Source organism: Pseudophryne corroboree, chromosome 6 (assembly GCF_028390025.1).
Source record: "Pseudophryne corroboree isolate aPseCor3 chromosome 6, aPseCor3.hap2, whole genome shotgun sequence".
In the NCBI taxonomy this organism is placed as follows: Eukaryota; Metazoa; Chordata; class Amphibia; order Anura; family Myobatrachidae; genus Pseudophryne; species Pseudophryne corroboree.
Window position 1 is genome coordinate 649,054,610 of NC_086449.1, and position 72,089 is coordinate 649,126,698.

Sequence of the window (72,089 nt, forward strand, 5' to 3'; positions counted from 1 at the left end):
ATAGGTGGCAGTCCAGCACACATAAGGTCGGCCCTTCCTCGCTAAGGTAAGGGGCTGGTCCCTCAGGCAGTAGGGCCCACCCTGCTCTCTTCACTGGGTCATTTATCTGACATTGCTGAAAATGTTCTGTGTGGGGGCCAGGGGATAACTCATTGCTGGTCTGGGCAGCAGTGGGTCCCTTAGTCCTCATGGTCCCCGATGCAATACACCTGCTGCACCAATGGTAGTTTTGCCTCTGACTATGTAAACACTGGCCACAGGCACCCCAAACCTACAATCTACAAGTCATGCTTGGTTTAAATGTAGCTGCAGAAGTTAACATTTACCAATATAAATAACAAATACTTAGTAACAAATAATACGTGAAAGATAGGTTGTTTTTACAACACAAGCTATTTCTTTACGCTTTTCACACATTTTCTCATAGGCCATGCCTACATCAGTCCACTTTAAATTACATACAGTAGAATGCTCACAGAATTACTCACCCAACAGTAACTGTTCCAGAGCACATACTGTACATATTCATGCTACAAATTAACCACAGACCGTATATTTATGCTTTAATGTATATATGTACAAGGGGAAGGGGGAGCACATAGCATATTTATGATAAGAACTTGTTTGAGTGTAACATGTAATTCCCTCTATGTAGTACTGAGATAAGGATGCAGAGCTCTCCTGAAATGTCGACAGATGGATGAAACGTATCTTGCTGCCGGGTGATGTAATATCTGTTTATCTTTGCATATTTTGGATTACAAAGTATCACTTTGATATTAAAAACTGAATGATTTTTTTTCTCATGGAGAGGAGACCTAAAATGACCAATTTATACACATACATTGTTGCACATGTATTCTTCTTAATTTTCAGTACTTATGGGCTTATGCAGAGTTACACTATACTGTAAGTCCGATTTGTGGACAGATCTTGTGATTGCATGCACCAGAGCACACACAGGCTATGTAGAAGGAACTGCAGGATAGTTGTGTGTAGTGTATGTAGAAATCTGATTTCAGTCAGATCTCTTGCAGCAGATATTGGTCTGTTGCAGGTACGTGTTGATAATAATAATGGCTATCTCTACAAGCTTATTGCTGGTGGTGCATATTAAGCACAATTAGTGCCCTATGCAGAGCCAGATTTAGACCTCATGGAGCCCTAGGCAAGATATCAGTTTGGGCCTCCCTCCCTCAAACAATCCATAGCACCATATTTTCTTTCCTGATTCACGCACATTACATTATTTGTTGTTTTTACATTTTATGCAAGCCACATAGCAGCAACAACACCATTACATCACGGCCCTCATTCCGAGATGATCATAGCTGTGGTAAATTTAGCACAACTACAATCATTCACACTGACATGCGGGGGGACGCCCAGCACAGGGCTAGTCCGCCCCGCATGTCAGTGCCGCCCCCCCCCCCCCGCAGAAGTGCAAAGGCATCGCACAGCGGCGATGCCTTTGCACTTCAAGAGTAGCTCCCGACCAGCGCAGCTTTAGCGTGCTTGCCGGGAGCTACTCGTTGCTCCCCGGCCCGCAGCGGCTGTGTATGACGTCACGCAGCCACTGCAGGCCACTCCACGCCTGCGTTGGCCGGACCGCGCCCACGAAACGGCAGCCAAACGCCACCATTCCGCCCCCACCTGCCCAGCGACCCCCTCTGCCTGTCAATCAGGCAGAGGTGACCGCAGCCCAGCTACGGCCTTTGGACGTATAGCATGCTCTGGCGCACTACGGTGCTGGCACATGCGCAGTGGATACCCGTTCGCTCGCCTGCGATAAAAAGAAGCGAGCGAACGGGTCAGAATGACCCCCCATGTCACACAGCAAGAACAATGTATGGTTGCAACAAACTCGAGCTGCACTGCACAAGGCGCGGAGGGGGGGGGGGGGTTGCGAATGTGGCTATATTATACACTGCATGAGGAATGTGACAGCCATAAATTAAAGTGCCAATTTGAAATGTAGAAAAGGATTTGGGGAGTAAGCAGGGAGTGTTCGTACTGAGCCCTATCCCTATATCCTCAAACATTATGCATCTAAAGCACAGGGTGGTATGCATGATGCATTGCATTATGCATGTGATCCATTTCCGCCAGTTATCGCAAGCATAACAGTGTTTATTAATGCCGTATGCTTGTGTATCCCTCTATATATATACGGGCTAAGAATAGTTGCCATTGGTTAGTAGCTATAAGATGTTTATGTATTGCATGTAGCTATAATGTGTATATGTCTTGCATGGTATATGTATATTTATGTTCCGTGCCCTGGGGATATACATGGCAGGGGAGCGTGAGCCTCAGCAGAAGCTTCTAGTGCTGGCTCGCAATCCGAGTGAGAAGGGGGGAGCGACGGTTGGCGAGGGGGTGTCCGGCAATGGAGAGAGGAGGAGAGGAGCGGCCGTGGTGAGCGGAGCGGTGGGTGATAGTGAGGAGGCAAAACCGGAGCTACCGCTATAGAGGGGGAGATCCTGAGTGCTTCTGCCGGAGAGAGACGGGGACTCCCGTGTAGCCAAGCTGCGACCCCATCCCCCCATTAGCCGGCTGTGAAGAAGAGGCTGGAGCGCAGGAACCAAGAGGCAGGAACGCGTCACCAGATGAGTCGTTACCGATCTACTGACTGAGCTTCTGCAGCGCCAGCACTATCCTGTTATATGATGGGACGTCCATTCTCCATCTCGCTGGTTGAAGGCGGCTCCAGTGGTAGCGGTATCCCCTGAGGTAGTAGGTGAAGATGGGAAAGAGGGGGTATTGGGGGTGATACCGAGTTGTTCTGTAAGGATGTGCCCTGTGGGCACATCTGTGTTGTCCCTAGTTGGGGACAGCGCTGGGGCAGCTTGTCTGTCCCCAGCGCTGGGTGCGTGGCGGCGGCGGCGGGTGTCCGGTGCAGGGATTACCCTTTTCCCTGCACCGGACCCCAGGCTGGAGGGTTTGAATGTTGGCGCCCTCCGGGAGCCAATCGCGGCTCCCGGAGCGGCGGCCAATCAGGAAGAGACGCGGCGAGCCAATCAGCGCCGTCAGACGCCGGGCGGGAGCCGTTCGGACAGGAGGCCGCGCCGAAGAGCGGCGAAGAGGAGGAGCCCGCGCGCAGGAGGAAGAAGAAGAGGATCGCGTGGAAGAAGAGAAGACACGGCCGGAGCGCAGAAGAGGATCCGGCGCCGAGGAGAAGACGACGACCGCGGGGAGAGGAGGTCCTGAGGCCGCGGAAGAGGCCAGAAGACGTCGGCCTGCAGAAAGAAGATGTCCAGCGGCGGCTGGACGCAGGGAAAAGACGGAGGCGCCGCTGGCCAGGACGGGTCAGCGGCAGAAGACGGTGGAGGCCCCCAGGTTAGGTAAGGCCTCAGTGAGGCTATCCTCCCCCTCCCCTTTTCCTCCCTCGACCACCAGGGACGGGCATTAGGCCCGAGGACACAATTCAGGCGCTAGGCCTGGGCGCAGTTAGGAGTTTGGGCCCCCAATATTTGATGAGGTGGTTTGGGCATTAGGCCCAAGCCACCCCACTCATGCGGCACCAGTTAGGCGGGCACTAGGCCCGGGGAACAATCTAGGCACTAGGCCTGTGGCTAATAGAGGGCGTTAGGCCCTAGGGTATTTGTGGCCAAATCAGGGATACGATAAGGTGACCCTGGGCACAAGGCCCAGGTCACCCAACGGGCGGCAAGTAGGCGGGCGCTAGGCCCGTGGGCAAAGTCAGGCCTCCGGCCTGTGGGCAGTTAGGGGGCGCTAGGCCCAGCGAAGCAGTGTTTCCCTGAGGTGAGTAAAGGTGGTACTGGGCGCTAGGCTCAGGCCACCCTGAGAGTACGGTAGGTGGGTGAGCTGTGCGGTCCCCACTACTGGGTGTTCTGGGTCGGGTAGATAAAGGGACAGCACCGTTTTATGTTGTAACTCCGATAGTGTGATATATGTTATCGTGCAGGGCAAAGTGTATGTGTTGTGTAAGTTGTGCATAGTTGTGTTGCACCACACCCACAGAGCTAGTTTGAGGGCTCCGCTGTTGTAGATAGTATAGGGTGTGACACTAGGTCAGAGTTAGGCCCTGCACGGCTGTTTCTCTTTGCCTCCTTACAGGGACCTGTAAGTGGAGAAGATCGGAGTGCAAGACTTGTGACGGTGAGTAGCATCCGTGTACGTCTGTCCCTTGTTTGTCCCCGAGCGCCGGAGTTAGGATTGCTCACGGACGTGAGAATCCCTTTCATCACACTACGTGCGAAAGCGCGAGTGTGTGAAAGCTGGGTAGCTGAGGCTTTGTGCCGGTGATGACCATTCACCCAGCCGGTGAAGATCGCAGCCACCCCTGGGGTATCCCCTGTTCCAGCGGAAGAAGGGTCGATACCCCCTTTAATGTAAACCCTTCTCTCCTCAGCTAGGTCGTCGGTAAGCTCCGAGAGGGAATCGCCGTGTCCGGATCCGACTGAAGAATTCCAGGTCCGTTGAAGGATCCGGTACCTGAAGGTGAGAGAGAGCGGCGCCTGGTGAGTACCGCGTCTACACCTGCACGGCAGCAGGCACCACCACACGCACCGCACCTCTCACAGTTCGCTCGTTGCTGATTTTCGCAAAGGAGCGATTAAGGCGAAAGTGCGCATGGTACGCAGTGCGCATGCGCTAAGTATTTTAGCACAAAACTTAGTAGATTTACTCACGTCCGACCGAAGAATTTCCATCGTTGAAGTGATCGGAGTGTGATTGACAGGAAGTGGGTGTTTCTGGGCGGTAACTGGCCGTATTCTGGGGGTGTCCGGAAAAACGCAGGCATGCCAGGATAAAATGTGGGAGTGTCTGGAGAAACGGGGGAGTGGCAGGGCGTGTTTGTGATGTCAAACCAGGAACTAAATGGCCTGAGCTGATCGCAGTGTAGGAGTAAGTCTCGAGCTACTCAGAAACTGCTAAGAATTTTCTATTCGCAATTCTGCTAATCCTTCGTTCGTAATTCTGCTAAGCTAAAATACACTCCCAGAGGGCGGCGGCCTAGCGTGTGCAATGCTGCTAAAATCTGCTAGCGAGCGAACAACTCAGAATGACCCCCATTGACTGAACGTCCTGCCAATTGTCCCGTTAAACATCCACTGGCAGCGACAGACCATCCAATTTAACTACCTGTAGCCAAGAGCAGGGGGAGTGAGAACAAATAGAGAAATAATAGGGGTCCTCCTGATAAAAGAGTCCAAGTAACCATCCCTGGATGGTGCTGTAGCTACTCTGACTCCCGTTATACGCCTCCGATCCTCTAAAGGGCTATTGTTCAATAATACTCCGTTGCTGGCATAAGGGAACTGAGGAACTGATTATCGGACTGGCTCCTTGATTTACAGTAACTCGGAAAAAAGGGACTTCAGCAGAGTCGGTGTCAGTGCCTATCACACCAGGGTCCCTATTACTAATAGTTCCTCAAGGCAAACGGTGATCACCTTTACTACATTATAAAACATTTGTACCCTTGTCCACGGTATGTACTGTATGCACTGTACTTGTTTATTAACCTCTGCAGGACTGGAGATATATGCTGAGTAACCCTTCCCTATCAATTACTCTCCCTTGGGAATATATACTCACCTGGGAACCCTACCTAATCCAGAGTCGTCCAAGTCGTTGTGCACTAAGTCGTTATTTTGCTGCAGCCCCTTTATGCTCTACCGATTATGATTAGGGAAACAACCCCTGATGGAGAAAGGACCTTTGTGAATTTGGATTCTCATTCCTCCAGCAAAGGCCCATGTAGTACCACAACTTTACTCCAAGCCCCTATACGGGCCAATCTGTCCCTGTATCCCATGCCCAGAGACACTTGTATCCCATTCCCAGAGACACCTTAAGAACGGTGATTATTCCAGGATGGTAACAAGGAAGTCGCCCCAACTTATTTGACAGACTAATCTTCAATATACCCAGTAACAGTAAAAATCCGGGTTTCTATGTCATAATACTAGGTTGAAGGTACCAAAGCAATTTTATATATTTTTTTGTATTGAATGCGAATGTTGGGGTTCATTCCAATCCGATCGCACGCTGCACTTCTTTGCAGCCGTTTGATCGGGTCGGAACTGCGCATGCACCGGTGCAGCAGTGCACCGGCGCATGGCAGTCATCGTTGCTTAGCGATCGCCTCTGAGACAGAGGCAGACGCTATGCAGGATGGGGCTGAACGGCGACGTTTAGCCGCCATTTAGGGGGAGCGGTCCGGCCAATGCAGGCGTGGCCGGACCGTTCGGGGGGCGTGCCGCGGCGGCTGCATAACATGTCATGTAGCCGCTGCAGCCAGCGGAAGTGATGAGTAACTCCCGGCCAGCCGCAGGAGCTGCGCTGGCCGGGAGTTACTCCTCAAATACAAAGGCATCGCCGCTGTGCGATGCTTTTGTATTTGTGCGGGGGTGCCGGCACTAACATGCGGGGTGGGCTAGCCCAGTGCTCGGCGTCCCCCCGCATGTCTGAGTTAAGGATCGTAGCTGTGCTAAACTTAGCACAGCTACAATCAACTCGGAATGACCCCTGTTATTGTATACAATAACATTCGCATGCAATACAAAAAAAATATAAAATCGCTTTGGTAGCTTCAACCTAGGAAAAAAAGCAATTAAACTAGTTACCCCAATGGGCAGTTTTTTCAAGGGCCTATTATAATAGGCCCTTGAAAAACTGCCCATTGTGGTAACTAGTTTAATTGCTTTTTTGTCCTGTATATGCGTGTGTACCCATTGTATAGACTGTTATATATTCAATTCTTAGGGTGGGATTCAAATGATATATCACACCCAATTTCCTTTCTAAAATGATCTCCATTATCGCGCATATTGCGCCCATAGTAATCAGGTTTAGCTGTGTAAAGGGTTGGGTGCCTTGCTACTTCAGGGGTAGTGAGCTGAATAATGATACCACGCCCCTGAGGGCAGAAACAGAACAGGTGTGGAAAGGGGTGAAAAGAATTGAATCCCGCCCTTAGGGTGTACAAACCAAATACATTTCATTTACCTTATTCATACTCGTCTTGGTGGAGGAGGCTATTCGAGACCTGCGGACAAGAAAGAAAACCATATACCAGGTAAACCTCCAAGAAATCCCACTAACACCTAACTGAAAGAAACAAACACACTTATTATTAGACCCCTATGCCACTTGACACTCTTCTAGGGGGAGGCTTACCCACTGAATATCAAATTTATGTAGGCCCCAGTTAAAATCGGTCTACATTTGGAGGCACTGCTAAGATCCTGTTATACGGTTGTCTCCTGTTTACCATACTGCATAGGTAACTTTTATCAGAATGGAGCCTGCCATGGAAACCTATATTGGTTGGTGGTGCAAAGAGAAAGGGGTAGATCCCAATTGTAGTTTTGGGTTAGTAGGGAACATGGCGGTGGTGAAGGATGAAGGGGTGCTGAAACTTGTTGGATCCCTATGCGACATACACCTACCCTGCATTGTTGACCAATGGAAAGGACCTGATGGGGATTTAACAATAAAAATACATTGGATCGAACTCTCATCCCCAGCATGATGTTACTGGAAGGGACAATGGGTAGGAAAGTGCAGATAGTGTGGCCTGAAGAGAGTAGAGATGGAGAGGAAGAGGCGGCCCAAGGGGGAGACCCTGGAGACCTGGGAACTGGGGAACCCCTTTTATGGAGGTTGCCTACATACAATTGGGATTCGCATGGGTACTGATCCACCTACAAACTGCATCCACTGAAACCCCTGTAGACTAAGTGGTTGACAAAGTAGTTAGTCATCTAGAAAGGTGGAATTATGAAGGGGGATATCGTAGGTTGAGAATATTTTCAGGAATCACTCCTGTTCCAGCAGGAGAAGAAACCTACGACTTGTGGAGGGAAGCTGCCATTCAACACTCCGAGGAGTGTCAGTGTCCGGAGTACATCAGATGACAATGGGTAGTTGAGAGCCTATGAGGGCCAGCCATGGGAGTGATCCAGGCAATCCAACAGAGTAATCCCACTGCTACCTTGAAAGATTATCTTGAAGTGCTAGACTTCTCTTTTGGAACATTGAAAGATGTGGGGGATCTACTTGCCCGATTGAACAGCATGTACTAGGACCATGGGGAAACTTTGACTCATTTTATTTATCAAGTGGACCGAAGGATCTATAAGATAGTGGACAAAGGAGGTCTAGATAAAGAAGTAGTGGATGAAAGATGATTAAGACAGGTGCTGAAAGGGGCCCTCACCAACAGTCCAGTGGCTCAGTGCTTACGGTGCACCAGGACCACGGCACATGCTCCAACCTTAAATGAGTTGGCTAAAGTAGTCAAACTGGAAGAAGCGCAGATTGAAAACTGGGAGAAATGTGTAAGGAAAGTCAAAGTGGTGCTGCCTTCTCCATGTCCTCCTGCCCTGGACGAACGATTGTTGAAATTACTTGAGGAACAAAATAAGAAGATTGATCAACTCATTGCTCTACAGACTCATCAAAACCCTAGCTTTAATTGACCATTTGGATCAGGACGTGGTATGAACCAGAGGAACGACAATCGTGCCCCTTTTGAGTGTTACAGCAGTGGACAGGTAGGGCACCGTTCCTTTGAATGCCCCATGACTGGAAATGAGCAACGGGGAAGTAATGCCACTCTTCCAAGGAGAGTATTCATGGGGGAGAACTCCAACGGGAGTCCTGTGGACCCCTCACAGGCTCCCTGATTATAAAGGTCCAAGCAATGGGGAATGCCCAATGGTCTCATACTATCCCTGATAGTTTACTAGGCAAGGCACCTTTAATCAGAGCCCTTATTAATGGACATGAATGCACAGTGTTAATGGACAGCAGTTCTCAAGTTTCTATCATATTTGAGTCTTGGTATCATACTCATATTTCGGATATACCCATTCAACCTCTCACGGGATTTACTATATGGAGTCTGAGTGAACAACTGTATCCCTATTTAGGGTACATTATTACTCAGATTATGTTTGAACCAGGAAGCAAAAACAAAAAATTGCCAAAAAGCGCCTTAGATAACGGTGCCGAGAAATATTGTTAATGTAATTAAAATTGCTCTGCCACGTGCGCTGCCACAGAACACTGTGTGCGTGTTCAATATGAAATGAATAAGGTAAGGAAAGAGAATGGCTGCGCAATGTGTTAGAGCAAATTAATACTAATTAGGAGCTGACGTGTAAAAATTCAAAAGGTTTTATTGTTTAGATAACATCAAGTTTAACACATAGAAAGAATAAAAGTAATATAATAAAACCAAAGTTAGAAGCAAGACACCTTGAACTTGTAAATATATATACTGGAGATGATACCCTCCGATTTTGGTGAGGAAACAGATCCAATTAAATAGCCATATGGAGATCCACAATCAGGTAAGCAGCTGATCCACAAGTGTCTATTAGTGATTGCCGTGGTGAGGATCTAAGTGCGGCAATGCAAGAAACTGCTGTGGGAAAGAATAAGTACCTCTCCATGGGCTGGTCCCGACCGAGCGTCCTCGGTCGTAGGTTCCTGCAGTGCCCAGTGCTTGACAATACAGCAGAAGAGGGGACGTACTTATCCCTGGGTTGGTGATGCAGATTATCAGCAGCGTGCTGGCAGGGGTCACCGGCAGCGATTGGAAAGGCCGGGACGGGAGCCGAGGTATCTCAATGGCTCAACCTGATGGTAGAAGTCACCGTCGGCAGATGGAGTAGCCGGGACGGGAATCAGAGTCTGACTGGCTCAGCATGCAGGTAGAAATCACCGGCTGTAAACGGAGAAGCCGGGGCGGGAGCCAAAGTGTCACGGGCTCAAACAGCAGCTTGCTACCTGTATGGTAGGTGAGGTCAAGGTGTGTAAACAGGCGGGGTCCTAACGCGTTTCGTCACAGACCATGTGACTTTATCAAAGGTGTATACACCTTTGATAAAGTCACATGGTCTGCGACTAAACACGTTAGGACCCCGCCTGTTTACACACCTTGACCTCACCTACCATACAGGTAGCAAGCTGCTGTTTGAGCCCGTGACACTTCGGCTCCCGCCCCGGCATCTCCGTTTACAGCCGGTGATTTCTACCTGCATGCTGAGCCAGTCAGACTCTGATTCCCGTCCCGGCTACTCCATCTGCCGACGGTGACTTCTACCATCAGGTTGAGCCATTGAGATACCTCGGCTCCCGTCCCGGCCTTTCCAATCGCTGTCGGTGACCCCTGCCAGCACACCGCTGATAAACTGCATCACCAACCCAGGGATAAGTACGTCCCCTCATCTGCTGTATTGTCAAGTACTGGGCACTGCAGGAACCTACGACCGAGGATGCTCGGTCGGGACCAGCCCACGGAGAGGTACTTATTCTTTCCCACAGTTTCTTGCATTGCCGCACTTAGATCCTCACCACAGCAATCACTAATAGACACTTGTGGATCAGCTGCTTACCTGATTGTGGATCTCCATATGGCTATTTAATTGGATCTGTTTCCTCACCAAAATCGGAGGGTATCATCTCCAGTATATATATTTACAAGTTCAAGGTGTCTTGCTTCTAACTTTGGTTTTATTATATTACTTTTATTCTTTCTATGTGTTAAACTTGATGTTATCTAAACAATAAAACCTTTTGAATTTTTACACGTCAGCTCCTAATTAGTATTAATTTGCTCTAACACATTGCGCAGCCATTCTCTTTCCTTACCTTATGTTTGAACCAGGTCTGAGCTCCCCCAATGAGACTGTACCGTTAATAGCCCTTCTATGTCCTGATTCTCCCGGGGATAATGGAAACCTACTTGTCATCGTGGGTACGAATACCAACATGTACCGGAATCTTATGCGGTGGTGTGAGAAACAGAGTCCCGGAAGAAAGGATATCCTGGGAAGAGGGGTCATGGAGGGAAATGGGCGGTGTCTGAAAGTAGAAGGACATACTCAGGCGGGGCTGCCTTTTTTATTCCCGAAGTTGAACCTAGATTCCTCTTTCAATGGCAGTGATATCGATGAAGAGGGTAAATTACTTCTGATGGAACAACTGAGGAGAAGGAAGGCTGTTTTCTCTAAGAGCGAGTGGGACTTGGGTTTGGCCGTAGGGGTGGAGCATCATATTAAATAACTGATGATACCCCATTCAGGAAATGATCGAAGAGGCTTGTGCCGGCTAACTTTGATGATGTCAGGAGTCATCTGAGAGGCCTGCTGCAAAATAATGTAATAGCCGACTCGGAAAGCCAGTATGCATCACCCATAGTCATGGCTCGTAAGAAAAATTGAGAAATTAAGCTCTGTATTGACTACCGCACGTTGAATAGTAGAATGGTCCCGGACCAATACATGGTTCCCAAGGTAGATAAAGCCTTAGATTGTCTGCAGGGAAGTAGGTGGTTTTCTGTGTTGGACCTAAGATGTGGATACTACCAGATCCCAATGAGCGAAGCCGACAGGTCCAAGACGGCTTTCATTTGCCCTATAGGGTTTTTAACATTTCTGAAGATGCCCCAAGGCATAACTGGAGCCCCGGCGACATTCCAGAGGACAATAGAGCAAACCGTGGGGGACATGTGTTATCGTGAGGTATTGGTTTATTTGGACAACATCATAGTGTTTGGAAGGACCCTTACAGAACATAATGAACACTTGCTTAAAGTGTTGGATTGCTTGCAAGCATGGGGGCTAAAACTGTATGTGGAAAAGTGTAAGTTCTGCCATTTTTCTGTAAAATATCTCGGACATATAGTGAGTCGACAAGGGGTCGCTACCGATCCGGAAAAGGTTGATACGGTGAAGAAGTGGCCCCGGCCCAATAATCTTATAGATTTGAGATCGTTCTTAGGGCTTTGTGGCTACTATAAAAAATTTGTACCGCTGAAAAAGCTATACCTCCCATGTATCGCCGATTGAATCCATCCGCGGTAAATGGGTTAGCGATCATCGGACCAACACATATAGCTTGGTAACAGAGGGTTGATGTAGATATATCACCTATCGTACAGATTCTAGAGAAGCGTCAGACTACTACGATTGCCCAAATGGCATGCTCGCTAACTGAATTAACACGCGGTTATCCGCACAAAGGAAAATTATCCAGAGGGAGGCAAAATGATGACCGAGTTTATTTCAAACCTAACGAGCCTTTTGGAAGTAGGTGGGATGAGCATTGTGAGGATGCTTTTGAAAAGTTGAAGGAAAGGTTAACCAACTCCCCAGTGCTGGCCTACGCGAACCTGGAACTTCCATATGAATTACATATTGATGCCTCCTTGAATGGGCTGGAGTGTTATATCAACTTCAAGACCAATAATTAAGACCTATCACTTATGACAGTAGGGGTCTATCCAGCAGTGAGAGGAAGTATCCTGCCCATAAATTAGAATTCTTGGCCCTCAAGTGGGTGGTCATTGAGAAGTTTCATGATTATCTATATGGGGCAGAGTTCTTAGTGCAAACTGACAACAACCCTTTAACGTGCATCCAAACTACCACTAAGCTGGATGCAACTGGCCACCAATGGCTTGCTGCTTTAAATAATTATAATTTTACTCTAAAGTATCGACCTGGGTCGGTTAATCAGGACACCGATGCTTTATCCCGAATGCCTCACCATGAAGTTTAGGTAGATCCAGAGGGATGAATAGAAGTCCCTACAGCAACGATAAAAAAGGGCTATGTCACCAGGTCAGTGTCACAAAACATATGAGTGGCCACCATTCAATTAACTGGAGCCTCTGAAAAAGCTATACCTCCCATGTATCGCCGATTGAATCCATCCGCGGTAAATGGGTTAGCGATCATCGGACCAACACATATAGCTTGGGAGCAGAGGGTTGATGTAGATATATCACCTATCGTACAGATTCTAGAGAAGCGTCAGACTACTACGATTGCAGATAAGGATCTGTCTGTCAACGCCAAAATATTACTGAAACAATTGAAGCGGTAGAGTCTGCGGCAAGGTGTGGTACATCGGAACAGCCGACGATCTGATGGCATTGTCAAGTCACAGATAGTATTACCAGCTAAGTACAGGCAATTAGTATTATCAGAATTGCATGACAGACATGGCCATTTAGGGTACGACAAGACTCAAAGTTTGATTTCAGACCGATTCTTCTGGCCTTGTATGAACCGAGATATTGAGCAGTTCTGTAGGACCTGTAGGAGTTGTATACTATGGAAAACCTTACCTACCAGAGCCGCTCCTTTAGTAAACATCCAGAACTTTGGAACCTTGGATTTGATATGTATCAATTTTCTATCTTTAGAAGAGCCCGGAGGCAAAGACAGGAACATACTATTGGTCACGGACCACTTTACTCTGTATGCACAGGCCTATGTGACCCCTAATCAGAGAGCGGTGATGGTTGCCAAGACCCTGTGAGAGAAGTTCTTTCAACATTAAGGGCTGCCCGCAAGTATATACTCCGATCAGGGGCGGGATTTTGAAAGAAAACTTATTCGAGAACTCTGTCTTTGTTGCGGGATCAAAAAATCCCGAACTTCTCTTTATCACCCGCAAGGGGACCCGCAACCGGAACTGTTTAATCATACGTTAATAAACATGTTAGGCACATTAAGCCCCAAACAGGAACTTCAGTGGAAACAATATATCTCTCCATTGGTGAACGCATATAATTGCACCAAGAATGGGTCGACGGGGTATACCCCCTATTTTCTCATGTTTGGCCGAGAAGCTAGACTACCAATTGATGTTTGTTTAGGGACCCAGTTCAATAACCCATCGGCTTCCTCTCACACTCAAAATGTGAAGCGCCTCCGGCAGCAGTTGAGGGATGCCCATCGACTAGCTCAAGAGGATGCGAGACGATCCGGGAAAAGAATAAAACTCAATACGACAGCCATGTGAGAGAGCATTGGTTGCTTCCTGGAGATAGAGTGCTGATTCGTATATTAGGAGTACCTAGAAGAAGGAAACTCACTAATCGTTGGCAACCCACTCCCTACACTATAGTCAGGCAACTTTCCAACCTTCCAGTCTATCAACTGGTGCCTGAAGATGGACAGGGCTCCTCTCTAACTTACCACCAACAACATCTGTTGCCCATAATGCCAGGCACCCGATGGAGAGACCTTGATCCAGAAACTGGGGCACCCCATTCTGATCTGGTTAATCTTGATAAACACTCCAAAGCGCCCGTCTATCAGGAGGAGGAGGAAGGGATCGAGGGTTACTATAGTGGAAGATACTATAAAGAGGTGGAACCTGCCCCTACGGATAATGTAGAGGAGCCTTCTGACGAGAGTAGTACGTCTAATGAACCGATGGTGTATAATGATGATTGGGGAGTGGAGGATAATGACAGAACCGACGAACGGAGTGATGAACCAAATAGGGTTCTGTCTTTCGGGGGAGGATCTCCAGAGGAAATCAGACGTGATACAGTACCTACCCCTCCATCCCCCAGACCACAAAGAATTCGTAAGCCTCCTCGAGTACTGACCTACGATCAACTGGGAACCCGTACCGAAGTACCGTTGTTAGTACACCCGCATAAAGTACTGCCTTGGCCCTACTTTAAACCCATAGTGTACTAATCTACAAGGAGACCGGAGTGTGACACCCAATAATGATTCATTCAGATACGCTATTAGAATCACCAGGGGGGAGACTGTAGCCCTATATATATACAGGTTGAGTATCCCATATCCAAATATTCCGAAATACGGAATATTCCGAAATACGGACTTTTTTGAGTGAGAGAGAGATAGTGAAAGCTTTGTTTTTTGATGGCTCAATGTACACAAACTTTGTTTAATACACAAAGTTATTAAAAATATTGTATTAAATGACCTTCAGGCTGTGTGTATAAGGTGTATATGAATAATAAATGAATTGTGTGAATGTAGACACACTTTGTTTAATGCACAAAGTTATAAAAAATATTGGCTAAAATGACCTTCAGGCTGTGTGTTTAAGGTGTATATGAAACATAAATGCATTCTGTGCTTAGACTTGGGTCCCATTGCCATGATATCTCATTATAGTATGCAATTATTCCAAAATACGGAAAAATCCCATATCCAAAATACCTCTGGTCCCAAGCATTTTGGATAAGGGATACTCAACCTGTATATATATATATATATATATATATATATGGGCTAAGAATAGTTGCCATTGGTTAGTAGCTATAAGTTGTTTATGTATTGCATGTAGCTATAATGTGTATATGTCTTGCATAGTATATGTATATTTATATTTATGTTCCATGCCCTGGGGATGTACATGGCAGGGGAGTGAGAGCCTCAGCAGAAGCTTCTAGTGCTGGCTCGCGATCCGATTGAGAAGGGGGAGCGACGGTTGGCGAGGGGGTGTCCAGCAGTGGAGAGAGGAGGAGTGGCCGTGGTAAGCAGAGCGGTGGGTGATAGTGAGGAGGCATAACCGGAGCTACCGCTATAGAGGGGGAGATCCGGAGCGCTTCTGCCGGAGAGAGCCGGGGACTCCTGTGTACCCAAGCTGCGACCCCCCCATTAGCCGGCTGTGAAGCAGAGGCTGGAGTGCAGGAGCCAAGAGGTAGGACCGTGTCAGCAGCCAAGTCGTTGCCCATCTTCCGACTGAGCTTCTGCAGCGCCAGCACTATCCTGATAGATGACAGGATGTCCGTTCTCCGTCTCACTGGTTGAAGGCGGCTCCAGTGGTAGCAGTATCCCCTGAGGTAGGAGGTGAAGATGGGAAGGAGGGGATATCGATTGAATGTCCCACCTATTGTCCCATTAAACATCCACTGGCAGCGACAGACCATCCTCTTGCAACCGAGGAGTGGCTACTCTAAATTTAACTACCTGTAGCCAACAGCAGGGGGAGTGAGAACAAATAGAGAAATAATTGGAGTCCTCCTGATAAAAGTCCAAGTAACCATCCCCAGATGGTGCTATAGCTACTCTGACTCCAATTATACGCCTCCTGTCCTCTAAAGGGCTGTTGTTCAATAATAACCCGTTGCTGACATAAGGGAACTGAGGAACTGATTATCACACTGGCTCCTTGATTTACAGTAACCCGGAAAAACTTCAGCAGAGTCGGTGTCAGTGCCTATCACACCAAGGTCCCTATTACTAATAGTTCCTCAAGGCGAACGGTGATCACCTTTACTACATTGTAAGACATTTGTACCCTTGTCCAGGGTATGTACTGTATGCACTGTACTTGTTTATTAACCTCTGCAGGACTGGAGATATATGCTGAGTAACCCTTCCCTATCAATTACTCTCCCTTGGGAATATATACTCACCTGGGAACCCTACCTAATCCAGAATCATCAGAGTCGTCGTGCACTAAGTCGTTATTTGGCTGCAGCCCCTTTATGCTCTACCGATTATGATTAGGGAAACAAACCCTGATGGAGAAAGGACCTTTGTGAATTTGGATTCTCATTCCTCCAGCAAAGGCCCATGTAGTACCACAGCTTTACGCCGAACCCCTATATGGGCCAATCTGTCCTTGTATCCCATGCCCAGAGACACTTGTATCCCACTCCCAGAGACACCATATGAACGGTGATCATTCCTGGACGGTAACAAGGAAGTCGCCCCAACTTATTTGACAGACTAATCTTCAATATACCCAGTAACAGTAAAAACCCGGGTTTCTATGTCATAATACTAGGTTGAAGGTATCAAATCGATTTTATATATATTTTTTGTATTGCATGCGAATGTTATTGTAAAATAGGCCCTTGAAAAAACTGCCCATTGGGGTAATTAGTTTAATTGCTTTTTTTCCTGTATATGCGTGTGTACCCATTGTATAGACTGTTATATATTCAATTCTTAGGGTGTACAAACCAAATAAATTTAATTTACCTTATACATACGAGTCTTGGTGGAGGAGGCTATTCAAGACCTGCGGACAAGAAAGAAAACCATATACCAGTTAAACCTCCAAGGATACCAAACTGAAAGAAACAAACACACTTATTATTAGACCCCTATGCCCCTTGACACTCTTCTCGGGTGAGGCTTACCCAAACAGGCCTGAGTTAATTAGCTTGGGTGGAGGCACTGAATATCAAATTTAAGTAGGCCCAGGTTAAAATTGGTCTACACAGTGTTTATTAATGCTGTATGCTTGAAAAAAATCACAAAGGACAGCTCTCCTGGTAAGAGCTGTCCTTTGCGATTGAAGGACTTCAGGGTTTAGAATCCGGGAGTCCTTTTGTGTAAGCGTTGAGTGCCACTGGGATCCCTCTAATGGGCAATAGGCTTCTATAGGGCAATGCATTGCCTACTGCATCCAAGCTCTGGAATATGTCTTCTGTCAGCCCTGGTACAGGACTGACAGAAGTCATCTCTAGCGAAGCAGCATGGCATCCTGTGTCACTTCGTCACCCCCTGCATCAGCAAGTGTGTATGCACTTGACTATGCAGGGTCCAGCTGCCAGTCGGATCAGCTTTACCGTTCCAGTGTCAATAACCTCTTCAAATGCATGGATGCAGCTGCTCTTACCCTCCCAGTGACACTACAACAATGACCTCCCCAACGTACGACTGCAGCTGCTCTTAACCTTGCAGTGTCCTTCGTGATAAAACACATAGGCCACCACAGTAAAATAATAAAACACATAGGGGGTCATTCAGATTTGATAGATATAAACTGTATTTACTGTACATTATGTATGCGGTGGGAATCCAGAGGAGACCACCCACAAGAGCAGTTGGGAAAGACATCGCCTACCTATTCAAACCGACCTATGACCTCTCCTGTACTGTAAATGTGCATTCCTGTGTCCAATGGACAAAGAGATTACAGTATCTATTGTATTACTTTTTGGAAGAATTGTATAAAGAGAGCTGCTGCAGGCCTGGTCTGACACAAGACTCACAAAGTTATCTATCAGATGACCGAGGACCGGGCCGGGAAGCGCAAGCAAATCTACTCACGTAGGTACCATTGAATGTAGCCATTTACTCTGTTATATTATATTGTATTGTTTGTATTGTAACCCCCCTTTTAGCAATAATATCCTGTGGTGTCGGAACCCAGTGGTTTAATTACAATCTGGTGTCGTGTCTTCATTGCCCTGCTAAGGTTTTAAGAGTATTATCATTGCATTGCTGTTAAAGGTTTAAAGTGTATCTCTGGGTGTGTATGCGCTGTGAGTACTTTGTACCGTCAGCGCGGCGTTTGTACGCTAAGTCCGTACACAGCATGGGACTTTGTACGCTAATAGAGTACAAAGTACGTAGAGTGTGTATTAAGTACAGTGGCCACAGCGGCTCCATGGTAAAGTGTATTTAAGGTGTGTTTAAGGTATAGCTTTCTTTCCTAAGGATATTTCAGCATTATCAATTGGGGCTCCTCCGGTTTTCCACATTCTTACTATCTAACAGGTCACAGCAGACTTTATCTATCAGCAAAGGGTGGACAGGACAGTATCCTACGTAACCCTATCGTGGTCGTCTGAGACACTGAAAACCCTACTTGTATGCTGATTAGATGGCGTCTGCCCTGTATGGTTTGTAGAGGTGCTGGTAGAACCCGTAGTACAACAGAAAAAAAGCTATTTAAAATCTGTGAATTTCTTTTTGGCGCCAAAACCGTACACAGCACCCATACTCTTTGCATACTCTCTCACATTGTTGCCATAACATTCAGATTGCTAGATTCATTTAGACTTGTGTGAAACCGGAGATATTTGTTGCTATATAGTTGGAAAAAAAAATATTTAAGGAAGTAAGCGTAAAGCACAAACACAGTCTGGCCTAGTTGTAAAGGTTTATACAGAAAGAAACTGTGTTGTGTTTAGTGGGCAATAGTAGTTTTATTGCTCACATTTATAGAAGTTGTGTGATCTGTTTTATTGCGTACGCACATTGGTATACGTGGTACAGAACGTGAGGACAGTGTACAAAAACGTGCACGTAGCGCAAGGCCGCACACGTGGCATAGAGGTACGCACGGTTGCGTAATTACGCAAGCTTGCGTAGGGTTGTGCGCGCATAATAAAACCACGTGATAGGTTCGTTTAGTTTAAAGGTGGGACAGTAGCCACGCTACAATAGCACCAAACCACCCAAATTCTACAGAAATTTAGTATAAAAACAAAATTTTGTGTAAATATTTTTTTTTTAAATTGCCTCTGGGGGTAAAGCTGCCTACTTAAATGAATCCTAATTTTCTGTACAGATAAAAATAAAGTGTATTTGAGTGAGCAAATGCAGGAGTGAGTGGATACTGAACCCAAGAACTGAAGTGGTCTAAGTGGTCTAAGCTAGGTGGTCTAGGTGGACACACTGGGTTAGTAGAGGCCCGGTGGCGTAGGGTTCGCAACCCTGCGTTATTATCTAGGTGGTCTTAGTGGACTGAGTGGTATCCCATACAACTCTTAGTGGTCTGAAGTGGTCTAGGCTAGGTGGTCTACAGCAATCGTAGGGCATATAGATTACTAGTATTTATAGGCTGTGCTATTGCATCACATGTCCGTTTGTTCTGCACAGCGCAACGTGATATTATTGTGTCATATGCGCTGTGGAAGAGCATACGCAGACGTGATTGTATAGACAAAGGGGTTTTTCTTTGATAACTTCGGGAAATCTCCCTGGTGGGCTTCACTGGAAAGGGTGAAAGATAGTTATCTAATTTCTCTGTTTTTCACCCTACAAACAATTCCAGGTGAAAGATACCGAAAAGGAAATTTTCACTGCCTCTCTCAGGAAAATATTCCAAACAGAACTTTCACCGAAAGAAATTACAGTGTAAGGTCTGATAGGAGCCCTAAGTTGGGTATGCGATCCGCTACCAACAGTATATCGTTGTACTGGCCAGCATGGGCAAGAGCGAGTGGAAGGCGCTCGGGTATACTTCCACTGTCTACTTATATTGAGTATTTTGGTGTTTGTGCGAATATTTTTTTAATTATTAGAAGAGACCCACAAATATGGGAGCCAGTTGCTCAAGTAAGAGACGTTTAGACAGGGTTCAGGTAGAATTGTGGCTAAAAGGCTCAGCAAGGTTTATCATGTGTGAAAAATATGGTTCACACACAGAAGTTTTATGCAATGAGTGGGTATGTATGACTAACAATGATAGGGAACCATTCCCTAGGGTGGGCAGCTTTGAACCAGAGGTACTGCAGAATGTAAGCAGTAGAATATGTCTTCTTAAATCCAAAAAACAAAGGATTAGACAATGATTGTTTAAAATTATGGCAACAGGAGGGGGATATGCAAAGAGAACAAATTCGCAAAACAGGTTCAAAACCTAGCAGGAATGAGAACACAAACAAAGATGTATCCTGTTTTGAAGTCTTTTCAAGGTTATAAGTCACAGGAAGATGAAGGATCCAGCCAAATTCCAGCTCTCCTCCAAGCAGTCATTTTGCAGGACACTCAGTTGGGGCCTGTCCAACCAGGTAGAGCAGTAACAATATTCCCCAATGAAAGAACTAGTGAGGTCACAGCTACCGGTAAGTGTGAGACAGTTCATTGCACAGAGACAACAATACCTCACAGTAAACGGATTAGGAACGGAATGGTAGAATTACACCCTGTCTTGGAAATAGTAACTCCCAATAGGGGAAGCAATAGTCATGGAGTAATCCTTACCAGGAATAATGCAATGTATTGCCCGTGGCCCAGAGATGAGCTGCGATCAATCATTTCAGAATTCCCCGACCCTCGGAAGCATTTAGCCAGATGTCAGAAATTTATCAGAGATCTGGGTAATGCGTATGAACTGACAAACACACACTGGCGGATAGTTTTGAAAGCGTGCCTACCCCCTAATATTGACACCCAAAAATGTATCACTGATTATAGATTAGAGTCGGATAGTCTTATGACTGACAGAAACAATCAGGAAAATATAGAACGAATTAACAGGCAACTAGAGCTGTGTTTCCCCATTGAGTAAAGAAGAATTTTCTCCATAAAACAGAGGGAAAATGAAATGACATCTGAATATTTCCATCGGGCCCTGCAAAGAATGGATAGATACATTGGGGTATCCGATACAGGGAACGATGCGAATTATAGGTAAGTGGCTGTTTCTGTGCTAATGGACGGACTCAATAAGACAGTAAGGGACAGGGTACAAACATTTTTGCCTGATTGGAGAGGGGCCACAGTAGCTTGCCTTAGAGAGTGCGCGATTGAACACCATAAGAATATTGCTAGGCGTAGAGAACTGCAGGAGGAGAGGCTGAGGATTGAAAGAATACAGGCTCTTACACCAAAGTCTCATCAACCTAAACCCCAAAACACGGATAGTAAGAAAGGACCTAGGATATGTTACACTTGTAGGAAGGAAGGTCATGTTGCCAGAGATTGTAGGAGTAGTAGAACACATAGCCAATATAGACCCCTAGACAGAGAAAACAAGCCACGTTATTAAACACATAGACGGGATCAAGGGACATATAGTAAGGAATCACGAGCCATATAGAGAACACAGATTTGGTTAATGGGAAGAACAGAATGAATGCAACTTTACCCTTTTGACAGAACTTGCTGGGGTTAGGAGGAGGTCTCTAAACTTTTGCTTCTCTCTCTAGCAGAAGTGACCTCTAAGTAACTTAACAGGAGTTTTGTTAGAGATGGTATACATATAGAGTGCTGCCACCGAGGAAGCACAAAATATGTTGGATACCCACGAAGACCAATGTTGCATTTCACTGTTCTAGATGCATGTCCATCGCAGGTAGAGGAAATTATCTCAAAGATACCGGGTTCCCTATGAACTTAGAATGGACAGGACACTGGATTGATGTCTGGGATAGTCCCAGTAGAGATATAACACACATAGAATTTATTTTAGGGGAGCAGGCCGAGTAGAGAATCATTCCCCCGTAGTGCCCAATCCAGATGTCAAATTTTGTAAAATATTCTTTGCCTCTACAAACTTATCTGTTACTAAACTCTGTGATTTGTCTTCAAAGTTTCCTCTTCATCTCTTACGTTCACTGACAGGATTATAGTTCAAACGCCACATGCCTACTTGGTTTTTCAGAGCTCTGCCCAAATCCAGTATATCTCACCAGCATAGGAACACCAGTATTTACGCAGTGTGCCTGGCCATGCACAAAGGGTGAAGAATGAGAATACTGGTGAAGGGAGACTGTGCATAGACACCGATATGCATGATAGTGTGACAGCCTGATGGTGAACGCAAATCTGACAAATTTTCTTTTTATTATTTCCCCTTTCTTTACACTTTCCACAGACGGTTTACTTCACACAACTGATAATACACAAGAGTTAAACACATCGAAATGCAAGATTGGTGTTCATTACAGGAAAGGGCAGTCTGGAGGTCAAAGGGATATGGCCAGGAATCCGCGGGACTGTGGACAGGTGGACAAGGTAAGCCAGTAGCCCCCAGAGCATATCTTCCAAGCTTAGCTGAGGCGGCACACGGTCTGACTCATCTGGGTAAAGAGGGTATGTGTAAGCTGGTGAGAGCCTACTGGTGTGCGCCAGGATTCTCTTCTCATGCAGGTAAGAGAGCAATGACATGTTTTACTTGCTTGAGGAAGAATATTGGAAAGTCAATACCAACAGAGCCATCCCATATCCCTCCGACAGACGGTCCTTTTCAGGTAATACAAATCGATTTCATACAGTTACCACCCTGTAGGAATTTAAAATATGTGTAAGTTTGTATTGACGTATTTTCAAATGGGGTAGAAGCGTTCCCTGCTGCCACAAATACTGCTACGTTCACTGCAAAGAATATTGTGCAGGAATTTGTGTGTAGATATGGTATCCCTAGAATAATTGAAAGTGATAGGGGTACCCATTTTACAGGTGAAGTCTTTCAGGTCATGTGCAAACTGATGGGAAATAATAGCAAGCTGCATAGTCCGTACCGTCCACAGGCGAGTGCAAAGGTGGAGAGAGTGAATAGCACTATTAAGAACAAGCTGAGCAAATTAATGGTTGAAACTGGATTGTCGTGGCCAGAAGCTTTGCCACTAGTGTTGTACAGCATCAGAACCACTCCCAGGTCTCCCCTTAACCTATCACCCTTTGAAATCCTTTTTGGTCGACAACCTCATGTAATGATAGACCCCCAGGATGATTTGAAATGTAATAATGAAGTGACTGTGAAATATTTGGTTGGGATGAGCCAGCAGCTGAGAAATCAACAAAGAAATTTAAAGCTGGTGATTCCTGACCTACCGAACAGTAATTGTCATGACATTGAACCTGGGGATTGTGTGATGATTCAAAATATCTTACGCTCAGGTTGCCTCATAGACAGGTGGGAAGGACCATATCAAGTCTTGTTAACCAGCACAACAGCATTGAAGGTCACCGAAAGAGAGACTTGGGTCCACTCGTCCCACTGCAAGAAGGTCGCTGACCCGGAGAGAACTCGTGACAAAGAGCAGAGTACAGAGGATCTCGTATCACTAGAGTATTTGTTCCGGGAAAGTTGAGAGGCAGGACTGTTGAAGGGAATCTGAGCACAGAGAGTAACAAGAGCTAGAACAGTTGTCGTACCACTTTCTTTTTTCACCTCCCCCTACATTTTTCCTTTCTTTTCTCCTTATTATTTTCCTCCTTTCCCCTAACGAAATGGATCGATCACAAGAGACTGCGTTTCGGGTTCTGTTAGTAATTCTGGTTTTGATAAGGACGGTTTGTTTTGGTGAGGGTCCCAGAGAGGTCGAGCAGGGATCTGGAATGGGTTCTGATTAGTGATGAGCGGATTCGGTTTTACTCGGTTTTACTCGGTTCTCAAAACCGAATCTTATTGGCTATCCAAAACACGTGACATCAGTGAGTCAATAAGATTCGGTTTTGAGAACCGAGTAAAACCGAGTAAAACCGAATCCGCTCATCACTAGTTCTGATGGCAAGTACGAATTTGTAGGATCTCAGGATCAGCACATCATTTTGGTAAAGGCTGGCATCAGTAAGCGCTCTGGTAGTCAAGGAGCTCGGAGGCACTGTGATGGGTTATTGTCTGATGAATATTGCATTTGTAGGAATTGTGAGAATATAGTTGAGGATGGGTGCATCCAGAGATGTCAGTCCAACCTTAATATCGACATGTACCGTCATCCGTTGAGTGATTACCACTCACTAGTGGGTAAGGTCTTAAACCAGACAGAATGCTGGGTGTGCTCACAGGTACCTCAAGGTCAGAGCAAGTCAGGATTAGTACTGTACCCTTTAGCAATAGATGAGGTACTCGAATTACGGGGTGGGAGACCGGTGGACAAGAAATTTAATATCTCTAGGCCCCCTAGTTTGAAGCTCCACCAGTATCATGTACACAGATCCTTATTATGTTTCAATATTTCCAATTACCGAAAACCGGGAAATTGGGAAGTGACGTGGAATAACCAGACAATGACCTTTTCACACAGAGCTGATAGGATACCCATAAACTCTGAACTTGTATGCCAAATAGCCAACAGTGGGAGGTATTTCCGGTAGAGGTATACTCGTGGAAGCAAGACCATGTGGGTTGGAAAAGTATCGCCAGGGTACTGTGCTCATATCATCCAGCCCGATACTTGTACTGAGCAGATGGGAGAACTAGGGATTGGTTTCTTCACTTGGAAAGTTTGTAATATGGTGATGTCATATTTTGTCCCCTATGTTCTCCCAGATGATGCCTATTTCACATGTGGGAGGAAGGCGTACAAGTGGCTTGCCCCGAGCTCAGAGGGATTGTGTTATATTGGGAGAGTACTACCAGAGGTCATGACCATAACCCATGATAAGATGAAAGACGTTCACCGCAGTGCTCAGGCTCCTTATACTCATACTTACTATGAACACATCATCAAGAGACACCTCATAGATAGGACAGAGCACGCAGCCTCTGATTTGATCCACGAATCCATCGGGATTCAATTCCTTCTCGCATTAGACATCACCCGTACTGCCAGAGGAATTATAAATTATAGGTGTATCCATGCGCTAGCGAACTTGATAGATAATATCACTGAGATGTATGATGACACCTTCAGGTATACGGGAAGGGAGTTACAAGCTTACAAGAAGGAACTGTTCAGCACAGGATGGTCCTAAATTATATCACAGCCGTGACAGGTGGGTACTGTGTTACTCTGGCAACTCAATATGGGGTGAAGTGCTGTATGTATATTACGAACAGTACTGACGACCCAACGGAGATTATCGATCAAAAGATGGACGATATCTTGCAGTTGAAGTGGGAGTTCAGGAGGAAACACAACCTTACCTTGGCAACTGTGAGTAATGAACTGACCGGCTGGGTCTCATGGTTGAACCCACGAAATTGGTTGTCAGGTTTAGGAGAGTGGGCTCAAAATTTTATTATGAGTGTAGGGAAGTTTCTCCTTTGTATCCTGGGAGTCGTCATAATTATTGGTTTGATATTTAGGTGTGTTCGAATTCTGACGCGGCGCAAGCACGGCACAAAGTTGATGAGTCTAAGGAGCAAGGGCGCTGTTATAGCAGCATATTTAATTTATGACCCATCCATAGAGACAGTGTTATGATAAGGATTGCAAATGAATTTCATGGCCTGTTTCTTTCACCCGTTTTTCTTTTGTTTCCCCCTCTGCCCAGATACATCCATCCGGAAAAGACATCAGCCCTACCCAAAAATGTTTATGTGAATGCATTTTAGATATGTGTCTTATCTTCATCTCTGCAACCTCCAATTAATAGCACACATAGTCGACAGGTGATATCCACATATACTAACACTCACATATGTCTCCCCTCCGTGTATCACCAACTAAATGTGCACCCCATTTGTTGGAACAATCCGACAAGAGCTCGGTAGTGTTTGTTGGCCCATTTACAGACCCTTAGTATGGGATGAGAAGGATTTAATGTATACTTCGCAATACCTCGAAGCTTATTTAGAACATATACGGCACGATGATACATGCCCCTCAGACATGGATTCATACATACATGCTTTTTACTATCCCACTAGGTCATACATTTCCCACCTACAACTCTCTCCGATCATCAAAGCTTCTGTAGATATTGTATAGATATTTTTCTGTTTAGTGATTAGATAGTGGCAGTTATTGGTGACTGCCAAAGGGTGGACTGTCAAAGTCGAAAAATATTGCAGTACACACATCACGTACAAACTACACACAGATGGCCTCCCTGCGTGCACTTGTTCTGTCGTGCGTGTGCATATCCGCAATTTGCGTATGGTCGCTCCCGCGGTCCTGCGCATTAGCGCGCGGTATGAGTATTTACAGTAGAGTTTGTGAACGCATGGAAGGCTATCAAAACACATTACATATTTAATCCAAATAGTGCACAATGTACACATATTATCCCTGCACCACATCAGAAAGTAACAACAGTTTAAATGGTAACAGAACAAAGGGATTCACCTTTACAGAATAGGAGGGGACAGAACAAGGTCATAAGGTGGTGTTTGGTATCCAGGTGAAGGGTATTTTAACGGTAACATTCCGGTGTTGGTTTGAGAAAGATTGCATGTTCCTGCGGATAGTTATGTGCAGGAGCAGAATATAGATATAAACTGTATTTACTGTACATTATGTATGCGGCGGGAATCCAGAGGAGACCACCCACAAGAGCAGTTGGGAAAGACATCTCCTACCTATTCAAACCGACCTATGACCTCTCCTGTACTGTAAATGTGCATTCCTGTGTCCAATGGACAAAGAGATTACAGTATCTATTGTATTGCTTTTTGGAAGAATTGTATAAAGAGAGCTGCTGCAGGCCTGGTCTGACACAAGACTCACAAAGTTATCTATCAGATGACCGAGGACCGGGCCGGGAAGCGCAAGCGAATCTACTCACGTAGGTACCATTGAATGTAGCAATTTACTCTGTTATATTATATTGTATTGTTTGTATTGTAACCCCCCTTAATAATACCCTGTGGTGTCGGAACCCAGTGGTTTAATTACAATCTGGTGTCGTGTCTTCATTGCCCTGCTAAGGTTTTAAGTGTATTATCGTTGCATTGCATTGCTGTAAAAGGTTTAAAGTGTATCTCTGGGTGTGTACGCGCTGTGAGTACTTTGTACCATCAGCACGGCGTTTGTACGCTAAGTCCGTACACAGCACGGGACTTTGTACGCTAATAGAGTACAAAGTAAGTAGAGTGTGTATTAAGTACAGCGGCCACAGCGGCTCCATGGTAAAGTGTATTTAAGGTGTGTTTAAGGTACTGTATAGCTTTCTTTCCTAAGGATATTTCAGCATTATCAGTACGCTGTACCACTTCTAATATTGTGTGTTTTTGTCACACTCACAGGTAACAAAGAAATCTATTGTCCCTTGATTCATATCAGTGCCTTACTAATAACGCAAAAAATTTATGCGGTTCAGCAGCATCTAGATGCGTTCATCCTTAGCACCAGCCAGGAAGAGCCAGTGTTTGGCAGGAAGGAATCGCTGGGGTCTCGGTGAGAGACGAGGTAAATATAGGGGGGGGGGAGAGGGGAGAAGGGAGCCAATGCGAGGAGAGATGAGAGGAAAGGGGAGGGCCCCTGTCATCCAGCCAGACTGCATCATGCTTCCCTTCTGTGCCACTCCTATAGTATGAGCGGCATACAGTCCAATAGTATGAGCGGCATACACTCCTATAGTATGAGCGGCATGAGTTTGACTCACTGTAGTGCCAGAGGCTGCGGAGGTAGGCTCCTTCATTGCGGCGTGCACTGGTGCACTTCATTGCGGCTGCTAGTTTTAACAAAGGTTTTGTGATTTGTCAGGGCCGAATTTCTACAGGCCCCTGGGGACCCTCCAGGCCTTAGGCGGGGGCCTAGGTTGCCTAGCTGCAAATCTGCCACTGGCCCTATCGGAGATATTCAACATGGACCGCTATTGAGACTGAAATTTCGATTGTCTCAAAACTGCTACTGCTAAAAACAGTATTGTAACAGCTTTATAAATATAAATAATATAAATACTTGTAAATAATATTGTCCTTCATTAAGAAAGAATGTGCAGATAACCAAGACTGAGAAGTGCTTGTGTCCAGCAGCCACAAGATAGTGAGTGTGTCCTTTAACTCAAACTGTCTTTGAGGGAGGATGCTGGTTGTCTCTGTTAATAATTTGAGAGGGAGATTAATCATATCTTGGAGAGAGATAAAGGGCGGGATGTACTAACCTCTCCCGCAGTGTTAACTGGCTGTCTCCGCGGCCATGTGTCTCTTCCTCGTCCCGGCGCTGCTATTCGCTTCTCCCCCTCACCGCCACAGCCACCTGTCTCCTCCCCATCCCACCGCTGCTATTCACTTCTCCCCCTCACTGCCAAGGCCACTCAGGATGCGCCGGTGAATACCAAGGCTCAGCGCGGCATCCACAATGCTGAGCCATGAGTGGCCGCGGTGGTGAGGGGGAGAACCAAATAGCAGCGCCAGGACGGAGAGGAGACAGGTGGCCGCGGCGGTGAGAGGGAGAAGAAAATAGCAGCGCCGGGACGGGGAGGAGACAGGTGGCCATGGAGAAAGCCAGTTAACACTGCAAGAGAGGTTAATACATCACACCCAAAGTACCAAACCAATCAGCTTCTCCTTGTCATTTTACAGGCGGTGCTAGAAAAGTGACAGTTATAAGCTGACTGGTTACTATGAGCAGCTTCTCCATTACTCCTCCTTCTCTATGACCCTCCATACATACTACTACCACTCTTCAGTACCTCCCTGACCCCTCCACTCTCACCACTACCACTCTGCAGTAGCCTACCTCTCAGACCTCTCCATACCCAGTACTACCACTTTGCCCTACCTCTCTGACCCATCCATTCCCACTACTACCACTCTGCAGTACCTCTCAGACTGCTCCATACCCAGCACTACCACTCTGTAGTAACTCTCTGACTCCGCCATACTTATTTCTACCACTCTGCAGTAGCCTACCTCTCAGAACCCTCCATACCCACTACTACCACTTTTCCCTACCTCTCTGACTGCTCCCTACCCATCACTATCACTCTGCAATACCTTCTGACCCCTACATACCCACCACTACAACTCTTCAGTACCTCTCTGATACTTGCATACCCGCTGCTACCACTGTTCACAACCACTTTAACCCCTCCATATCCACTACTACCACTCTGAACTACCTCTCTGACCCCTCCATACCCACCACTACCACTCTGCAGTACCTCCCTGACCGCTCCATACCCATCACTACCACTCTGTAGTACTTTCCTGACCCCTCCATACTCATCACTACCACTCTGCAGTACCTTTCTGTCCTATCAAACCAACTACCACTCTACATATCCACCACTACTACTTTTTAGTGTCTCTCTCACCCCTAAATCCTCAACACTACCACTCTGCACTACTTCCCTGACTCTTCTGTACCCACCACTATCTGTGTGTACTACACCTTGCCTATATCTAAAAATATATTGCTGCATTATAGGACGGAGTAACCAGCAGCTGATTTACAGCAAGTTATCTTTGCAAGAGCTTACTAAAAGATATGGTGATCTTGACACAGCACATGAGTATATTCATAGCTATTAAAACACTAACCTGTAACTATAATGGGAGAACATTTATTTAAGGTAACCAATCTGTAGTAATTAGTCTTGCTCTCCAGCTGATGCAGTCTCATCACCATTATGTATATAAATGTATATACAGGTTGAGTATCCCTTATCCAAAATGCTTGGGACCAGAGGTATTTTGGATATCGGATTTTTCCGTATTTTGGAATAATTGAATACCATAATGAGATATCATGGTGATGGGACCTAAATCTAAGCACAGAATGCATTTATGTTTCATATACACCTTATACACACAGCCTGAAGGTCATTTTAGACAATATTTTTTGTAACTTTGTGCATTAAACAAAGTGTGTGTACATTCACACAATTCATTTATGTTTCATATACACCTTATACACACTGCCTGAAGGTCATTTAATACAATAACTTTAATAACTTTGTGTATTAAACAAAGTTTGTGTACATTGAGCCATCAAAAAACAAAGTTTTCACTATCTCACTCTCAGTCAAAAAAGTCCGTATTTCGGAATATTCCATATTTCGGAATATTTGGATATGGGATACTCAACCTGTAATTACTATTTCCATTTCCTTAGCATATAGTGTCTTGCCCAGCTCCTGCTATTTTGTCTATTATTTTCTGTAGACTCTTTGTTGATCTATCTATTTTTTTTACTTGTAGATTTAAACCACCACTGTGCTTTTAGCAGTACGTCTAATAATATACCCCTTGTCTATATCTCAGTTCATAGTCTCTAGTCTCTTAGGGGTTAAATCAGAGTTATGTTAACTGTATCAAGCTTTCCCATAGGTGCGTGCAGTGGTGCTTTTAAACATTAATGCAGCACTTTCCTTCTTATAACAGCTGCCTGCATAGGATTTTCGTCATAACTCATATAATGCAGAAAATAATATACTCCTTTGTCTAAATCTCAGTTCATAGTCTCTAGTCTCTTAGGGGTTAAATCAGAGTTATGACTTGAATGATGCTATATCTTTTACCATCTCTTGAGTATTAATATATTTTCCTTTATCAAAGCTAATGTCAGACAGTGAGCATAAAATGTCATTATATTAAATAGTGCTCAAAGCGTGGCCCACATAATATTACTTCTTACCGATATAGGTATATATAGCATTGGCCAGTCACTGGGCTTCAAATACAATATGCCCACTATAGTCCCAGTTAATTCCACTATAAGCTTATCAATAGCTGCCACAGATCTCTGTCATATGCTGCCTCATACTAATCAAAGCATAGTGTCTAATGCAGTCTGATGCTGAGTTTGGTGTAGGTATTTAGTTGTTTTCACTTACACCTTCCATGCTGCTCAGCGGCGTCTGTATGGTGCTCCCCCGACTCCTCCCTGAATGCTCTGATAGGCTTAATGGAACCGATCTGCCCCCGCTGCAGGCGGTACTCTGGTCTGCAACACCCCGTCTGGGCTTGACAGGAGGTGACCTCACTTCAGCCCCCTTTGGTTGCTATGGAGCTATTTACGCTTCCCTCGGCCACCTTCAGCACTGGACACCCAGAGCAACTCCTGCCACCTCTTGCTGCCACCTCCAGTAGGCTCCCGTCAGTGGCACCTCCATGCTCCTTTCACCAGCGCTTCTCGCTCCGCCTCCGCCTCTTGTTACAGGTAAGCCCAGACAAGGTAGTGCTACCCAGCACCAGTGGCACCGCTGTATGTCTACAGCATACAGCTCTTCAGCGGCGTGCTGGAGAACTGAGCGCACACCTCCGCCTCTGCCCCCGCCACAAGTAAGCCCGGTGTGGGTACAAGCCCCGTCTTCAGGGACAAACAATACACTAATACATTGACACATACAGAACATATATACCCAGCTAAACAGGTTATCATTAACAGGATTCCTCTCACCTGTCCGGCGTCGCTGCCGCCACCGCGTCCATCCGCGAGATCCACGGGTCGCAGGGCGCCGACGTCAGCAGACAGCGCCGGGCAGGGAGCCGATCCCGGAAATCACTTCAACGTTGCTAGGCAACTAAAACAAACAAACAAAACACATACAGATTATGATTCCTTCTGAACAGGTGCTTTTATGTAGTGCCGATGTTACCAGCCTCTATACCTGCATCCCACATGATGCGGGTGTGGAGGCAGTACGGGTGTTAATTACTAACAACCCGTTATACCAGGGCCCATCTATCGAGGTGTTTTTACAACTTCTAACTCTAGTCTTGACCCGTAATTATTTTACTTTTAATGGTCGTATTTATTTACAACTGGCAGGCTGTGCGATGGGGTCCCCAGTGGCCCCATCGTACGCGAATGCCTATATGTATCATGTGGAAACTCAATTATTCAACAGTCCACAAGGGTCATCTATGTGCTTCTATAAGAGGTACATAGATGACCTCTTAATTTTTTGGAACGGCTCAGCTGTGTCATTATCAAAGCTTTTAGACGACCATAATGCTTCCAATAGCGCTGTGAAATTCACTTATCAGATTTCATCTCAAGAAATACATTTCTTAGATGTGGCCATCTCTTTGGTTGATGGTGTTCTACAGACTAATTTATATGTCAAGCCCACCGACCGCAATTCGGTGTTACATCATGAGAGTTTTCATCCTCTGTCCACACGTAAGGGTCTGCCATATTCTCAGCTTTTGCGAGCTAGGCGAATCATTTCTGATCCTTTGCAAACTGCAACTACAATGGATCAAATGGTAACTAAATTTGAGGAGCGGGGATATCCTCGTACAGAGCTCCTAGCCAGTAAGTCCAAAGCCCTGGCACACACCAGGGAATCCTTACTGAATAGTACCACTTCATCTCATGCATTGACTAAGGATATCCCTAGAATCCCGTGGGTTAATAAATTTACCACTGCCACAACTTCGTTGGTCAGGAAGGCTAAACAACTTTGGCCAATGATTAATACAGATAAAACCTTACCAGCGTTGACAGGCACAAAATTACTCCCCAGTTATACCAGGGGTAAAAGCATTGCAGATACCATAGTCAAGTTGGACGTTTTTCCTTTAACCAAATCGGTTCAATCACATTTTTTGCGGCCTAAACTTGGGTGTTACCGTTGCTTGGGCTGCTCCACTTGTAACACACTTTTGACGGGCTCCAATTTTTGCCATCCCCTTACGGGGAAGAGGTACACTATTCGTCACAGAGTAACATGTACTTCTACCCATGTAATCTACATGTTAAAATGTCCCTGTGGATTAGCTAACATTGGGAAAACACAGAGGCAATTCCGGGAACGTATGGCATTGCATCGCAGTGCCATTAAATTGGCCATCGAGAAAGGCACTAGTGAGCAACCGGTTGCCCGACATTGTGTACAAGCCAGACATACGGTAGCCAGCATGCGGGCCATCATCATAGATCAAGTGCCATTGTCACATCGGGGAGGAGACCGGAACAAAATCCTACTGCAACGTGAAAGCAGGTGGATATTTGTTCTTAATACCTTGTCTCCACGAGGTTTGAATGAGACTATGGGTCTGCAGTGCTTTTTATGATTGCTAGTTGAGGTACCTATCACCCCTACAAGTCCGTATTATCCGACTAATGCTGTGCTTAACACTACCACATGTACATATTTTTTTCTCTATTTTTCTTTCTTTTTTGTCTGTAATTAGCACATTGTATAATTATGTTAGACTGATATATTAGGGATAGCGTATAATCTGTCTGTCAGGTTCCATCAAAGGAGTAACATAATATAGGTATTCACTGGACCCGGGCTGTTTTGGTCAGTGGATTAATGTTTTTAACTTCATTTTGTAATTGTTGTATGTATCCTTGTGCTCACCAGCACATTCGATTTTGTGTGCTATAATATCTGTATGTGTTTTGTTTGTTTGTTTGTTTTAGTTGCCTAGCAACGTTGAAGTGATTTCCGGGATCGGCTCCCTGCCCGGCGCTGTCTGCTGACGTCAGCGCCCTGCGACCCGTGGATCTCGCGGATGGACGCGGTGGCGGCAGCGACGCCGGACAGGTGAGAGGAATCCTGTTAATGATAACCTGTTTAGCTGGGTATATATGTTCTGTATGTGTCAATGTATTAGTGTATTGTTTGTACCTGAAGACGGGGCTTGTTCCCCGAAACGCCGTAGGACTGGAATAAAATTTTCTACACAGCATAATTTCGACTGCAGAGTGCCGCTGATTTCCTCTTTACTACATTGGATCTGCCAAAGGTTCACAGAGGGCACCGCAGCAAGTATTCCTACAGTCCCCACTCTGAGTGCCGATCCTAAAACCGCTATCTATATATATATATATATATATATATATATATATATATATATCTTTATACATTAATTATATTAATAAATAATTCCATATTTGTATTTACACATTTATTAACTAAAACTAATATTAGGCTACATACTGATGACTGCAAAGCTGCTAATGATGACGCCATCCGAATGGCCGCAAATATGAAAAATACAACTAATTTATTCGAATACGTGAAAACACCAAAATCAGTGCGTTAAAAGTCACCTTACACTGCACAGAACCCACGTTTTACAGAAATAAAGAATGATTCATACATAATTGAGGAAGGAGACTGCACATTTATTTATATAGGATAAAATTAAAACTTTTACTTCTGCTTTAGCTGCACATTGCATGTCATTTACAGCGGAGAGGGCAGTGCCACAGTGATCTCAATTGCGTCCCAGCATCGTCCACTTGCCACATGAATCTCATTTCCATGATCTGGAGAGCTCTCCGATATAGGATCAAAAGTTAGGTAACAATGCTATTGTATTGAAATCATTGGCAAAGATCATGTTTTCCCCACTGGGTTTAACATAGCACTCACTTGCAGGTCAGTCTCTACATATGGGGTTGACGGTCAGTTACCCAAGGACCCCAAAATCCTAGGATGTTTCAGCTGGTAATCCCTCCAGCTTGCAGCCGTAGCAGGTGAGAGATCCCCGGGTACCTTGCAGCCACAGCCTCCTTGCGCAGCTCTGCCCACTCTGCCCAGGCAGTTCCCATAGGGCTTTGAGAGCTGCTCTTCGTGCTCCATCAGTCCTGACTCACGATAGCTGCAGCCCACAGGTAAGGTGGAACTTGCCTGTCCTGCATTCACTATAAAGTTGCCTGTCCTCAGTATCCTGCATTGTTACAGTATGTATTATTTAATAATAATAATAATAATAATAATAATAATAAAAAGAAATCTGAAGCAAGCAGGGAAGAGCTTCTAATAACAGCTATGCAACAGATGGGAAGGGGAGGGGGAGTGTACATGCATACAGGGGGGGCAGTAGGCATGTATACAGTCAGAGGGGAGAGCAGTAGGCATACCTACGGTCAGTGGGGTAGAGATGTAGGCATGCATACGGTCAGAGTGGGGGGAGAGCAGTAGCAATGTAACAGTCACGGTGGGAGAGCAGTAGCCATGTAACAGTCACAGTGGGAGAATAGTAGCTATGCACACAGTCAGGAGGAGGGGGAGCACTATCCAGGATGCATGGGGAGAGATGGTGCGGGACCATAGGATGGGTACGTTTTATATGTTTATTTATTTCCATGAATGGGTGGGTAGGGACCCCAGTGCATTGCTTTTCCCAAGGGCCTACAATGCTGGTAACATGGCCCTGCTCATTTTGCTGTGAGCAGTTTTAAATTAGTTACAGATTATGACAAGGCTGACCTATCTTGGATGTACAGTATATGAACTGACTGGATGTACGGTACCTGCACTGACTGGGTAAAGAGGTGTATGTAATCTTTTTAGACTTTGCTAAAGCTTTCGACACAGTACCTCACATGAGACTTATCTACAAATTAGGAGTACTTGGGCTAGTGAACACATTATGCACTTGGGTTAGAAATTGGTTGGATAAAAGGGAGCAGTGAGTGGTGGTAAATGGACTAAAGTTCTAAGTGGTGTGCCACAAGGGTCTGTACTTAGACCACTATTGTTCAACATCTTCATAAATGATCTAGCAGTAGGTCTAGAGAGCATAGTGTCAATTTTTGCAGACAATACCAAACTGTGTAGGGTTATAAATTTGGAGGGGGATGCTGAATCTCTTCAGAATGACTTATTTAAACTAGAAGCATGGGCAGCAAAATGGAGAATGAGGTTCAATATTGACAAATGTAAGGTAATGCACTTTGGTAGCAAGAACAAATATACTACCTATATATTAAAAGGGGAAAAACTAGGGGATTCTGTACTGGAAAAATATTTAGGTGTTAACATAGATAACAAACAAGCAGTAGTGCCCAGTAGGAATGCAGCAAAAAAGGAAAACAAGGTATTAGCATCCATAAAGCGGGGAATTGATGCAAGGGATGAGAGTGTTATACTCCCATTATATAAATCACTAGCGAGGCCACATCTCAAATACTGTGCACAATTATGGGCACCATACTACAAAAAGGATATCCTGGAAGTAGAAAAGGTTCAGAGACGGGCGACCTAATTGATTAAGGGGATGGAGACGCTAGAATACGAGGAAAGGCTTGCTAGGCTTGGCATGTTTACACTGGAGAAAAGGACATAAGGAGGGGATATGACTAACATTTACAAATATGTAATGGATCAATACACAGAGCTAGCAGGAGGATTGGTTTTTGGAAGATTAACACAAAGAACACATGGACGCCTACTCAGCTTAGAGAAGAGATTTCTCACACAGAGACGTAAAGGTTTCTTCACAGTAAGGACAATACATATTTGGAATTCTCTGCCTGAGAGAGTAGTAATGGCAGACTCGGTCATTACTTTTAAGAATGGGCTAGATAAATTCCTAATGGATAAGGATATACAGGGTTATGGTGGGATATGGTGTATAAACCATGCACTATAGTAAATAAAAAAATAAAAAAAAGTGGAATAGACATAATGGTACACATTCACCACAGTTAAAATTAGTTTGAAAAAAAATAATACAGTTTTGGACAGTGGTTCCCAAACTTTTTTGAATCATGGCGTCCTAGAGAATCAGAATTTTTTTCACTGCGTCCCTAGGCCTAAAGATTCTTATTCAGAAATTTAGAAAGAAATAATAAATTAAGTAAGTTGTCTTTATATGTCATCCTTAGGTTTAATTGCGTGGTGAGGGACAGGATTTACTTCTGTTTATCCACATAGTTTCTGATTGGCAGCCACCAACACTGGTTTTGCCTATTACATTGACCATAAATAATTTGAATTGTTCTTGGACCACCAATCCAAGGCACCCCTGCAAGTGTCCCACGGAACCCCAGGCTGCCACAGCACAGAGTTTGAGAACCATCGGTGTAGGAGATCACTAACAGGTTGAACTCGATGGACAATTGTCTTTTTTCAACCTCAGAAACTATGTTACTTTGTAACTATGTTACTATGTACAGTATTTGCACTGACTGGATGTACAGTACCTGAACTGACTGGATGTACAGTACATGCACTAACTGGATGTACAGTATATGCACTAACTGGATGTACAGCACCTGCACTGACTGGATGTACAATATATGCACTGACCGGGTGTACAGTACGTGCACTGACTGGATGTACAGTATATGCACTGACCGGATGTACAGTATTATGCACTGACTGGATGTACAATATATGCACTGACCAGGTGTACAGTATTATGCACTGACTGGATGTACACTATTATGCACTGACCGGATGTACAGTATTATGCACTGACTGGATGTACAGTATATGCACTGACTGGATGTACAATATTATGCACTGACTGGATGTGCAACATTATGCACTGAATGAGCGTACAGTATATGCACTGAATGGACGTACAATATACGCACCTATTATTAAGGTAGGAATGATTATTGCTTTAGGAGAAAATCAGAAAATCTGAAGATAAATAAGCATTTGGCCCTAAAATGAATATGCGCATGACCCTAGAGTGTGGGTTTTTTTTTACAATCCCCTTCTTCTGCATTCCATCCCCGACCAGCAATCCTGCAAAAGCAGATGCAGAGTGCTTTTCAGGGGTAATTTCTGTCAAAGTCGAAAAATATAATGAATCACTTGCCTTGTACTAACCCCTCATGCACATGCCCGCTGCACGTGCACACGCTCTGCCGTGAGTGCACATATCCGCAATTTGCGTAAGATCGCTCCGGCGATCACGCGCGGTGTATGCGCATTTACGGTAGAGTTTGTAAGCGTCTAGCGTGCGACTCGATCATAACATATTTAACCCATATAGCGTATATTGTAGTGAATATTCCCCTTAACAATGTCAGCAAGTATGTTTAGTTTAAACGGTTCTTGGACAGAGAGATTCCTCTTTGCATGATAGGAAGGGTCAGATAAAGGTTGAACGGTGGTGTCTAGTATCCAGCTGTAGAGTATTTTAAGGGTAACATTTCGGTGTTAGTTAGGAAAAGATCGCTCACTCCTGCGTATAGTTATGTACAAAAGTAGTTTATGGACATTAATTGTATTTTGCTGTTCATTATCCATGCGGGGGGAATCCAGAGGATACCACCCACTACAGCAGTTGGGGAGAGACACAGCCCACCTGTTCGAACCCACCTATGACCTTTTGTTATAATGCAAAGACACATTCCTGTGTCCAATGAACCATGAGATTATAGGGACCATTGTATTGTTACTGTATGCTGTGTATATAAAGACCACCATTGCCTGCCCAGTCACTCACTCTCTCTGCAAGGTTTTCACATTGAAGGCTGAGGGCTGGAATCCAGGACGCGCTCGCGAATCATCCCCATGTATGTATATTTCTCTGTAGCCATTTTGTTCGCCATTGCTCATGTTATTCTCTGTTATTGTGTTAGATTTGGATGTTAGTTTGTAGTGTATGATATGTATTGTTTAACCTTTTATTAGAATCTATCCACAGTGGCCTTAGAACCATGTGGTTTTTCAAATACAAATCAGTGCTGTGTTGTCACTTTCCTGCCAGGGCTTTCAAAGTGGTTTAACCTGTTTAAGCATTGTTAAGGTGTATAAGCATTGTTAAGGTGTATGCACTGCTGATACTTTGTATCACCAGCGCTACTTAAAGTTTAAAGGTATAGTGCTTTGCTGCTAAGGTTTAAAGTATAAGCATATCCTTATACTGTTTCATTACTTAAGGTTTACTGTATATCATTCTGTGAGCGTCTGTGCCACTCGTGTCTCGCGCCCACGGCCTAGCGTCTGCTACGCTAAGTGCGTACCCTTACGGTACTCACTGCGCCAATTGCGCACTTAGTCCATAATAAGTATATAGCTTACGTTTAAAGGTGAAATTTGACATTATCGATTGGGGGACTCATCCGGGCCTCCTCATATCCGCAACCTAGCGGAACCAGGCAGACTTTATCCATCAGCAAAGGGCAGGAAGCTAGTATCCCCTGTTAGCCGTTGGTGGTTGGGGATACAGTAGTGCTGATTATATAAGCGTCTGCTCCGCTTGGTTTGTAGGGATGCTGGTGGGATCCAGAACCGAAAGGTAAGAACGTTAAGCTATTGTCTTTTAAATCTGTTTTAATTTATTTGGTGCCAACTGCACACGCAACACATGTAACACACGCACACACCTGTACTCTGCATATCTGACCATATTGTTGCAAAACAAGGTTCAAATGAGTCATATTGTGTTTGATTCAGATTGGATTGCTTATCTGTTTAAGTAGGTTTAAAAGTATATTTAAAAGTTGCTGCAAAAGCCTTGATATAGTGTTGTTTTTTTTTAACTCAGGCCTAAAATAACTTCAGGGGCTTGCATGGTGATTTTTTTTGTGACAAAGGAAGCCGCATGGTCTGTCCTCTATTTTGTGTAACCCTCATGGATGTGGAAGGGGGAGGAGCAGCGGCCATTTTGGGAAGGTCAATTCTTTTCTAAATAGCTGATTTTCAGTCTGCTCAGGAATAATCAGCCGTCCTTGGTCAAAAAGAAATCACCATTTATGAGTTACCAATGCATTTATTTAACCCATGCCATAGACAATTACAAATAGATTCAGATGGGGTTTAATAAAAAGTTAATAGTAAGATGAATATTTGATGTAAGAACGACACACAGATATAAAACAAAGTTTTTGTTTTTTTCTTCTTTACCCCTAGGATTCTGTTAAACACTGCTTGTTGTAAGATAAGCCATTGAAATGCAAATTAACCTGTGCAACAGCTTTTTTTCCTGGCAGTGAAAGGCCACCTTCACAGACAGTCAAAGGCACATTCATATGCAAATTAGAGGAGTGAATGGGTCTCGGGAGACCAGTGAATAGTACATAGATATAATATTATAATTATGTGTGTGTGTTTATATCAATGTATGTTCTGCAAGATAGCTATCCAATATGAATCATACTATTGGAAGCCTTGATTACTAGATTAATTTAGAATTGTATTTTGTGTATTCTGCATACCTATTCACTTGTTGCCATTAGCATTGATTATTAGATACATTTTGATCCGTGCTGAATTTTTTTTATTATTTAGGTAAAAGTAAAACTAATACTTAAGGGAGTAATTGTAAAACACGCACGCAGCCTGACCCAGTTATAAAGGTCATACAGGAGATACTGTGTGGTGCTTGGTAAACGATTATAGTTAAATATCGTTTGCATTTATAGAAGCGTGTTATTTGTGTTACTGTGGAGTATCCGGCCTGTGTACACATGTCTCTGACCGCGTGCGAGACAGCGTACGCAACGCAAAGGCCTACACACGTGGCGTATATTACGCAACGTGCGTACGGATACGCCCACTAAATACAAATCACACGATAGCATTGTTTTAGTTTAGGCGATACGGTAGCCACGCGATAATAGCACAAATTGTTCAGTTTCCAATATTTAGTTTAAATACCTTACTTTACTGTAGTACCTCTGGGGAGAGCTATCAGTTTACGGGAAATGATTTTTCTGATCAGAAAACTATAGAATGATAGTGTGGGCTGAAAAAGGTATGAGTGTATTGAATCCCGCTTGGTGGTCTTGGTGATCTTGGTGAAGCTTGGTGATCTTGATGAAGCTTGGTGAATCTTGGTGAAGCTTGGTGAAGCATGGTCTAGGTGAAAACGTGCGACGAAGTGTGATAAGAGTTTTCGTGGTATTACGCTCCGGCTGTTGTGGAGCACAGTAGGAAGACTCCAATAATCCTACCATTTATGGACAACAAGTGTCTATAAGTGGTACGGTTGGACCGCACGGTTGTAGGTGTAAACCCATGACGCAACGTGATATGAGGTCGCATATTCATGCGTAAATTGCCCTCATACGTGTTGTAGGGAGCACATGCAAGCGTGATTTGTGTAAAATAAAGGAAGAGAATTTTCGCTGGTCTCTCAGGAAAATCTCTAGAGGTAGGGCCTGCAACGACTATGTGTGTCTGCTTAAAGAGGCGGATCCGTGATACTCGGAGCAGAAGAAGCTGGTGGAAGAGCTTGAAGAACTTTCACCGTAGACTTCTGTGTTTGGTGCATTTTAGGAAGTTTTTCTGTGTTAAAAAGGTCCACAATGGAAGCCAAATGCACAACACAGGGACGTTTAGCAGTCAGGGTTCAGACTGAAGAGATGTGCAGACCCCGGGGGTCTGCTCGATTAGTAATGTGGGGGAAGTATGGTCCCCACACTGAGACCTTTTGTGATGAATGGACACGAATGACTGTGGGGGATAAAGCACCATTTCCTGGGATAGGTAGTTTTGACTCAGAGGTATTGCATAATCTAAGGCTTAGGATCTGTCTCATAAAATCCCAAAAACAGAGGATCAGACACACAAACTGTTTACATTTATGGCAACAAGAGAGTGATATACAGAGGGAATTAGCTTACATAGCTGGTTCTAACACTGGCAGGAAACTGATGGCAACTGGAGAAAAAATGGCTACAGAGAATGGCATACTGGGATATGATGATAATAGTGCACTTAATAAATGTATTAATGATAATAAGAGTAAGCGTAATAAATGTGTTAATAACGATAGGAGTAAAACTGATAAATGTACAAATTCTAACCCGTGCAAGTTGCACCCCATGTTAAACTTCCCTCAGGATTACAAGCAAGAAAGTGAGCCCAGCACGATGTCGGCATTTTCTCCAGCAGCCATCATACGAGACACCCAGGTGGGCACGGTCCAATCGGTAAAGGCAGTAGTAAAGCCCCCTAATGGAGGCCACATCAGCTTAAGCCCCAGACCCATGTGGGTAAGTCAAATGTGATAAAATTTTATAACTGCCAGAGGGAAGGGCATTATGCACGGAATTGTATGTTTAGAGACCCGCATAAGGTATATAAACCCCCTAGACAACGACATAACGCACGTAATTGTAATCAGGGATCATATAGGAAACATTTTGGGCCGCACCTGTAATTTGCAGCCAGTGAAGTTGATTATTAGCCTCGATAGTAAGCCTGAGGTTACAGTCGATGTAATTGGTAGGTCATTCCTTGTAGACACAAGGGCGGCCAGGTAAACTCTGTGATTTATCTTTAAATATTTCCTTTTCATCTCTGACGTTCACCAGACAGCTCAAACGTCACATGTCTACTTGGTCTTTTCAGAGGTCTACCCAACCCCAGTATATCTTACCAGCATCATTGTGTCTGGCCAAACACAAAGGGTGGAGAGTGGAAATACTGGTGGGGGAGACTGTGCAGAGATACCGATAAACATGTTGGTGTGACAGCCTGATGGTGAACGGAAATCTGACAATGTTTCTTTTCTATTGTTCTCTCTCTTTGTTCTTTCATGTTTTACGAATGGTATGTCACACAACAGTTATACAAATGGTAATGCAAGATTTATGCTCCTTACAGAAAGATCGCTGAGTTGGAAAGAATATCGTATCACTGGAGTGTTCGTTTTGGGAAGACTGAGAGACAGCACTGTTGAGACGACATCTGAGCAAGAAGAACAACAAGACTATAGGACAATTATCGTAACATTTTTCTTTCCCTTCAATTATTTTCGGTACCCCCATTACAACTTTCTCTTTCTCCTCCTGTAAGATGGACTCGCCCCAAGAGACTGCAGTCCGTGTTTTCCTGTTGACCCTGTTGTTGACCAGAGCAGTCTGTTTCGGTGAGAGTACCAGTGAGGTCGAGAAAGGATCTGGAATGGGTTCTGATGATCAGGATGGATTCGTAGAATTCCGAGAGCAACACAATCACAGAGCAAAGGCGAGTATCAGAAAACAATCTGGTAGCCATGACACTAACAGACATTGTGAAGGATTGTTAGCTGAAGAGAATTGTATATGTAGGAATTGTGACAACATAGTTGAGGACGGGTGCATCCAGAGATGTCAGTCCAGCATTAATATCAATATGGACCGTCATCCATTGAGTGACTATCACTCATTAGTGGGCAAGGTTTTAAACCAAACGGAATGCTGGGTGTGCTCACAAGTACCTCAAGGTCATAGAAAGTCAGGACTAGTGCCATACTCTTTAACGATAGATGAGGTACTTGAATTAAGGGGTGGGAGACCGGTGGACAAGAAATTTAATATTTCTAGGCCTCCTAGTTTGAAGCTCCACCAATATCATGTGGATAGGTCCTTAATATGTTTTAACATTTCCAATCCCCGAAAGCCGGGAAATTGGGAGGTGACATGGAACAACCCAACCATGACATTCTCACACAGAGCCGATAAAATGCCCGTAGATTCAGAGCTTATACGCCAAACAGCCAACAGTGGGAGATATTTCCAATATAGGTACACTCTAGGAAGTAGGCCCATGTGAGTTGGAGAAGTATCACCAGGATACTGTGCGCATATCATACAACCTGATACGTGTACTAGACAGATGAGAGAGTTAGGGATAGGATTTTTCACCTGGAAGGTTTGTAATATGGTGATGGCATTTTCTGTCCCATATGTCCTCCCCGATGAGGCATATTTCATATGTGGGAGGAAGGCGTATAAGTGGCTTGCCCCAAACTCAGAGGGATTGTGTTACATTGGAAGAGTGTTACCGGAAGTAATGACCATTACCCATGATAGAATGAAAGACGTTCACCGCAATGCTCAAGCTCCTTACACTCACACCCATTATGAACACATTGTAAAGAGACACCTTATAGATAGGACAGAGCATGCAGCCTCTGATTTGATCCACGAATCCACCGGGATTCAACTCCTGCTCGCGCTAGATATCACCTGTACCGCCAGAGGAGTTATACATTTTAGGTATATTACCGCGCTAGCGAACCTGATAGACAATATCACCGAGATGTATGATGACACCTTCAGGTATACTGGGAGAGAATTGCAAGCTTACAAAACGGAACTGATCCAGCACAGGATGGTTCTCAATTACATCACAGCAGTGACAGGAGGGTATTGTGTCACCCTAGCAACTCAGTATGGTGTGAAGTGTTGTACGTATATCACAAACAGTGCTGAGGACCCAACCGAGGTCATAGATCAAAAGATGGACGATATCTTGCAATTAAAGTGGGAGTTCCGAAGGAGACACAACCTTACCCATGCTTCTGTGGGTAATGAACTGACCGGCTGGGTATCATGGTTGAACCCACGCAATTGGTTCTCAGGTTTAGGAGAATGGGCTCAAAATGTTATCGTTGCTGTAGGTAAATTTCTCTTATGTATCCTAGGAGTTGTCATAATGATTGGTCTGATATTCAGATGTGTTCGAATTTTAATGAATTGCAAGCGAAGTACCAAATTGATGAGTTTGAGGAGCGAGGGCATTGTAAAAACAACTAGTTTAATTTATGACCCATCAATCGAGACAATGCTGTGATAAGATGTGATTCCCTGGTCCGTTTCTTTCACCTGTTTCTCCTTTGTTTTTCTCCAAGGTAAAAAGACATCCACTCGGAAGAAGAATTTGATGACCCATTATACAGACCATTGATGAACTGTTTCACCGACAATTGATGAACCCTTAGAGACTTTAATTTTTATGGACACTTGAAGAGCTTTGCTTGCCACACAGCAAAGATACAGCAATCCGGACAAGACATCAACAAGACTCCAACAGACGCCCAAGGACGACCATATATATATATATATATAATCATACGAATGCATTTATAACGCATGTTTCTTATCTTCATCTCTTCTATCTTCAGGTAGTGGAACACATAGTCGACAGGTGATATAGGCACATATATTAGCACTCACATATTCTCCCCTTCATGTATCATCAACTAATGTGCACCCCATTTGTTGGAACTAAAAGCCGAAAAGAGCTCGGTAGAGTTTGTTAGCCCACTTACAGACCCTTAATACTGGATAAGACGGATTCAATGTATACTTCGCAATACCTCGAAGCTTATTTTTAGAACATGTACGGCACGATGATACATGACCCCTCAGACATGGATTTCATACATACATGCTTTTTACTATCTCACTAGGTCATACATTTCCCACCTTCTCCTCTCCTCCCTACTCCCAATCATAATAAGGTATTTCATGGTAATATATATTTTTCTGCTTAAATTGTTTAGATAGTGGCAGTTATTGTTGACTGCCAAAGGTTGGACTGTCAAAGTCGAAAAATATCATGAATCACTTGCCTTGTACTAACCCCTCATGCACATGCCCGCTGCACGTGCACACGCTCTGCCGTGAGTGCACATATCCGCAATTTGCGTAAGATCGCTCCGGCGATCACGCGCGGTGTATGCACATTTACGGTAGAGTTTGTAAGCGTCTAGCGTGCGACTCGATCATAACATATTTAACCCATATAGCGTATATTGTAGTGAATATTCCCCTTAACAATGTCAGCAAGTATGTTTAGTTTAAACGGTTCTTGGACAGAGAAATTCCTCTTTGCATGATAGGAAGGATCAGATAAAGGTTGAACAGTGGTGTCTAGTATCCAGCTGTAGAGTATTTTAAGGATAACATTTCGATGTTAGTTAGGAAAAGATCGCTCACTCCTGCGTATAGTTATGTACAAAAGTAGTTTATGGACATTAATTGTATTTTGCTGTTCATTATCCATGCGGGGGGAATCCAGAGGATACCACCCACTACAGCAGTTGGGGAGAGACACAGCCCACCTGTTCGAACCCACCTATGACCTTTTGTTATAATGCAGAGACACATTCCTGTGTCCAATGAACCATGAGATTATAGGGACCATTGTATTGTTACTGTATGCTGTGTATATAAAGACCACCATTGCCTGCCCAGTCACTCACTCTCTCTGCAAGGTTTTCACATTGAAGGCTGAGGGCTGGAATCCAGGACGCGCTCGCGAATCATCCCCATGTATGTATATTTCTCTGTAGCCATTTTGTTCGCCATTGCTCATGTTATTCTCTGTTATTGTGTTAGATTTTGATATTAGTTTGTAGTGTATGATATGTAATGTTTAACCTTTTATTAGAATCTATCCACAGTGGCCTTAGAACCATGTGGTTTTTCAAATACAAATCAGTGCTGTGTTGTCACTTTCCTGACAGGGCTTTCAAAGTGGTTTAACCTGTTTAAGCATTGTTAAGGTGTATAAGCATTGTTAAGGTGTATGCACTGCTGATACCTTGTATCACCAGCGCTACTTAAAGTTTAAAGGTATAGTGCTTTGCTGCTAAGGTTTAAAGTATAAGCATATCCTAACACTGTTTCATTACTTAAGGTTTACTGTATATCATTCTGTGAGCGTCTGTGCCGCTCGTGTCTCGCGCCCACGGCCTAGCGTCTGCTACGCTAAGTGCGTACCCTTACTGTACTCACTGCGCCAATTGCGTACTTAGTCCATAATAAGTATATAGCTTACATTTAAAGGTGAAATTTGACATTATCATTTCCAAAATATGTTTAGCTGTTTATGCATGAGAGACACTTAGCACCCAATTCATGTTTGTACGCAAATGCATATGTAGCTGCGTATTTCTAGGTTACAGAACTGCTAGTTATCACAAGTGAAGCTGCCGCCCAGGATAGAAGATATATGGCACCGGAGCCATTGCAAAGTCCTCCGCAATTGCGTACTCATACGCAGCTTTTAACTCAACTTCTAGGCTAAACAGACTCACTGCAGAAGAATGGTGCCATGTTTCTCTACATACATGATTGCAGCTGAAGGCAGATACATGCCTTGAAAATGCCCATGACACACCTGCGTTTTTGCTGCCACTCACATGTTAACTCCCCCAAACAGTCCCTTCCTGTCAATCACTCTGCACATAAATGTCACTGCTAAGGTGTGTGTGCAGTGCGAATGCGGCACATGCGCAGTCTGCTGATAATCGATACATTGCAAAGACATTGCCATTGCATACCAACATGAATTACAGTAGGCCCTTAGTCACGTTTGCACAAAATGAAATACACAACAGTTGATTGTTGGTTCGCAAATGAGATCCATGGTGCATGTATAGTATCTGAGTTTAAAATGAAAAAGTTGATGAATTCTACCTGCAAGGACATTTTTGTAAATATTTAACATACATACATATAAAGAAGCCTTTTGGTGCATATAGGGCACTACTTTAAGGTTAGCGGTTCCCTACTTGGCATAGATCCTGTTATTGTGTGGACTCTCATCACCTGCTTTCTATTTTTGCATTTTCCCCTTGGAGATGGGAAAAGACATTTGGATGGTTCTTTTGAAGTGCACTATATGTGTAGGAAGTGGACATTATAAAAGTATCCTGTCTGAAAAGATCTGGTTCTGAAAGGCAGCGTTTGGGTTCTATTTAATCTATTAAAGGTGGTCCAGGGGGCAAAAAGAAAGGGCACATGAAATCAAAATCTTTCACAATGTTAAAAAAAAGAAGTAGAAGTGTCACCTTAAAAAGCGACAAATCAGTGCCTCCCCAAAAAAAGAACACTACGGCTGAAGAACAAGCTATGTGTTCACAAATCCCTGAGGAGAGTCTAGGGGTGTCCATGTTAGCTATGTGTGGCTGACATTTCTTACACTGTTCTCGTAGAGAAGCCTCTTTCCACTTTTTGTGCACAATCTGCACATGTGGAGATGAGCAGTACAAGTAAAGATTGTGACGACATAATAGAAATTGAGGATGCTAATGTGGAAGTGAAACAGGATGAGGGGGATATTTGCGTACTATCTGACACTAATGAGAATGATAAGAATGTGAATTGGCATGCAGTATATACCAATATAACCACACCTATGTGTGTAACCAATCCTAATTCTTAGTGCCACACCTTAAATATAAAAAAGGAGGTACTTACACTTTAAAATATATGTAATGCTAAAAATCAAAAAGAAACATAGCATAGTACTGTCCAGGTTTGTATATTGCACTCACAATTTGCAGGGGTATATCAAGCCTTATTGTGTGTCTTTATTCCCTCTCAAGATCCATTCCGTGGCTCAATTTCGAAATTCAACCACCACAGGAGTCATGAAGTAAAAATGGTAACAACATATTTTATTCAAATACACTTAAAAGTTCCATACGAGGTGAAGGAGCTAATAGCATGGACTATTAGAATGAAGTCCCAACAGAGTTCCAATCAGATGTAAATAGTCCAGATTGAAATAACTGACATTCAGTGCTATGGCAAGCAGGTTCCTTTTCTCTCCACCAGTGTGTTTCAACGTGTCAAGTCTTTATCAAGGTGTGTCATGTAATTAATACCATCATCATCAACCTCCTCATTAGTGATCAAAGGTAGTCCTTTAAAAAAAATTGGTTTGTGAGGGCCCAAACAAACCAACACTTCATGCACAAAAGAAGCAGTCCCTGTCACTGAAGTGCTTGTTTTGTTAAACTGTGCATATGCTTTTAAATATACAAGATAAGGGTGGGCGGGAGGACCCAAGGACAATTCCGTCTTGCACCACTTTTCTTTTCTGCCACAGCTGTGTGGCAGTGTTTCATATATGTGCTATAATCTGCCATGTGTCTGTGCTGCTGCTCTGTCACTTTGTAACCAGCCAAATCACTGCAGTCTTTTGTCTAAACTGGATGAAAACAATATTGTGAGGTGGTCAAAAAATGATTGGAAATGACTGGAAATTAATGTTATTGAGGTTAATAATACTGTAGGGACAAAAAAGGCCCAAATTATGTGATTTTAGCAGTTTTTTTACATTTTGAAAAAAATATAGATCTAAAACTAAAACAAAAACATGGGGGTCGGCGCACATCTCTAATTTAAAAAAACAATAAAGGCTGTTTTCCAATATCTTTTAATTGCAAGTTTTCTAATGATTTTTGGTCACCCACTAAACAGGGAATACCATTCCTAGATGTTTGTTCTCCACCTGCTGAATCTAATTAAAATTATTTTGGCCCACAAAATAAAATCCTATTTTTGTGTGTGGGTGGATAACTAGTTACCTTCAGCTAACAGCTCCCTTTTCTCATCAGATGATGCTAAATGTTGCACCATCACACAAATAAACATTTAGTGCCGGATTAACAACAGGATAGCTGGAAAACTCGCCCAGGGGACTCCACACATACTGTAGCTACTGTACAGTACATCACCAGTGTGGGGGTCACTGTGGCTTATACGGACTGGGGTTCCTATGTGGCATAATTTGTACTGTTGGCACTGAAGTGTGTTTAACACATTGAATGTTGCAATTTTGTAAATCACCTTTGGTCTTCCTCTGAATGAGATATGTACTGTAGGCTTACAGTATATGTGACATAAGAAGTCCAAATATGCTGTGTTCATTCAACCTCTTAGTATCCTTATTACTATGAAAATTAAATTATACATCCTGTATTCCTTATTAATAGTGAAAATAGCTGACGTTAAAGTATTAAAAAAAGAGTTTGCAGAGTTAATTACTTCCTAATGACTTTCCGTGGCAGAGCATTCTAAGCAATTTTTTGTCAATGATAACCAATTTTATTCCTACAACATAGCTTCTGAGAACAGACGTTACAGTGTCATTTTTGCAAGAATAACAGAGAACTGAAATGCACCACTTATTAAATGTAACCCGACAGTCACTATTCCACACAATTCAAACCAATTTCATTACTGTTTCTCCCTGCTAGCAAACAGCATCAGACCTCTAGATTTACAGCTTTTCACTGCAAGGAAGTTTTCAAGATAAATAAATTAGGAAGCAATTACAGGATACAATCTTGGCAGGTTTGCTGCACTTAACTGCAAATATATTTAGAAGAATGTATTATTTTTGCTATATTCAAAGCGCACAAGATTGCAATGTATTATTGTCAGTAGGAGCTGCTGCCATGTGGGCAGAGCCGGCCCTAACAAATATGATGCCCTAGGCAAGGTTTTGGTTGGTGCCCCCTATCAGCACCGCTAGTTCCGACTCTGACCCTGCACCATTTTCCCAGCACCATCATCCCTCACCCATGGCAGTCCTTATTTTGGTGTTCCTACCTCCTATAATTTAAATAGGAACAGTGTGCACATTTGGCGCACAGCCCAAAAAGGGGTGCGTATTTGCTGGCAAAGGTGCATGGCCACACAATAATACTGGCTATTCAAATTAGGCCACACAGTAGTGCAACTTTATTCACATTTTATCATGCAATAGTGTCCCTAATTCACTTTACATCACACTGCATTGCCCCTTATTCACATTACACCACACCATATTGCTCTTTATTCACATCAGACCACACAGTAGTACCCTTTCTATACATTACACCACACAGTAGAGCACCTTTAACACATAATGCCACATATTAGTAATGCATTTATACACATGATACCACACAGTAATGCCCCTTACATACAGTATATGACACACATATTTAATGTCCTTATAAACATAATGCGCTTTACACATTATGCCAACCTTTATTAATGCCCTTATACAGATAATGTCCCTTACACACGTGCCGCACATTATTAATGCCCTTAGACACATAATGACACACATAATGTCCCTTACACATATGCCGCACATTATTAGTGCCCTTATATATATATATATAGTGACACACACAGTGCCCCTTACACATATGACACACATTATTAATGCCCTTATACACATAATGAACCACATAGTGCCCCTTACACATTTGCCGTACATTATTAATGCATTTATACACATGAAACGCATAATGGGGGTCATTCCGTGTTGATCGCTCGCTGCCGATATTCGCAGCGCAGCGATCAGGTGAAAAAATGGTGTTTATGCGCATGTGTATGCCCCGCAATGTGCACGCGCAACGTACGGGTACAAAGCCCTTTGTGGTTGAGCTGCCGTTCTAGCAAAGATTTTCTTCGCACTGACAGCTGCAAGAAGATTGACAGGAAAGGGGCGTTTCTGGGTGTCAACTGACCGCTTTCAGGGAGTGTTTGCAAAAACGCAGGCATGTCTGAAAAAATGCAGGCATGGCTGGGCGTTCGATGGGCGGGTGTATGACGTCAAATCCGGACACGAATAGGCTGAAATGATCGCAAGCGCTGAGTAAGTTCAGAGCTACTCTGAAACTGCACAAACTGTTTTTGCAGAGCTCAGATGCACAATTGTTCGCACTTCTGCAAAACTAAAATACACTCCCCAGTGTGCAGCGGCATAGCGTTTGCACGGCTGCTAAAACTAGCTAGCGAGCTATCAACTCGGAATGACCCCCTATGCCTCTTACACATATGCCAAACACTATTGCACAACCAACCCATTCACACACAGCACTCAAATGGCCGCTAACACTGTTACTTCTCCCCCTGATTGGATACAGATGTGTCCTCATAAATCTTGCCTCAATGCACCATGCATCAGGAGAAACCTGGCGTGAGTCAGCTGGCAGCTCTGCTAACGTCGGGTGCCTATTTTTGATAAAAATGCATCTTATTTGCATTGCTATGTGGCTAGGATGCACAAGCAGCTTCTGCTGGATAAAATTATATGTGGCATGTCTATATACTGTATGCGACTGTGGCTGTATCTGCGTATGAAATGCTACACACAGAATATAGGCATGCAGCATATCATTTTAATCAGCAGAAGCTGCTTGTGCCCCTAGGCATACCAAATGCTCTAGGCATTTGCCTAGTTTGCATAAACCTAGGGCCGACTCTGCTTGTGGGCTGCAGCACAGATCACACATAGCATGGGGTGGTTTAACACATATAAACATACCTATGTGCTGGGACGCAAGTTAATTTCCTGAACAATGGGATTCCAGTGGTCGAAATACCGATGCCGGAATCCTGTCAGCGTCTGGTATTCCTACTCGGGTGGTGGTCCATGCCACCGCCCAAGGGGGAATATAATAGTGTGGCGAGCAAAGCTTACCACTGAGCCTGAAGCGTGGTGAGCGTAATGAGCCCACGTGGGGACACGCTGCGCTCGAGGTCGGGACGAGGCGCCCACCAGAACTGCAGGGGTTAATTGGCTGGCCGGTTGCTAGGAAACACAGGCCAGCAGGAGAACCAGTCAGGGAGCACTAGGACCCAGAAGAGCTGGAGAACGGAGACCTGTGAGCGCGAGAAGCAGGAGGCGGGGTTGGCGCCAGAGTCCTTGGTGTGTGTGCGCTGAGGGAAGGGGAGGCACGCTGCACTGTGGGGAGAAGGGACGGCGCAGAGTAAGGGCTATAACACACACTCTGTTTTTTCTCGGATGGCAAAGTCTTTCACACACAACGGTTTTGAGCCGTGTGTGATGCTGTGCGCATGCGCAGCATTAGACACGGCTTGAAAAAAAACCATTGTGTGTGAAAGCTCCCCTTCACACATACGGTCCACTGCCCACAAAGACGGCATGGCGCCGGCCCGGCAGCCGGACCTTCCAGTGGATATTTCCGGCAGCAACCCGGCAGCCGGGCCGGGGCCGTGCAGTGTGAAAGGACCCTACCCCTCACACTGATAACTACAATACCGGCACGGGAAAAAGCCACCCGGCTTTTTCCTGGCCGGTAAAAGCCAGCGTGTCTGTTTCAGCCCTTAAGAGGTCAGACTGCCGCCGGGTGAAACAGCAGTAGGATGCGCTGCTGCTGACCGCCGGGAGTGTGCGGAGAGGAGAGGACGGAGGTGACGCGGCTGCTGCTGACAGAGGAGAGAAACTGCGATCAGCAGCCGCAGAACCAGTGGAGGGCTGCGTGTGGGAACAGAGAGGCTGTGCAGCGTGTGTGAGGAGACACACGCTGCTACAGATGATGGAGACCAGAGAGAGAGGACAGCCTCACGGATGGGGCTGAGGGCTAGTCATCACTGCTGTGCCAGGGAGCTCCAGTGGAGCTGAAAGCTGGAAAGTGCCACTAAAAGCAAAACAGGTAGTCATCACACTGACATCCCCATACCCTCCTTTTACCACGGGACACTTAGCAGGGGAACTGAGACAACCACCCCTCTCTACTCTAACCCCGGTTAATTACCTGCGCACCTCTACAGCTATAGGGACTATATTCAAGGAAGCACTCTGAGACATCACTGTGCCTCAGCCCGGGCAACCCCTAAGTCACTACCTGACTCACAGCCTGAAAGAGACACGCTGACCTTAAAGGAGCAGCACCATTAACCTGCATCCCATTTGTTGTATTTTCTCCTCCCCCCCCCCACTTTCCAAGTCGTATTAAGGGAAGTGATCCCAGGAAGGCAGTCTGAACTGTTTATTTTATGCAGGACTTACCTGCCCCGCCAGTCAGGAAGTGGCCATAACTGCCTTTAGTTGCTTTTCTGAGCGAACTCATATTGGGACTTCTTCGGATTTTGTGTGGGGCCAGAGACTCCCCTTTATTGAGCTCATAGTGCCACCCAGTGGCTTATTGATATACTGTTTGAATATTCACGAAACAACTTTTCTACATGTCTAAGTGTTGAAGTTCTGAAATACACTTATGTTGATGTTATGTTATGTTTATGTTCAACATGCCAATGATATGTGATCAAAAGTAATGTGCCTTATTGAATTGTACTGAGTTTTACCAATCGGTAAATCAAGACACGTGAACCGGTGACTAAACCCTGTTTGCAATAAATCTTTGTTACCGTGTCCCACCGTAGTGATCCTTGGCACTTTGGGGTGTTGTCCGTACTGGGATATCTCCATCCTTCTGCCCAAATTCCATACAGGTGTTCTACACAGATTTCGGCAGGTGTAGTGACAAGTGAGAACTGGACTACTGGATAGACCACAACTGGACACATTACATTACCATATTGTGCTAATGCGATTTTCCTCCTATCCCAACTGTCATATGGATCCAAATCAGATGTTAGTATTTACTGTTAGATATTTTGGGCACATAAAGGAAGTAATTTTGTCCAATTCAGCCAAACTCTTTGGATTTGGTATTACAAATTATATTCTATAGAACATAAGGGTACTGTATGGGTACAGTAAAGAAAAATGGAACATAATATGAGAAACCATAAATTTTAGTAAGACTAAAGAGTAACAGCAGACAGTTTATGTATATGCATGTATATGTCATTGAATGTTGCAGTACTGCGCAAGTTACAGGCCCAGACACAACAGTACCAAATGTTTGAAGTATACAGTGATGTCCTGCACACTGGAGCAGCAGCCAGAATGACCCTCATAATGCTAAGAGGTTCAGAGAACTATACCACATGGAAGTTCCCTATGGAGATGCCACTCAAGTGTAAAAAGCTGTGTAATCCAGATGATAATGAAAATCCTGATGAAGTAGATAGCGCCATGGGAACCATAGGTCTAGGTGTGGAGCAATACATGCATTATATAATTCAAGGGAAAGTGTCAGCACATTACATGCAGATAGCCCTGCAAGCAACACATGAAGATACTAGCTTAAGTACCCAATGTTGTTCGGGTTTAAATTAGAGATGAGCGCCTGAAATTTTTCGGGTTTTGTGTTTTGGTTTTGGGTTCGGTTCCGCGGCCGTGTTTTGGGTTCGAACGCGTTTTGGCAAAACCTCACCGAATTATTTTTGTCGGATTCGGGTGTGTTTTGGATTCGGGTGTTTTTTTCCAAAAACACTAAAAAACAGCTTAAATCATAGAATTTGGGGGTCATTTTGATCCCAAAGTATTATTAACCTCAAAAACCATAATTTACACTCATTTTCAGTCTATTCTGAATACCTCACACCTCACAATATTATTTTTAGTCCTAAAATTTGCACCGAGGTCGCTGTGTGAGTAAGATAAGCGACCCTAGTGGCTGACACAAACACCGGGCCCATCTAGGAGTGGCACTGCAGTGTCACGCAGGATGTCCCTTCCAAAAAACCCTCCCCAAACAGCACATGACGCAAAGAAAAAAAGAGGCGCAATGAGGTAGCTGTGTGAGTAAGATTAGCGACCCTAGTGGCCGACACAAACACCGGGCCCATCTAGGAGTGGCACTGCAGTGTCACGCAGGATGGCCCTTCCAAAAAACCCTCCCCAAACAGCACATGACGCAAAGAAAAAAAGAGGCGCAATGAGGTAGCTGACTGTGTGAGTAAGATTAGCGACCCTAGTGGCCGACACAAACACCGGGCCCATCTAGGAGTGGCACTGCAGTATGTATGTATAAAGAAAGAAAAAAAAACCACGGTTAGGTGGTATATACAATTATGGATGGGCTGCCGAGTGCCGACACAGAGGTAGCCACAGCCGTGAACTACCGCACTGTACTGTGTCTGCTGCTAATATATAGACTGGTTGATAAAGAGATAGTATACTCGTAACTAGTATGTATGTATAAAGAAAGAAAAAAAAACCACGGTTAGGTCACTGGTATATACAATTATGGACGGGCTGCCGAGTGCCGACACAGAGGTAGCCACAGCCGTGAACTACCGCACTGTACACTGGTTGATAAAGAGATAGTAGTATACTCGTAACAACTAGTATGACGACGGTATAAAGAATGAAAAAAAAACCACGGTTAGGTGGTATATAATACAATTATGGTTGGACGGACTGCCTGCCGAGTGCCGACACAGAGGTAGCCACAGCCGTGAACTACCGCACTGTACACTGGTTGATAAAGAGATAGTAGTATACTCGTAACAACTAGTATGACGACGGTATAAAGAATGAAAAAAAAACCACGGTTAGGTGGTATATAATACAATTATGGTTGGACGGACTGCCTGCCGAGTGCCGACACAGAGGTAGCCACAGCCGTGAACTACCGCACTGTACACTGGTTGATAAAGAGATAGTAGTATACTCGTAACAACTAGTATGACGACGGTATAAAGAACGAAAAAAAAACCACGGTTAGGTGGTATATATTATAATACAATTATGGATGGACGGACTGCCTGCCGAGTTCCGACACAGAGGTAGCCACAGCCGTGAACTACCGCACTGTACACTGGTTGATAAAGAGATAGTAGTATACTCGTAACAACTAGTATGACGACGGTATAAAGAACGAAAAAAAAACCACGGTTAGGTGGTATATATTATAATACAATTATGGATGGACGGACTGCCTGCCGAGTTCCGACACAGAGGTAGCCACAGCCGTGAACTACCGCACTGTACACTGGTTGATAAAGAGATAGTAGTATACTCGTAACAACTAGTATGACTGACTATGACGGTATAAAGAATGAAAAAAAAACCACGGTTAGGTGGTATATATTATAATAATACAATTATGGATGGACGGACTGCCTGCCGAGTTCCGACACAGAGGTAGCCACAGCCGTGAACTACCGCACTGTACACTGGTTGATAAAGAGATAGTAGTATACTCGTAACAACTAGTATGACTGACTATGACGGTATAAAGAATGAAAAAAAAACCACGGTTAGGTGGTATATATTATAATACAATTATGGATGGACGGACTGCCTGCCGACTGCCGACACAGAGGTAGCCACAGCCGTGAACTACCGCACTGTACACTGGTTGATAAAGAGATAGTAGTATACTCGTAACAACTAGTATGACACTATGACGGTATAAAGAATGAAAAAAAAAACACGGTTAGGTGGTATATATTATAATACAATTATGGATGGACGGACTGCCTGCCGACTGCCGACACAGAGGTAGCCACAGCCGTGAACTACCGCACTGTACACTGGTTGATAAAGAGATAGTAGTATACTCGTAACAACTAGTATGACTGACTATGACGGTATAAAGAATGAAAAAAAAACCACGGTTAGGTGGTATATATTATAATAATACAATTATGGATGGACGGACTGCCTGCCGAGTTCCGACACAGAGGTAGCCACAGCCGTGAACTACCGCACTGTACACTGGTTGATAAAGAGATAGTAGTATACTCGTAACAACTAGTATGACTATGACGACGGTATAAAGAAAGAAAAAAAAATACCACGGTTAGGTGGTATATAATTATACAATTATGGATGGACGGACTGCCTGCCGAGTGCCGACTGCCGACACAGAGGTAGCCACAGCCATGAACTACCGCACTGTACTGTGTCTGCTGCTAATATAGACTGGTTGATAAAGAGATAGTATACAACAATATACTACTATACTGGTGGTCAGGCACTGATCACCACTAGTCACACTGGCAGTGGCACTCCTGCAGCAAAAGTGTGCACTGTTTAATTTTAAATTAATATAATATTATGTACTCCTGGCTCCTGCTATAACAACCTGCAGTGCTCCCCAGTCTCCCCCACAATTATTATAAGCTTTTATACATTGATGTGCAGCACACTGGGCTGAGCTGAGTGCACACAGACTGAGTCACACTGTGTGACTGCTGTGTATCGTTTTTTTCAGGCAGAGAACGGATATAGCAGAGAACGGATATATTAAATAAAAGTTAACTTAACAACAACTGCACTGGTCACTGTGGTAAACTCTGTCTGCACAATCTCTCTCTCTCTTCTAATCTATTCTAATGGAGAGGACGCCAGCCACGTCCTCTCCCTATCAATCTCAATGCACGTGTGAAAATGGCGGCGACGCGCGGCTCCTTATATAGAATCCGAGTCTCGCGAGAATCCGACAGCGTCATGATGACGTTCGGGCGCGCTCGGGTTAACCGAGCAAGGCGGGAAGATCCGAGTCGCTCGGACCCGTGAAAAAAAAAAAGTGAAGTTCGTGCGGGTTCGGATTCAAAGAAACCGAACCCGCTCATCTCTAGTTTAAATTCTCCAGTTATTTAGTTATCAATGAGTTGGATGTAACTGTCAACATATTAAAAATAATTAGTAGCTCTTCCAACACAGCCCAGTGTCATTTTTGTTTTTGGGGTGTCACCAGTAGCTCTGATCCCAAGCTTTTCTTTCTGTTCAGTTTTATAATCACTTTTCCATTGCGAGATGGGTTTAAAGTTTTCCTTCTGTTATCAATGTTGCTATTCCAAGGCTTTTGGGTACACAACATTTGTTTGCTTCCTATCTCCATTTCTGAAATTCTGCAAAGTTCCACTTTTTTGCATATTTTTCTTTTTCTGTCTTAATTTAATACAGTTGTTCCCTGCATGGGTGGTTCTGATTGTCTGGGGTTTTATTATGCTCTGCCTGTCTTATCCATGGTTGGTATTCTAATAATTTCTATTTAAAAATAAAGTTGAATGCAGATGAAACTGTGGCCTGTTATAAAGCCTGTTTTGTCCCAATAGGATATATAGAGAATTTGGGATTGGCTACGGTGAAATCTTGTCGCCTGTGGCAGGGTATAATACATTGCTTTTAGTCATTGCCATATCAGTCATGTTTGATTTGATGCTATACCAATTAGACTTTAACTCAGCTTTTGTAAATGGAGAATTTATAGAAGAGATTTTCATGGAACCCCTGAACATTATAATGAGAATATGTTCCAAGAGGGATTAGTCTGTTTGTTAAAGAAAGCTTTGTGTGGTTTAAAGCAGAGTGGTCATTGTTGGTACATTCTGCTAGACACTGTACTATTATAGAGGGACATTATACGTTCAAAACCTGATCACTGTCTATACCACAAGCAATTAGAGCACAAGTTTTTCATAGTTGTTGGGTATGTGGATTATCTGTTGCTTTGAGGCCAGGAGAAGAACAAAACAAGTGGCAAACATCTACTAGTGCAGAAATTCAATTTAAAAGACTTAGGGCCTCTCATGACCTGTTAGACTTAAGGATCTTACAAAACTTGGTGTCAGGAATTGTTACTGTTGATTGACAGATCAACAAATATACATTAAACCAATACTTGCAAAGTACAAAATGTCATTTGCATAGCTAGTGAATACTCCCATTGACAAAGGCACTAAACTAACAAAAGCCATGTAACCAACAAGACAGAGGGCCTAATTCAGACCTGATGGCAGCAGCAAAATTGTTCTATAATGGGCAAAACCATGTGCAATGCAGGTGGGGCAGATATAACATGCACAGAGGTCCTCATTCCGAGTTGATCGCTTGGTAGCTGTTTTTTGCAGCCGTGCAATCAGATAGTCACCGCCTATGGGGGAGTGTATTTTAGCTGTGCAAGTGTGCGAACGCCTGTGCAGGGGAGCTGTACAAAACCATTTTGTGCAGTTTCTGAGTAACTCTGAACTTACTCAGCCACTGTGATCACTTCAGCCTGTTAGGTCCCGGAATTGACATCAGACACCCGCCCTGCAAATGCCTGGACACGCCTGCGTTTTCCTCTCCATTTCCAGAAAACGGTCATTTGCCACCCTGGAATGCCTTCCTGCTGTCAGTCACCTTGCGATCGCCGCTGCGATCGAAATCTTCGTTAGAACATTCACTGCCTGGCGTTCCCCGTCACCGGGCAGCGAAGCACCTGCGCATTGGGGCCGCAGCGCATGCGCATTCCGGACCCGATCACATGGCTGTGAAAAACTGCAGCGTGCGATCGGGTCGGAATGACCCCCAGAGAGAGTTAGATTTGGGTGGATTATTTAGTTTCTGTGCAGGGTATATTCTGTCTGCTTTATTTTTACACTACAATTTAGATTTCAGTTTGAACACACCCCACCCAAATCTAACTCTCTTTGCACATGTTATACTGTATCTGCCCCACCTGCAGTGCACATGATTTTGACCATTAGAGAACGATTTTGCTGCTGCGATCAGGTCTGAATTAGGCCTTTAGTTAGAAGACATGTGCAGGAACTTGCCCAGACATTGTACATGTTATGAGCCTGGAGAGCCAATTTTCTCTGGGAAACAACAATGGACTGCAGATAAGAGTCCTAAAATATATAAAGGGTTCAGCTTCCATGAAATTAGAATTTTCCAAGTCTGGGAGTTCTGCATTGAAATCTTTCTGTGATGCTAATTGGGGATGAGGATGACTGTCGTTCATACACAGGATATCAGTTTATGCTAGTGGGTATAGCTGTGAGTTGGGCAAACGGAAGGCAGCCTAGTGTATCCCTATCCATCACTGAGGTGGACTATATGGCACTTACAGAAACTGTCAAGGAAGCACTATAGCTGAAAGAGACTTTGTGTGAATATAGCCTTCTAGGTTAGGCTTAGACTATCAACACAGAATGTGACAACAAAGGTAAATTTGCTGTATTCATGTTATAGGTTCTTCATTGGACGCATGATAAAGGACCTACTCTATAAGGTCTGAAACTCGTTAACCTTGGCTCTGTATTTTGAACTTCCTATAGAGGCTGACGAAACAACAGTTGGTGACTCCTGAGGTGGGCACAGTATCCAGAACTGAGGTCTGGCTAGTTCCTAAAGTTTCATCTGCATGGAACTTTCAGTGGATGCCCCTACTGTATGTTTCTGTTTTGTCATCTGTATATTGTAAGTGCAATGTGTTATTAAATGTTTTAACCTTTCAAAAGGTCTCTGAACTACTGTTTTTTGAGTTTTTGCATTGCCTCTATCTGCTGCACAGGGTATTGGAATGTACATATTGTTTCAGAGTGATTAAGGTATGCAAGATTGAAGGTTTAGGGGTCTATTTACTAAGCCCTGGAAGGACATAAAGTGGACAGAGATAATGTACCAGCCAATCAGCTGCTAACTGTCATTTTTCAAACACAGCCTATGACATGGTAGTTAGGAGCCGATTGGCTGATACTTTATCTTCGTCCACTTTATTTCCATCCAAGGCTTAGTAAATAGACCCCTTAATCTCAACAACTTTGATTAAATATGTGAAGTAAATTCTTCATATAGCAAATTTTAATGGAAGGGCTTTCCCTCATTGGACTACTACTAAGGACATTGAAAGGGTGATTACCCCACTTTTTGACCTTTTGATGTTGTCTAAGGCACCGTTACATGTCTATTGTTTTCATTTGTTAAGTATACGTATTAATAGCGAGAACACTGGTGTATTGTATATTGTAAACACTGTACTGGAAGACAATTTCACTTGGCAACTCCTGATACCGGATTTATAGTATTAAATGATACTGCATTATGGTAATAGTGTATTCGTATGCTTTGTACTACACTTCTTAAATACTGTTATGTGGGGTCAGAGATAATTATTATTAGTAGTATTCTTATTATAATAACTCATACACACACCGTGCACTCCATGCTAGAAAGTAATTGAGTCTGATTCATACAGTAGTTGGACATTATTGCGGACTGATTTTTAGCAGCTGGGAGTTCAGACGTACAGTAGATGAAGAGTTTGAGAATGTGTCGTGGTCGTGTAGGAGATTCCCTAGTCTAGATGAAACATTTTGCTATAAAGGAGATTTTTCTGAATTGTGAATGGGTAAATATTGTTTGGAACATTAAACTGTTAATGTCCCCAAGGTTAGAGCTACCTCCCGCTGCTTTATATTACTAAGTAATGACCCTTTATTACACTTTTGTAGTTCTAGTTCTAATTACTGCTTGGTGGATTACTAAAGATACAGATCATGAGATGTGATCATACTGTACTGTAGGAAAAGTCTTTAATGGCACAAATTTAGCCCCATTGACTCTCAATCCTCTCTGCCACTTTGGATACCTTATTTAAACTTCCACCTAACATTAGATCAAATTTCTGTTATTTATTTTAGATTACGGTAGGGGCTGCCCCAAGGTTTGGAGCTATATAAAGAGCACAATCTATGGGCTCACTATCTTACTTCAGTATAGGCTGACATGGGATGAGGATCCCTGTTGAACAGGTCCAAGATTGTGCAAGAGATTGGATTTTGAAGCCTCAGTTAACCTTGTCACTTAGTGGATCTGCCAAGATGGTGCTGCACTATACAGGGACATAACTAGAACTTTGTGCCCATAGCCACACTTTAAAGGGACCCCACTCCAATACTTATATAAAGACATCTCTCTCCCAGCAGTTGTTCATTTTATGCCTTATAGTAATGTCTTACTTTATTGTAAACCTAGTAGTGCATTAGTTCATTTTATGACCAATAGCAGTACCCTAGTTCTGATACCATTACATTAATTTTTACACTCTACCTCTCCTCTCCTCAACATATATCAGGTATACAGCAGTTTACTACACCCACATGTTATCTGCACAGTACATCCCCAGCTGTCATCTACACAAGCCAGGGAGTACTGTGAACAGGAGCTCAGGCCAGTCATGCTCTGTGTGATTAGAACCACTTGATCTGGTCACTTGACCAACATTGACTAGGAGTGCAACTGGGGTCGTCCCCATGATGATAATCACTAACTAGAGGATGTTCACCCAAGGAGCCGCAACACTGCACTTTCTGTCAGTCTCAGACTAGCTTCCAGGATGTACTGTATGTGGTACACAGTTGTCCCAGAAGTGAGGGGCTGTGTGGGACATTACTAAAGCAAATGGGACATCTGATTTAATATGGACTGCATCCTGCAGGACCTGCTCAGTTTCCAGCAATGAGTCTTTTGCTGCTACGGTACAATGACCATGAATGATCACTGCCCAGGCACTGCTGCTATGCTCCCTCCCTCCTTGCACATTGGTGGCTTATAAGGGATGCAGTGGAGGTTGGTACCATAGCGACGGCACTCCTGCACTCATTGTAGTTATGCACCTGGTGCTGAGATTGCTTGAGTGTTATAATTTGTACTCATGTGCCAAGACTTTTTAACCCGATTACGATAATACTGTTAGGACCATACTGTTTGTTGATCTATATAAATGTTAATAAACAAGTAAATATAATTAAAAAGAGTAAGTTTGTGATTCAGCACTAAGGGGTAGATGTATGAAGCAGTAATAAGAGCGGTGAAGTTAGCCAGTGGAGAAGTGTGCCATGGCAACCAATCAGCTGCTATGTAAAACTTTATTAACTGTTGCTTCAGAGCTGATTGATGCCACACTTCTCCACTTTTATCACTGCTTCATACATCTTCCCCTAAGTTAATTCAGCATCTTTAGTTAACATGTACAGTTCTGAGGTAACAGCAGTGGAACAGGCTGTTACACACGTAAGAGCGACTAGCACAAATTGAAAATGGAGATTGGCTACACTCCCTGACACTGCTCAAGTTGCAGCTCTTGCGATCCAGGTGGTGCTGCATTCCCTGCCACTTATTGGTGTGGCAAAATGTGTAAGGGGCATAAGTATAAGTAGGAAAAAGGACAAATAATGAAAGGGGCATGAACCAGGATTTTATTTTCCTGTGGTGGCCAATGTCTGGGCATGCAGGTTGCAAAACTGGGATATAAGGTAGTGTTTTCCTGTAAGGCCCGTCCCTTGCATTGGGGCCACGCCTTTGCAGCAAGGCCCCACCCCATTTCTTTTTAAAATGTCTATGGCAGTGGGGTGCATTTTTAACTGTTCACGTTGGGACCCAAATTTCCTCGAAAAGGCCATGTTTGTTTTACCAACATGCCATGGGTTGGTGGATGATGGGGGGCACCATCAACTTTTTTGGCAGGATGGGGGAGCAAAATTTATAGTTACGCCACTGGGTAAGGGTACAGTAGTGTGTGCAGAGTTAGGTGGGTAAGGATACTGTAGTGTTTGCAGGGCAAGGTAATAAGGACATCGTTTTGGGGGCAGGGTTAGTGGGGTAAGGGTACAGTAGAATGTACAGGATTAGGGGTGTAAGGGTACAGTAGTGTGTGCAGGGTTAATGGGGTAAAGCTTCTGTAGTGTGTGCAGGGTTGTGTGCAGGGTTAGGTGATAAGGACATAGTTCAGAGTTAGTGGGGTAAGGCTACAGTAGTGAGTGCAGGGTTAGGTGAGTAAGAGTACAGTAGAGTACAGTAGAGTGTACAGTAGAGTACAGTAGAGTGTGCAGTGTTGGTTGGGGGTAAGGGTACAGTAGGGTACAGTAGTTTGTGCAGGGTAAGGTAATAAGTCCATAGTCATCCGTGCAGAGTTAGGGGGTAAGAATACAGCACTAGTAAGTGCAGGCTTGGGGGGGGGGGGGGGGGGTTAAGACACAGGCCCACATTTATCAAGCCTTGGAGAGTGATAAATAGCACAGTGATATAGTACCAACCAATCAGCTCCTAACTTCCATGTTACAGGCTGTGTTTGAAAAATGACAGTTAGGAGCTGGTTGGCTACACCATGCTATTTATCACGCTCCTAGGCTTGATAAATCTGTGCCATAATATTGAGTGTAGGGTTAAGTATTGGCATCAGGGTTAGGGGATAAGAGATGGGTGCAGTAATGGGTAAAGTGTTGGGAGATAAGAACACAGTATTGAGTGCAGGGTTGGGGCGGAAAAGGATACAGCATGAAGAGAGTTTGTCATCATAGTGCCCCCAGTATCCATTATGCCACACTGTAGCGTACCCAGTAAATAATATGAACCCTCTACACACACACTCTCACTGCCCCATAGCCTCACACATACTGTCCCATAGCCTCACACATACTGCCCCATAGCCTCACACACACACTGTCCCCATAGCCACACACACTGTCCCATAGCCTCACACACACTGTCCCATAGCCTCACACACACACACTGCCCCATAGCCACACACACACACACACACACACACACACACACACACACACACACACACACACACACACTGTACCCATAGCCTCACACACACACTGTCCCATAGCCTCACACACACTCACACTGTCCCATAGCCTCACACACACACACACTGCCCCATAGCCTCACATACACACACTGTACCCATAGCCTCACCCACACACTGTCCCATAGCCTCACACACACTGTACCCATAGCCACACACACACTGTCCCATAGCCTCACACACGCACTGCACCCATAGCCACATACACACACTGCTCCATAGCCTCACACACACATACCCACACACTGTCCCATAGCCTCACACACACACTGTACCCATAGCCACACACACACTGTCCCATAGCCTCACATACGCACTGCACCCATAGCCACATACACACACTGCTCCATAGCCACACACACACACACACACACACACACACACACACACACACACACACACACCCACCCACCCACACCCACACACCCACACACACTGCCCCATAGCCTCACACACACACTGTACCCATAGCCACACACACACACTATCCCATAGCCACACACACGCACTGCACCCACAGCCACATACACACACTGCTCCATAGCCTCACACACACACTGTACCCATAGCCACACACACACACTGTCCCATAGCCTCACACACGCACTGCACCCATAGCCACATACACACACTGCTCCATAGCCTCACACACACATACCCACACACTGTCCCATAGCCTCACACACACACTGTACCCATAGCCACACACACACACACTATCCCATAGCCACACACACGCACTGCACCCGCAGCCACATACACACACTGCTCCATAGCCTCACACACACACACTGTACCCATAGCCACACACACACTGTCCCATAGCCTCACACACGCACTGCACCCATAGCCACATACACACACTGCTCCATAGCTTCACACACACACCCACACACACTGTCCCATAGCCTCACACACACACTGTACCCATAGCCACACACACATTGTCCCATAGCCTCACACACGCACTGCACCCATAGCCACATACACACACTGCTCCATAGCTTCACACACCCACCCACACACACTGTCCCATAGCCTCACACACACACACACACTGTACCCATAGCCACACACACACACACTGTCCCATAACCACACACACACACTGCTCCATAGCCTCACACACACCCCCACACACACTGCTCCATAGCCACATACTGGCCAATTGCCATGCACACACACAATGCCCCATAAGCACACACACTCCCCCACAGACACACACACACACACACACACACACACACACACACACACACACACACACACACACACACACACACACACCAGCACCCTCACCACCACCCTCGGAACCTCTGGGTATACAGTAGCTCATCTCAAAAAACAAAACATCACTTTTGCTTTTATGCACACAATCATGTGCATTGTTACTGACATCCTGATTCTCTCACTGAAATCCCTTATCAGTCCATGTCCTGCCAGCTTCATGGGTGATAAAGAGTGATGATTTTCTCAAGTGACAATCAGCTCCATCATTCCATGCTAATCCATGTGCATGTAAAAAAAACTGATGTACAGTAACTGCACATAAATTGGCCCCTTACATCATGAAACAGAAAGAAATGGCTTTTGTACAGTTTCATCTCATTTGTGTGGTTTAGAAATGGTGTTACATTTAATTTAGGAGAGAGCTAGTCTTGGATATGATTATAAGAAGCTCTGGAAAGGACAGGAAATATGGCTGTAGAGAAATTCTCTAAAACATAGCAACTGAGAATAGGCAAACAAAATACTGAGAGGTTGATTTGGCTTGAATACAGTTGTTTTCACTGTATGTATAATTTTACCGCTTTACAATCTACTCCCTGCTGATTGGTTGATGGGGAAATATCTCCACTGGCTCTCTTCTCCGCTCTTATCACTGCTTAGTAAATGTACCCCTTAAAATGGATTTGACTCCATTTTAAGCACTAAATTACCTCAGCCAGTATAAAAAAAGCGGGAAGCCTGCGCACCATGGAAGGGCTTCACTATGAGCAGTTCCAGCATCTCACCAGCGCCATTTTCCCTCTGCAGTGGACACAGACGCTGACTGACAGGGAAGCGCAGCTCCTCTGGAGAGACTTCAGATTACCTCAGTGGAACCAGGGGGTCATAGCAGGGGGAGAGCCACTATTAGTGTACTAAGTCTCCAATCTGGGTACTTAATCTGCAACCTGGCTAAGCTTGGCATTAGCGATAAGGGCACTGGATGCTGGCTTCATAATATATCTGTGTCTCCCTGGAAGGGCGCTTTGTGGGTTAATTGTGCTTTTATCCTTTTCCGGTGTGTGTTTGCTGTCACATTTACAATATGTCAGGCAAAGAGTGTGTTTCATGTACGGCAAAGTGTTCCTCTTCCCCAGGGGGCTCACTACTGTGTACTCAGTGTAGTACACCTTCACAGGCTAGCGGGGCTGCACCAGCATGGCTGGATTCCATTAAAAGAATGATTTCCAATGTTTATACTAAATTGTCCCCCAATGAGAAAGAGACGCAATACTTAAAACAGTCTTTGGATGAGTTTATGAACCCCAAACCAGCGTCTCAGACCCCTACCATTTGTCCGCAAAAATGCACTCTGGCCCATATCCTGCAGTCTGACTCTGATATTGAAGGGTCAGACATGGAGGAGGGGGAGGTGGACTTAGGGGGGGAGGGGGGGATGCTGCTCTGTCACAGGGATTAGAGGCTCTTGTAGAAGCTAGCAGAGACGTTCTGCAAATTCCTGATAAGGTAGCAGAGGACTGTGAGGAATCTTATTTTATTGTAAAATAGAAATCCTCAGTAACTTTTCCAGTGTCAAAAGAACTGAATACCCTATTTGATGAACCGTGGGTTAATTCTGATAGGAAATTTAAAATCCCTGAGAGGTTACTCTCATCCTTTCCTTTTCCTCCTGAGGATAGGAAAAAATTGGAAAATCCACCGATAGTGGATGCATCAGTATCCAGGCTGTCAAGATAATAGTATTGCCTGTCCCTGGTGCAGCCTCCCTGAAAGACATGGCTGATCGTAGAATTGAAACCCCACTCAAATATTTGTATACAGCTGCTGGGGTGGCCCAGAGACCCATTATAACATGTGCGTGGATCACTAAAGCCATTGCTAAATGGTCAGGTAACCTAATTGAGGGGTTAGATTCCTTATCTAGGGGGGAAATTGTTTTACTCCTGCAACATATACAGGACTCTGCAAACTTTATGGTGGAAGCCATAAAAGAAATAGGCTTGCTTAATGCACGCACCACTGCTATGGCAGTGTCAGCACACAGGGGCTTATGACTACGCCAGTGGACTGCTGATGCGGACTCCAGGAAAGGTGTGGAAGGCCTACCATTTACAGGAGAGGCCTTATTTGGAGATTAACTGGATAAATGGGTCTCCAAAGCTACTGTGGTTAAGCTCACATATCTTCCTTCCGCAGATGCCCCAGCCAGGAAGGCCTACTCAACTTCCAATTTGCAGTCCTTTCGGACAGCCAAGTTTAAGGGCAAAACCAGAAGTTCTTTTACAGCCACCAGGGGGGATAGAGGTAAACCATGCAAACTAGCAACTGCTTCATCAAAGCCTTCAGCATGACGGTGGACTGCGATGCCTGGAAGACTGGCAGGTGGGAGCCTGGCTAAAATTCTCCAGTCACATCTGGACAAGTTTGTGCCAGGATCCCTGGGTCATGAATCTATTTCCCTGGGCTACAGACTGGCGTTCCAGGAGCTCCCACCTCACAGATTCTTCAAATCAGGCTTTCTAGTTTCATAAGAGGCAAGTATAATGTTACAGGATGCCATTCAGAAACTGGTGCAGACTCAGGTCATTGTTCCAGTTCCACCTCATCTGCAAAACAAGGGGTATTATTCCAAATTGTTTGTAGTATCGAAACTGGACGGTTCAGTAAGACCAATTTTGATCCTCAAGTCATTGAACCCATACTTACGAGTGTTCAAGTTCAAGATGGAGTCTCTGAGAGCGGTGATCTCAGGTCTGGAGGAAGGTGAATTCCTAGTGTCTCTGGATATCAAGGATGCGTACCTTCACATTCTGATCTGGCCGCCTCATCAGGCTTATCTACGGTTTGCACTGCAGTACTGTCACTACCAGTTCCAGGCCCTGCCATTTGTTTTCTCCACGGCACAGATAGTGTTTACCAAGGTGATGGCAGAGATGATGATGTTCCTCCTCCACAAACAGGGAGTGAACATAATTCTGTACCTGGACGATCTTCTGATAAAGGCGCCGTCCAGAGAGAGGTTGTTGGACAACATTGCCCTCTCAACCCAACTACTCTGGGATCACGGGTGGATTCTGAACCTTCTAAAATCTCACCTAGAGCCAACACAGATGCTTCCATTCCTGGGAATGATACTGGACACAGAGTCGTAGAAAGTGTTGCTTCCGTTGGAAAAGGCATTGGTAATCCAGTCGATGAGTTGGGATGTCCTGAAGCCAACCCGAATATTGGTACTTCTATGCATTCGCCTTCTGGGGAAAATGGTAGCCTCTTACGTGGCGCTTCAGTACGAAAGGTTTCATGCAAGACCTTTCCAACTCGATCTGTTGGGCAGATAGTCCAGATAGCATGTTCACAAGCACCAGAGGATCCGTCTGTCGCCAAAAGCCAGGATTTCTCTTCTAGGATGGCTTCAGACTTCTCACCTAATCGAGGGTCGACGGTTCAGGATTCAGAATTGGATTCTGCTAACTACAGATGCAATCCTCAGAGGTTGGGGAGCAGTCACCTAGGAGGTGCAGTTTCAGGGAAGATGGTCAAGTCAGGAAGTCATCCTTCCAATCAACATTCTGGAACTCAGGGCTATATACAACGCCCTTCTACAGGCCTCATATCTTCTTTGAGATCAGGCCATTCAGGACCAGTTGGACAATGTAATGTACATAAACCAACAGGGCAGAATGAAAAGCAGAGCAGCAATGTCAGGGGTGACAAGAATTCTCCTCTGGTCAGAAAAAAACTCTGTGGCATTGTCAGCGGTCTTCATTCCGGGAGTAGACAACTGGGAAGCAGACTTCCTCAGCAGACATGACCTGCGCCCGGGGGAGTGGGGCCTGTGGTGTTCAGGTGCTTGACACATTGGTGGGGGTATTTCCACAAATCAACATGATGGACTCTCGTCTCAACAAGAAACTCAAGTTGTATTGTTCCAGGTCGAGAGACCCACAGGCCACTTACTCTGATCCCAAGAATTCTCAAAAGTATAAAAAGGGAAAAGGTTCAAGCAATACTCATTGCTCCGGACTGGCCAAGAAGGGCCTGGTACGAGGCTCTTCTGGAGATGCTACTCGAAGATCCGTGGCCTCTACCTCTTTGTGAGGATCTTCTGCAACAGGCCCCGATCATCTATCAAGACTTACCCTGGCTACAATTGACGGCATGGAAGTTGCAGTAAGGAGCCATTATCATGTGGCTCCTTGCTGGTTAATTATAGACCCTGCTTGGGGTAATGGAGGTGTGGGGTGTGGTGCCTCTGGACTGGCTGAGCTGGATGGCTTTAGTGTGGCATACCTTTACATTCTATTAACACTTTTCACTAATTAATTTTTTAACACTATTTCTCTATTTTAATTACATTTCATTTTTGTATCACCTTTTTTATAGCTTCAGCTTCCTAAATACTTATTTATTAACACTATCGTTTTTTCACTGGTATGCTGCCCTGGGCTTTCTGGCTTATGCTGGTGTTTTGGGGTGCCACACCCTGCACCTAGATATAGCGCTAGGGAATCCAAATATACAAATATGCCTTGATGCGGCTTTGGGGCTTATTCACACATTTGCGCAAATATGTGTAACCAAGAGCTCTAAATTCTAATATTATGTGGGATTTATATCTGGTTACTGTTATCATTCAGGGTGCTGGGGGAAACAATGTCTCTCTTTTATTCTTGCTTAGAAATACCCCTCCCATTTGAGCACCTGAATGATATCATTAAGCTGATTGAGCATCTACCATTATATATGTCTGTTGTGAGAGGCAGAGAGGTTCCTGCATTAGGAGGAGGTGCAGGCCCTGACATGCCACATGGAGGATTATGGGGTTGCTCCAAGGTAGGTAGCTCTTAGCTTAGACATATTGTAGTAAGGAGCCATTATCATGTGGCTCCTTGCTGGTTAATTATTGACCCAGATTGGGGTAATGGAGGTGTGGGGTGTGGTGCCTCTGGACTGGCTGAGCTGGATGGCTTTAGTGTGGCATACCTTAACATTCTATTAACACTTTTCACTTATTAATTTTTTAACACTATTTCTCTATTTTAATTACATTTCATTTTTGTATCACCTTCTTTATAGCTTCGGTTTCCTAAATACTAATTTATTTACACTATAGTTTTTTCACTGGTATGCTGCCCTGGGCTTTCTGGCTTATGCTGGTGTTTTGGGGTGCCACACCCTGCACCTAGATATAGCGCTAGGGACCCCAAATATACAGAGATGCCTTGATGCGGCTTTGGGGCTTATTCACACATTTGCGCAAATATGTGTAACCAAGATCTCTGAATTCTAATATTATGTGGGATTTATATCTGGTTACTGTTATCATTCAGGGTGCTGGGGGAAACAATGTCTCTCTTTTATTCTTGCTTAGAAATACTCCTCCCAATCGAGCACCTGAATGATATCATTAAGCTGATTGAGCATCTACAATTATATATGTCTGTTGTGAGAGGCAGAGAGGTTCCTGCATTAAGAGGAGGTGCAGGCCCTGACATGCCACATGGAGCATTATGGGGTTGCTCTAAGGTAGGTAGCTCTTAGCTTAGACATATTGTAGTAAGGAGCCATTATCATGTGGCTCCTTGCTGGTTAATTATAGACCCAGATTGGGGTAATGGAGGTATGCTGCCCTGGGCTTTCTGGCTTATGCTGGTGTTTTGGGGTGCCACACCCGGCACCTAGATATAGCGCTAGGGACCCCAAATATACAAAGATGCCTTGATGTGGCTTTGGGGCATATTCACACATTTGCACAAGTATGTGTAACCAAGATCTCTGAATTCTAATATTATGTGGGATTTATATCTGGTTACTGTTATCATTCAGGGTGCTGGGGGAAACAATGTCTCTCTTTTATTCAAACCCTGGCTACGTTTGATGGCATGGAAGTTGAATGGCTGATTCTAGCCCAGAGAGAGATCCCTGATAAGGTCATCCCGACTATGATCCAAGCCAGAAAGAGGGAAACACCTAAACATTACCCCCGTATTTGGAAGAAATACATCTCTTCGTGTGAGAGCAGAAATTATTCTGCGGTGGAATTTTATCTGGGTCATTTACTGCTTTTTCTTCAGTCAGGTGTGGATGTTGGCCTACGTCTGGGCTCCATAAAAGTCCAGATTTCGGCCTTGTCCATTTTCTTTCAGAAACAATTGGCTTCTTTACCTGAGGTCCAGACATTCTTGAAAAGTGTTCTGCACATCCAACCTCACTTTTTGCATCCCACAGCACCTTGGGATCTCAATTTGGTGCTGCAGTTCCTCCAATTGGACTTACAGGAAGTAGATGTAAAATATCTTACGTGGAAATCTGTCACACAGTTGGCCTTGGCTTCAGCAAGACATGTGGTAAAAGTAATAAAATTATCCCACGCTTGAGATATTTAAACAGCAGCTCCCATAAATTATACAGTTAATAATATAAAAATTGGGGTACTTAGTGTGTTAAAAATAATAGATAAATGGCAAACACCTGTTAAAAAGAAAGATTAGTAATGTTTACAGCACTTTTTGTGCATGTGCAGGTGTCCATAGGCGGGTTCCGTAGTTAAGCCGTTTCCCGCAGAGCAGCAGTGTTGAGGCTGGCTAGCTAACTTTCCCTATTTCTGCCTACCTTGTACAGAAACTTCAATCTTCGATCTCTCCCTCTGTCTGGCTGGTTCCCGCAAACCGTCTCTCTGTATTTGCACTCGTCGGTACTGGCTAGATGACGTGGTTGGTTACTGGACTCTCCTGCTCCTGCTAACGCTCGTCCAACGCATTTCAGACCCGTGGGTCCTTAGTCATGGATAGCGTCCATGTGGTCAATTGTCCTTTTTATGTAAT

At 44.4% G+C, this 72,089-nt stretch overlaps 2 long non-coding RNA genes across 2 annotated transcripts; both read left to right on the forward strand.

Annotated features, from left to right (window-relative positions):
• The first annotated feature begins 2,377 nt into the window (after positions 1-2,377).
• Positions 2,378-33,338, forward strand: LOC134935551 (uncharacterized). The gene is made up of 3 exons (XR_010180241.1): positions 2,378-2,733; positions 27,148-27,310; positions 33,227-33,338. It is a non-coding gene; the product is annotated as an uncharacterized LOC134935551 (long non-coding RNA).
• Positions 33,339-34,196: 858 nt separating this feature from the next.
• LOC134935552 (uncharacterized) lies at positions 34,197-59,898 on the forward strand. Its single transcript, XR_010180242.1, has 2 exons — positions 34,197-34,288; positions 59,631-59,898. It is a non-coding gene; the product is annotated as an uncharacterized LOC134935552 (long non-coding RNA).
• Positions 59,899-72,089: the final 12,191 nt, after the last annotated feature.